This window comes from Helianthus annuus, chromosome 7 (genome assembly GCF_002127325.2).
Source record: "Helianthus annuus cultivar XRQ/B chromosome 7, HanXRQr2.0-SUNRISE, whole genome shotgun sequence".
Taxonomy (NCBI): domain Eukaryota; kingdom Viridiplantae; phylum Streptophyta; class Magnoliopsida; order Asterales; family Asteraceae; genus Helianthus; species Helianthus annuus.
The window spans coordinates 64,676,897-64,748,985 of NC_035439.2; the positions used below are offsets into that span (position 1 = coordinate 64,676,897).

The 72,089-nt window shown below is 38.2% G+C and overlaps 1 protein-coding gene and 1 long non-coding RNA gene across 2 annotated transcripts; both read right to left on the minus strand.

Moving 5' to 3' along the window:
* Positions 1-13,128: 13,128 nt before the first annotated feature.
* Positions 13,129-14,674, minus strand: LOC110939257. Its single transcript, XR_002592112.2, has 3 exons — positions 14,528-14,674; positions 14,169-14,229; positions 13,129-13,387 (listed from the first exon to the last, which is right to left on the minus strand). It is a non-coding gene; the product is annotated as an uncharacterized LOC110939257 (long non-coding RNA).
* A 15,615-nt stretch (positions 14,675-30,289) lies between these two features.
* Positions 30,290-36,080, minus strand: LOC110941492 (regulation of nuclear pre-mRNA domain-containing protein 1A). Its single transcript, XM_022183131.2, has 7 exons — positions 35,741-36,080; positions 33,395-33,642; positions 33,162-33,317; positions 32,894-33,050; positions 32,649-32,791; positions 32,504-32,539; positions 30,290-30,975 (listed from the first exon to the last, which is right to left on the minus strand). The coding sequence occupies exons 1-7, from the start codon at positions 35,814-35,816 to the stop codon at positions 30,469-30,471; spliced, it is 1,323 nt and encodes a 440-aa protein (XP_022038823.1). The 5' UTR covers positions 35,817-36,080; the 3' UTR covers positions 30,290-30,468.
* Between the last annotated feature and the right edge of the window lie 36,009 nt (positions 36,081-72,089).

The following is a 72,089-nucleotide window of genomic DNA, read 5'->3' on the forward strand; positions in this document are numbered from 1 at the left end:
CAAGGGTTTTGATTGGCATATTTAGTAGTTGGCAAAATTTCTGGTCTACAAAGGACTTGTCAGCGCCAGAATCGAACAGTACTCTTGCAAATATATTATTTACGAGAAAAGTACCTGTAAGCACATTGTCGTCCTTGACCGCTTCCTTTGCATCCAAGCGAAAGACTCTCGCATTTGTCTTCTTAGTCTCTTCTGCCTTCTTAGCATACTTCGGGCAATTACTCTTTATGTGCCCCTTTTCATTACAATTAAAGCAGGTTGCATCCTTTATCTTTTTGCACTCCACTGTTTTGTGATCCTTGGACTTGCATAGCCCACAGGGTGGAGTCTTTTGTTGCGACTGTGAACCAGACGCAAACCTACACTTCCCGGAGTGAGGTTTCTTGCAGACCTTGCAGTGAGGTCTTCCATCAGCTTGCCCCTCCTTCTTTGCCTCCGACCCTCTCTTGCCCTCACCGTTTCCACGGTGCTTTTTCCCAGACTTTCGTGAGGTATCATCCTCACGCTTTCGCTTTTCAGCCTCCTTGCTCCTTTGTGCCCTCAGACGGACAGCATCAAGTGTAAGAGACAAGGAGAGGTCAGTAACTGACCTGAAGGTCGTCGGCCTAGAGGCCTTTACGCTGGCCTTGATCGCCGGCTCTAAGCCCCCAATGAAACGGGCAATCCTTCTAGGTTCTGGTGTCACAAGATATGGCACCAGGCGTGACATAGTGTTAAAACTTGTCAGATATGCTTGACAATCCAGGTTTGTCATCACTAGTGAGACAAAATCAGCCTCAATCTTCTCAACCTCGTGCTGAGGGCAGTAGTTTTCTTTTATGAGGGTAATAAACTCCCCCCATGACATTTTGTACAAGGCAGACTTACCTGAAGCCTGCACCAGAGCTCTCCACCATGCCAGGGCCTCGCCCTTGAATGACTGGGACACAAACTTAACCACGTCCCTCTCAGCGCACCCGCTGATGTCCACAATCGTGTCCATCTCGTCTAGCCAGGTGATACAGTCAACCGCACCTTTCTCCCCTGTAAATTCACGGGGCTTACATGATACAAAGTATTTGTAGGTGCAACCCTTAGCACCAGACGCATCAGTATATTCTCTATCGCGGTGAACGCTGTGCTCAGTAGACGAGTGCTTGTCGTCATCTTTCTTGGGTTCAGAGGGTGGTTTGGAGTGTGTCTTTGGTTTAGAGGGTGGTTTTGACACAGTTCTGCCTTGGGACTCAGTATGTTGACGATCAATAGCTGCCTGGACAGCATTGTTGATCAGAGCCTTTAGCTGTGCGCCTGTCAAATGTACTGACGCATTGTCGTAGTCATCTTCGTTTGTGTGGCTGTTCTCTCCATTGGGATCCGCCATTGTAACTTGAATCTGTTACAGAAGATAACAAAATTTTAATTTAGGAGATTATTATATGATTGTCTTTTATGACAATTTGTCAACCATGGTACAGAGACCATATTCGGTTAACTTATTAACTCATTACATTAAATATTAGGATTTGAATATATCCTATTTTAACTATATAAATAGTATTGGCGGCATAAAGCCTAATCATGAGGATGTTTTATAATATTAGCCGAGATTTCAGAGAATCAAAGGCATAGAGAGTTGAACCGTAGTTCTTTTATCTCTTTCTGACAGAGAGTCATAGACTACCACTGCCTTTTGTCTTTATAAGACAATTATTATGGCCCATAGGCACTACACCTCTAATGGATGTCTTAATATGGTTGGCCCGTAGGCACTACATCACTAATGGATGTTTTAATAATATTGGCCCGTAGGCAATACATCACTAATGGATGTTTTAATAATATTGGCCCGTAGGCAATACATCACTAATGGATGTTTTAATAATTCTGGCCCGTAGGCACTGCATCACTAATGGATGTTTTAATAGTTCTGGCCCGAAGGCACTGCATCACTAATGGATGTTTTAATAATACTGGCTCGTAGGCATTGCATCACTAATGGATGTCTTTATAATACTGGCCCGTAGGCATTGCATCACTAATGGATGTCTTTATAATACTGATCACCTTCATTGGTGGTTTAACCCATGATTTATAAATCATTTAGTTGGGTTTGAAATCCCTAAGGATTATTGTATAAGAATGACGTGCGTGATTATAACGAATCACATCTGCCATGAATGTTAACATGCGTACAGAGGTTAACAGGGAATCAGGATCTTTTCAGTTAGGTCGTACCATCTTGACTAGATCTTAAAAGACCCCAAGCTAGGTTTCACCTTTTAAGATTCTTTATTTAGGCAGATCAATGTAAAAGGAATGGTTTTGATTTATTTTTATATATATTAAAACAAAACTCATAACATACATTCCAAAAATCTCAAATACAATTACATATTGCCCTAAACGGGTCTTTCAAGTAATACTTACCTCCAGAGAGGTTTTAAAATAAGTGACAAGTCCACGCAGGGACTAATACAAGATAGGTGTCCATGCAAGGACTAAAGATAAGTCCACGTAGGGACTGAAATACGATAAGTTGTCCACACAGGGACTTATTTTAAAGTAGAAATTACAGTAGTACAACTATTAAGGGCTAATGGTCACGTTTCTTCTTTTTGCCCTTTAGTAGGTTCGCCAAGCCCTTGAGAAATCCTCGGTGGCTTTTCTTCTCTTCCTCGAACTCTCTCTCCACACGATCTAGTCGATGGAGTATTTCTTCCTGTTCAGGAGGAGAGAAACGTGGTTGTGGCGCTTGATGCGGAACTGGAGGTCTGGGAGGTATTGGATACCCATGAGCTGAGTAATCCGGTGGTCCCATGTTTCCATGTGCTCCGTCAGGGTAGCGCGCATTATATCTTGCCGACACCACATATGGGTCGCGCTCATAGCCATAGTTGTATTGTGCTTGTGACGGTTCGAACGGGTTGTAAGCCGTCGGACCTGTGTAAGCTGGTATGGGTTGGTCATACCCAAATGGTGGCGAATTTCGTGCAGTAGGTGCGGAGTTCGCTTCTTGTATAGGACTTGAAGGTCCTTCTTCTTGTAGTGGCGGATAGTGGCTACTACTAGAATGTCGAGGAGTGCTGAAGTGGATACCCCCTCCTCCTCGTGTAGACATACGAGCATTTGTCCTCCTACGCCTCGGCGGATCAGGTATAACTGGTTGTGCCGGTGGCGGAGGTGGTGGCGTAACTGCCTCAAAGCGTGAATCCTCAGAGGGATCCTGTGGATGTCTCGGTTGCGATGTCTGATGAGATGGTGTGTTGTACCACTCATGTCGGTCAAACAAGGCCATAAAGCTGTCTGGGCCTTGATACTGCGGACCATGATATGAAGATCCATCAGATACTTCTATCGGATGCGTGGGCGTACCACGAGCTGGTTCAGTTGGATCCTCATCTTCCTCCATGGGATCTTCAGAAAAATGGTCTTGTGGCCCTAGTGGAACAAAACCTGAAGGTTCCTGTATGTAGTCAGCCGGATTAAACTGAGCTACGTAGTACGGAGTAGGGTCGTCATAATTCCGGTGCGAAACCGAACGTTGTAGAGGTATGAAGGAAGGTTGTGGGTTGTTGGGATTATTTTCTGAATCTGGCCCAAAGGAGTGCCGGTAGGATGGCGTCGAGCTGTGCGAAGTGGAATGCCTCGCTGGTTCGTAAAGATCTCTTCGTCGTTGTGGCTCTTCGCTCCTTGTCATCGAAGGATGTCTTGTACCAGATGGTCCAGCTTCTTGATCATGATGTGTCACGATTTCTCCTCGGCCTCTTCTTCCCCTTCCTCTTCCTCGGAATATAACAGGTGGCATTTTCCTGCTCCAAAACTTATTAAAAATCAAATCGAAAATAAAGACAAAAGGAGTAAAAATCCGAATTTGTCCTAAGTTATTGTCTAGACTCAAGTATGTGCAATTGTGTCACTGAGATTAAACACATTAGGATAGTGTTTAATTCACTCAATGTTGGCTCTGATACCAACCTGTCACACCCCGATTTCCACGTGTCTCACCGGTGGACCCGGTGGGGGATTACCGTGACGATGTTGGCAACAATATAGTCAAACCACACAATTATATAATGCACAGCGGAAGCATAAGATAAATATATAAATTTCAACCTCTGATCATAATATCAATGTATTACAGAAGTTGAATATCCACAGTGGATCGAAAATAAAGATAAAGTATTGTTCCATTAGATACTGCAATCAAGCTTGCGAGGCTTATCCCGACGCTAGGGAGCTAATACCAGCCAATTACGTTTAGGTACCTGCACTTAATCTTTTTGGGGAAAATACGTCAGTTTACACTGGTAAATACATTCAACTGACACATTGAAAATGTTTATCAAAATTTGATTTGAATGCACAAGGCACAAACTCTTTTATAACTTGGGAGAATTATAATAAAATCTTGTGAACGTTTTACATGTTCTTTTATGCGTTCAGTAGCCCGGGTCGTGCCGGGTTAAAGATTTATAGACACACCACGTTTGCGTAAAACCGTAGTATGAAAACCAACGGCTACGTCTTTTAATTTTAATGTCGACACTTTATACCGGGTGTACGCCTACACCGGGATGTCGATGGTCGTGGCCATTTCGTAAAATGATGCCAAGGATATCCGGGACAACGGTCATTAAACCCCCCAAAGGCTTATAAGCAACAAAACTGTTTAAATGAGCCGATCATATTTAATCAATTAACCACCTAAGCGATGGAAGTATATAATGCTCAATCAAGCGGTATTAATATACCGTAACCCAAGCCCATATAGGGGAAATAAGTCAAAAGTATTTACCTTTGCAAGTATAATCCTTAATTAAGATCAAGTCACCGATAGCTTTTACTGGGGCTCCTAATCTGGAACGAAGGTTTTAATTAACCTCTTAGAATCCTAACGGTCCTTGTATTAGCCGTATCTTAAACCGGTTGATTCCGATATATATAGATATGGTTAATTCGCACGAAAAGGCGAAAACCGAGAATGGAGTATGATTTGGACCCAACAAGTTCAGAGACTTGTTTTATATGGGTTTATAGTTCATACCCTGGATTTTGGGGTTCAAATAATATAATTTGACCCATATCGGCTATTGCACGAAAACTAGTTCCATGAGCCGTACCGTGTGCGCAAATAGGCGAAACGGTTAACCATAAGAGTCGTACGCTTATTTCCTAAGTCAATATGCCTTAAAAGTATCTTGGTATCAGTAGGATACCTTCCGTAATGCCCGTAACGAGTTTAAGTTTATATTATGCCCCGTAGGGGCTTTTCGGTCATTTTAAAGACTTAAAAAGGGCTTTTCGAGTTCTACAGGAAATCTGAGTTTCCCGAACAGCTTATAAAGCTTAAAATACTTTATTTATTATTTAAAACCAGTAGCAACTGGAATCGGGTCAAAAGACCTTGTAGAACTCCCGTTTTGGCCAAAAAGGGCATATTCGGTATTTACCGAACCGTAGCCATAACCGCAGGTTATGAGCAAGGTAAAAATTATTAAAAATCTTTAAAATTCCCAAAATATTATTTTACCACAGTGGGTAAAAGTTTTGGTGACGAAAACTTGGGTTAGATGGGCGTTATGCTAATTGCGCCGTTAATTACAAAATTTTCTTAAAAGTGCGCCTTTTAGCATAACTCTCATTCTAGACCTCGGATTGACGTGAAACTTTAAGGACATGCTTATAATTTAATAAGCAAGGTTTTGGTCCGTTCACGTGTCCGAAATACTCGTTTTAATTTTAAAAGGCCGTTACGGTCAACTTTTAGGCGAATGACGGAAATATGTAAAAGACTCGGATAACTCATGAACCGACCACAGAGGCTTATACCAACATGTGACCTGGTCCTAAGAGAGTCTTAAGGTATATTTATACCTCACTAAAACGGGTCAGAACTGAAGTCAAAGCAAAAGTCAAACTTTTGCGACTTTCGGCTCCGAACCGGTTCAATATAGTAAATGATCGATTCAAACGAGCGCAAACAGGTTTATATACTTATTATCATGTTTTATGATTGTCAAAACAGGTTCCATAACATATACATTACAGATTATGCATAAATCGCTAAAATAGCTTTCTGTTGACTTTTTAACCGCACGTTTGACTCGACATTTGACATAGTTAGAGTGGTGATCAGGGGGAACCATTTTAGAGGTTTATTACCCACGTAAATACCAACTCATAACCACTTTTGATTCGTCATAAGACTGAACCATTACTGATTTATTGTAAAGTCAAACCGTAGTTACGACGGTTTGGTTTTTAGCTAAAAACTAAGCATAAACTGAACAATGGATGATCAAGGTAACTTACAGAAGTTAGAACTTGAATATGGAGCAGAAGAGAATGCTTGGGAGCACTTAGAATGATCAGTAGTTGTGTGTTTTGATGTTGTGAATGATATGAGCCAATGTAGCTTATTTATAGTGCTTAAGAGCCTTCAAGATCATTACACAACAATCTACAATTGATCATGGATCATGGGCAGGTGTCCCTAAGTGGTATGGGTCGTGTAGGGGGCACCCATGCTCAATTAATTGGTTGTTTGATCGTTCAAAAGCTCCAAAAGCCAAGTAGTTACAACCATTCTGCATCTGGGCACTTTACGCGGCCCGCATGGGAGTTCCCATGCATTTTAATGCGGGTCGCCTAAAGATCAAATAACAGACGCGAAACAAAGGAGGCTCGCGGCCCGCCTCAACTAATCCTTAACCTTCACGCGGGCCGCCTAAGGTTAAGATTTCAGGATTTTTAAATCTTTTTGTAATGATTACAGAATCTGGCCATTAATAACGAAATCTTTCGTAATGATTCACCTGACCTTTCGGTTTTGAAGGGGTAACTTTGCGGTTTGGCCCTCGGTTATTTACCGATAGGGGCCTCGTGTTAATTACCCGCATTATTAAGTCCCCGGTTTATTTATTAATTATATTGGAAAGCCTTAACTTTCACTGTTGACGCTTTTAACCCTTCTTCTACGAATTCGATCGTAACTTTCTCGTTTCATATCGAAACTTCGCGAAATTCATATATATTATTTTGGTGAGGGTATAATACCGTTACAAAGTCTTTGGAACGTTAAAGGGTCACTCAGAGGTATTATTAAACATGTTGACACAGTTAACCCCTGTAGTTTGTAATCTCTCACTTTCTTCCGCGTTTTATTTTTGTACGATCTATAATTTATTCGATTAAAGGTTTAAGCATTATTTAGGGATACTATACAGTATATTTACCCTTGTTGACATTTATAACCCTCGAATTTATATACTTTCAAGGTTTGTCAAAATTAGTCCTTTATTTATTATAGATGCCACGTGTAAACAAATGACACGTGTTAACACATCATTGGAAACAAAATTTCGAGGTGTTACATTCACGGATTCCGCACGTCGAACATTCGTTACGCAATCGAACGGTGTCAAAACCGGTCCTACAAGTAGTATCAGAGCTAGGAGCTCGATTGCACGATCAAACGCATTGATTCGTACCAGATTTCAGCATTATCAGATCCAAATTTCATCATTTCTTCATCTTCTACCCATTTTTCACGTTTTTTACTGAAATTCGTCAAATTGAACGGGATTTTACGGTCCGAATCGGCTGAATTTTTAATATGTTGTGCGTAAACACCTGATCTATAACCCTACCAAGTTTCAGATCCAAATTCGTAACCGATTAGGAGAAATCTAAGTTTTTCTGTTCGAATTCGCTGTCATAGTTGCAGGTTCGCTTTTTCGAACAACATAGGTTCGCTTATTCGGTCATAATCACTTCCGCTTATTGTGACATAGATCCGCTTATTTGACCAATCAGGTCCGCTCATAGTGACATAGTCAGTAAGGTTCGCTTATTTGGTATTAAGAGGTCCGCTCATAGGGTTCGCTTATTGTGGCTTTTGTGGTTCGCTTATAGTGTCACCAGGTTTCGCTTTTGTGACATCATATCTTGTGTTTCGCTCCAACGGTCAAATAAACTGAATATTGTCGGCCACTTTTTAGGTTCGGTCCAATCAAAACATTTGTAAAATTGAAAGACCCAAAGTAATCATGTGAAGTTCATCGAACCAAGTGTCACAGATCACAGCCCACGATTAATAAAAGTTCATATTTGATTTTATTAGTTCATATAAGAGGCCCAATCAAGTTAATTGAGTAAAAAGAGTTGTCAGATTTAATTGAAGTAAAACTGAGGTCCAATTGTCGAAAAGCTTGTGATTTTATCATTTTCTTTTGTGGTCCAATGGGTTTGTTTTGAAAGTTGTGATTGTCAGATAGATCATTACTTCAAGTAATACATCTCGGCCCAATCAACAAAATAGTGTCAGCTTGCCATGTGAGTTAGAGAGTGTGGCCCAATCATAAGTTGCAATCTAAAATGTTGCCGCCCATTAATTGAAGTTGCATGTGATTAAAAATTGAAGGCTCAATCATAGTGAAGTGCAGCCAAAATGGCCCAATCACAAAATCGAGTTGTCTAAAAAAAACAAAATCACAGTGATCATTAATTGAAGTTGCATGTGACTAAAAAAAGGTGAAGTGATCGGGTTTAAAAAAAAACAAAACAAAACAAACATCATTTAATTTGTGAATTGTCAGAATATAATTGGTATCATAAACTCGGTCAAACGACTAGTTACTGTTTTGTCAAACTCCGATTTCTTGATATTAGCGACTATCTTAAAAAAAATCAAAACAAACAAGTTGATTCATCTATAGTGGGCACTTACAAGTTGAATTAGTGGGCTACGATATACTATTCAGTTTTGGGCTATTAAGTTTGTTTGAAATATTGCTTGTTGGACTAGTAATCAAATTTTTTTTAGACCGAGATTGTTAGAATTTGGGCTTATTGATTTAAACCAGTTTTGGAAACTGGGCAATTGAAAACATCATTTCGTATAGTAGGAAAAGGGTGAAAAGAACTTTAAAAGTTGAATTGTTAGTGACACTTTTTTAAACAACAAAATCTTTGAAAGTGACAGTTTCAATTTGGTTCAAGGGATCGTGTTTTTGTTCAAGTTTAAAGTGCAACAAATAGAGCCGCAATCCAAACAAGTTGCCACCCGATCCTAATCAGTTTTGTTTGAACTGTTTCAGGTAATTTGTCAAGCATCAGATACTCGCCCGAGCGAATTCCCACTCGATCCACTGTCACCTGATCTTTGATATTCAATCGGATAGTCATTTGATTGTGTGAAATTTTTTATTGTTTGAAAATTTGTTGTTGTGTATCTTTCATTACCGAAGATGGGTTCTGAGATTTATGTTACACTGAACAAATTTGATAATTTTACAGATATTAAGGGAGAATCAATTGAAGAGTTGATCAAAAGGTATGTCAAGTTATATTTAGAGATGGAGAGATTGAAAATAACCAATACTAATGAGGAGTTGGTTGACAAGTTGGCAAATGTTTTACCGGGTGATATGTGGAGAACGTATTTGTTAGATTTGAAGAAGATATATTTAAACTTGAATTTGAGCTTGTTTATCGAGAAGATTGAAGAGCGAGAACTTGAACTCCAAAAGATTAGTAATGCAGAAACTGATGAAGCAAAATTCAAATCTAAGGAAATTATTCAGGAAGAAGAGCAGGTTAAAGACATTTCAGCTATCAAGGTTGAGAAGAAAGCTGAGGATGTAAAGATGACCGAGAAGTGCTCAAAATGTGACAAATTTGAATCAGACAATGTCAAACTGTTAAGTGATTTGGACAGTTTGACATTGGAAAACAAAATTTTGAAAGAAAAAGAAAAAGTTTTTGAAAATGAAAAATCAAAAATGGAAAGAGATTTTCAAAAACAAATCAAGATTTTAGAAGATGAGAGAGATATTTTTGATAAAGATAATCTTGAAAAACAAATTGCAATCAATTCTCATCTTGCTAAAATCATTCAGCTTGAAAAAGAAGCTAAGAGTGATCGGTTTAAAATTGCTGAGTTAGAAAGTCAATTGAAAGGTTTTGTGACTTCTGCACCATATGTGTGTCCAGAACCGATCAATTCTATTTCAATAAGTGACGATGTCACAAACTTTGACAATGTCAAAGTTGAAGATTGTGATGAGAAATCTGCTGATGAAAATGAAAAAATTGAAAAACAAAAATTGTTTTTGAAATTAAAAGAAAAATTTCAAAATACTGTTTTGCAATCTACTGAAATAGGTGAATGCTCAAAGCAAAAACCTGTTAAGAAGATTGTAGAACAGAAACAAAAAGTTAAAAATTTGAAAAATGAAAATAAAAGCTCATCAGATCAATCATCCAATCGCAATCAAAAATCACAAAAATTGAAAAATCAAAACTCAAAAGTTGTTGGTAATAAGTGGTGCAGGTCGGACCACAGAGCTCAAAAGCCAAATCCAGCAAACATGAGGAAGGAATATCACCAAGCCAAACAATGCTATGATTTGAGCATTTGGTGTGAAAAAGGTGGTACATGGCATGATAACAGAGTGTGTTACCGATGCGGTTATCAAGGACGCATTGCTGTTAACAGAGTGTTTAACAATGGATGATACAAAATTTTCCACCATTGTTGAACAAGAATTCAAAATCACCCAAGGACAGTCAGGCTTGGGTGAAACTATTCAAATAGAAAAACCTGACTTGCCGGAGTTCCCAGGTTGGTAAGCGTGGAACAGGAATCGGCATCTTTCTTGAGAAATTCACTTCGGTGATATTTCGACTTTCAAAAGATAAATTAAGGACATTAAGTTGTACTTGATTCATCTTTCCTACAAGTGGTAATTTGAAGAACAAGGTGATGAAACCCCGAATTTATGAAATGACACACAAAACTAATTTTCCGGAAAAACCATTTTGATTAAAACAAACTTAAGTGTTTTGAAATCTAAATGGGAAAATAGTTTGTTGTCAGGGGGAATTCTGATTGTTTATGCCAGGTGGATAGAGAATTGAAGTGATTCTCATCAAGTTGTCAAGTTTGTACAGTTTGTTTCAAATTTTCTCAGAAAATCAAAATTGAAACATATTTTGATTTTAGGGGGAGAAAAATTTTAAATAAAATTTGAAAATTTGAAAATGTCAAAAACATTAAAAAATCAAAAATGAGTTTTTGTTGCATAAAAGAGGAAATGATAGTATATCAGTGGTCTATCACAACACGCTAAAGATATGTAATGTTTAAAAGTGATAAACAATCTTACTACGGATGTGCCGGTAGATTTTTGCACACTTAGTAAATTGAAATGAGATATAAACCTAAATTCAAACTTGCTTAATTCGTGGGTAACTATTCTTGGATATATGGGTAACCCCCGAAATCTTGTTTGAAAGATCCCTCTTTCTGAGATACTAGGTCTTTATACTCAGTGATATCTGGGGTATTATTCCGGGACTTCTGCTGTATGGAAATACTGACCTAGTCCCCGAATAATACTTTCTGCAAAATGCTTTGAAATATAATCGCAGCCCTCAGCAAGTTGATAAAACAATAAAATTGATAGTCACTGCTGTTGTAACAAAAGATCCTCTAAAGGGGACCCACCGAAAGTTGAAGCCGTCATCTCTCTGCGTATACGGAAGTATCGACCTGAGCTCTCACGGCCCTCGCAATTTACCCCTTAACAGATATCATCTGTGGTATACTCACCTGTAAGACTGAACATTGGGATCTGGATATGGGAGTATATTCAAGTGGAGTGATACACATTTAAGTTCAAGTTTCTAAAACATTAATATCGTATCTCGAATCAATTGAAATTTGTGTGAAAATTTAAAGTGGACCAATATACTGACAATCTAGGTAAATTGTTTAAAACTTGAAATGTTTAAAAGCTTAACGGTGTTGGTGATATGTCTCAAAAACTGATATGATCCTCTTGCACAAACTCACAAAAATATGTTTGTACATATTTCATTTCTGCATTTAATTTCTGTTATTGCAGTTATGTTTCTTATTTTGAAAAATCCAAAAAGATTTTTGACAACTGATGTTGAAAACTGATATTCAAAATCTCAAAGGCTAAACATGATGAACAGACAGGTTGGTTAAATGGTTTGAAATGTTTAAAATGATTCATTAAGTTGAATCAGAATTTGGAATGTTTAAAATTTTGAAAAGTTTTAAATGTGAAAAGTCTCAAATGTTTTGTTGATTCATTAAGTTGAATCACAACATTGTTGTTTGGTAATAGAGTGTTTGAGATGTGTAGGTTTCTGATTCTGTTGCTACGGAAAGCCAGGCGTCGATCCTAAAAGCATAGAAGCTTGACGAAAGGGGGAGCCTGAAGAAAAAGACTACCGAAAGGAGGAGCAACGGAAGCTCGAAGACAGATCCACGGGGATTCTGTTCGAGAAAGACAAGACGCTACGAGATTGACTGCGGCAATATACAAGGGGGAGATTGTTAGTGCATTAATGTCTATCGCCTTCGTCAATTCGAGCCGTAGCGAGAAACCGAAGAAATCAAGTCTTTATAGTGTCATATCTAGTTAAAAGGCAAGGTGGCAATCTTGTAATTAATGAAAAGTTTCATTAAAGCCTTGACCTATAAATAGGATAGTTATGACATATGTTTAAGACTTTTGCTCCATTTGGTGATTTTGGTGATTCAAGTTTAGAGAGAAAAAGTCTAGAGAGAGAAAGCTCTCTACACGTGATTTTTCCTTGTACACGTCATTTTCATCAATAAAATCACGGTTCTAGTACGTTATTGTGTGTTCGGTCACGCACGTTCACGGATTCCGCACGTCGAACGTTCGTTACGCAATCGAACGGTGTCAAAACCGGTCCTATAAGACGAACATGAACAAGGTCTTGTTCGTGTTCGTTCGGTTCGTTTACAGCTCTATGATGGTTTTAGAAAAATAAGGTTCACACCTTTTAATCTTTAATTTTTTCAAATTTTTACTCTCATATAATCTCTGGACCTCTAATATTTATCGCTTAACATCATAAAATATTAAATAAGTTAATAGGTTATTTGATGAGTTAATAGCATCTTTATCAAAAGTTGTAACCCTTCATGTGTATTATGTTAAACTAGATGGAAGCCCCCGCCGCGATGCGGTCGGGGGCTAACAAATTAAAACATTTTTTAGTTAAACAAAATATCTAGTATTATGAAGAACATCGGATTTCTCTTGTTACAAAAGAAGTGTGGTAAGACAAAGAAAAACTACATTTATAGTGCAAGGATGATTCCATTTTTTTTGCAGCCTCATTACCACTACCAATTCACAAATCTTGAATATAGTTGCATACTCTCCTCTCTATATGAAAGATATATCTAGTAAAAAAATTACAAAGAAGCCATGGCAGTTTCAAGAAGCATAAATTCAACTCACATGAAGTTTGCTCTTAACAGGATATACCCATCATGTCTTAACAAATTGTCCATCATCAAGACCTCATCTTCCACACAAAAGTAACTCTTGGGTCTTGTCTGATATGCATATTCATAAACATCCGAAAATCAAATAAGTTAGAATTTAATCATGCTTTGTAACATAAACATGTAACGACAAGTGTATGAACTCAACGGAATTTCTCTCTTCACCGAGACCGTACGCTTGATCGTCGTCCCGAGCTACAATCTGTACAATTTGCCAGATCCGATTTCGTGATACGAAATCTGTTAGCATCATATTTGTAGATCGATTTCGTGATACGAAATTTGTTAGCATCATATTTGTAGATTCGATCGATCTAAGTACGGTCGTGGTGACGAAAGAAATTCTGGCGGGGCAAAACTTAAGTAATTCGATTCCGGGGACGGCGTAGAAAAAGATACTAAATCATACATTTTTATCTACCATGGGGACGACGTTGGCGCATCAACAATAGTGGGCGTTTGTTAACTTTGTGAGGCATCCCAAAAGAAAAAGTATTATCAAATAACGTAGAGTGACAGGGAATTTGTTTTACAAATAGAGAACAACAATACATTAATTAACACATCGATTACCTTATTAACTAATTCATCATCAATTACAAAAAAAAACATGGATCAACATGTTCGAAACTAAAAATTGAACCAAATTCATCTCCTCTGTACTCATCAATTCACAAAGTCTAATGCCAAATCAGTTAAACACCACACGCAACAAAAAATGATGAACCAAAATAAAAAGAAAGACATGCCAAATCCGCTTACTAACAAAGGACAATTCAACATGCAGACACACATCGACATCATATAAGTGATTCAAAAATCAGTAAATTACCATTAGGGTTGTCTTCCACTCCCTCAATCTTCGCATTCTTCTGAGTTTCCAGGACTGCTTCCTGCAATTGTTGAAATAAAACATTCGCAAAACAAATACTCAGAGCACCAAACACATTATAATTCACTAATAAACAAAAAAAAAACAACAGACAAAACATCAAACACATGGAGTGCATTATCCAAAGACTTGTCTGAAACCCTCCAAAGGAACGCAAAAGATGACGATTTCAGGTTACTCGAAACACACCCAGGAAGCACAAAAAAACTTACATAATCAATCAATAAAATAAAAAACACAATAATGCACTAATTAACAACAGTCAAATAAAACAACACACGAAGCACAAAAAAACTTACAGTTTGCCGGAACCCTAGCGAGTTGAGGATCTGAACACAGTGGGTGATCTGAAGACAGTGCCGGGGGGATCTGAACACAGTGCCGGAACCCTAGCGAGTTGAGGAAGAAGGCCACCGCCGTGTCTCCGCCACCGCCTCTCTCTCTCTCTCTCTCTCTCTCTCTCTACATGAAACACTATAACCCCCCTCTCTCTCTCTCTCTGTAAGAGTCTCTTCTTGTCGAAATCCACCGTTCAAGACAGAAACCTGGACTATGAAGCAAACCACATGACTTTTTTTTTTTTTTTTTGAAAAACACCCAAAGCCCATTGTACAACCACTCAAAGCCAAACCATGTTGCTAATTCATAATAGTTAATATTTAAATGTGTTGTAGAGGATGACGATGTGAGACCACACATCCATCCATCTTGACATAGCTGCTCCATGAGAAGTTATTGGTGCTTATAATTCTTCTGCTCTAAAAAAAATTTGATACGTATCATGATGTAGGTAGATAACAAATTATCATTTTTGGGAGGTTTAGGCATGTTATACAAGATAAAATTATTAAGAATTCTTTTTATGGGAGGTTTAGGCATGTTATACAAGATAAAATTATTAAGAATTCTTTTTAAAGTGTTCGAAATAACTAATATTATTTACTATTAAAATAACTCTAAGTAAATAATTAATTTCATTAATTATTTTTACCTAAAGCGTTGCGGCGAATTTCTTTTGTTATTTAGTATGTGTTTACATGTGTTTTGAAATCACTACGAGCGTGTTGCGAACGGAACTGCTGACAAGAATAAAAATTTAGAAAAAACACTAAAAGTTAACCGAAAGAAAATCAACCAAAAAAAGTTGTATGGTTACGATGTTGTTCGTATGAAACCCGTGGTCAGAGATGAGCAAATTGTTCTGGGTACCGGTAACAAATTTGTCGACCCGAAAGATCTTAATTACCAATTCGGTACCGACTTTTGGCGTTCCTGGTACCGGTTCACTACCGTTTTTTACCTTCATATACCGGTACCGTAACCGGTATTTTCGGTATCAGTACCGATTCTGCATCGGTTGGCACCGAACTCATCCCTACCCCTGAAACTAAAAAAAAAAATAAAAGTTGAAGAAAATCAACAAAAAAAAGTTGTAGGATACCGTTGTTCGTACGGTAACCATGATCAGGGATGAGCAAATGGTACCGGGTAGCAGTACTGAATTTCCCGAACCAAAAGATTTCTAATATCGGTAACCGTGATCAATTCGGCACCAACTTTTGGCGTTTTCTGTATTAGTGCCGGTTTCTACCTTCATGTACTGATACTGAATAGGACCGTCCCGGTATTTTCGATACCGGTTGACATCAAGTTTATCCCAACCCCTGGTATTAAAAAAAGTATTAAAGTTAAAAAAAAAAAACCCTATTCTCTCCTGTCTGGGCGATTTTGGCGATTCTAGGGTTTTAGTGTTTCTTCTTCGTTTCTTTTTTGTTCCTGCTCTTTTTCTTTTGTTTTCTCTTTCTGTTTCTTCGTTTTCTGTATGGAATCTGTGATTTCGCCTAGGATTCCTCCTGATGTTCCCCCTGACCTGGGGTCTGGAGGTGGTTTCGATGGTTCGGAGGGTTTGCTTTTGGCGGAGGGTTCTTCTTCAGAGTCGGTAGGATTGTTTGGTGACCAGGTGAATGTATCTAGTGATCAAAGGATGGGAGAGGTGGTTGTTGTCCCGGCGGTGATTTCTAAGGTGTCGCGTGGTTTTCAAATCTCCGATACAGGTATTGCCTACTGGATTGTTCTTTCTGAAGTTGATTTGGTATTTCTTAAGGGAATGTTAGGTGATAACTGGGTGTTTCGTATGTTTAATGAGAAGTTAGAGTTAGGTAATTCAGATCTTAGGGTGTCATTCAAGTCTGAGGCTGATTTAGAGGGTTTTGGGGTTAATTTCTCTGTTATGCTTTGTGTGGAGGGGAGAGGTCTGCAGGGTTGTGATTTGGAGCAGATCTCTGGTTTGTTTAGGTCTGTGCAAGAGATACTAGCAGGGATTGTTCAGTTATGTGGTATTAAATCTGATTCTGTGGATAGGGGGGTGATGAGAGGAACTCTGTGAAGTTTCCGCAGTTAGAGGTTAATGTCAATGCTTTTGAGGTGAATAGTGATGCTTCTTTTGTGTTGTTAAATAAGAGGAAGAAGAGGTCCATTAAAAATGAGGGAACTCGGGTTAAGACTTGTAAGGTGCTTTGGGGTAAGGAGAATTATTTTAGGAAGGCAGTTTCGGGTAGTGAAGAGGTGTGTAATGAGGTGCTTCCTGATGGGGCTGCAGCTTGTGAAATGGCTGCTGAATTGGGTAGGAAAAAGAGGGTTGATGGTGTTAAGGAGGTTATTAAGAAAAGTGGAAAAGGAAATGAGATTTCTAATCAAGGACAACAGTTCAAGTTTGCCACATCTGTTCTTGATCTTAAGTTTAGTCCAGGGTCTAGTGATGGTAAGTTTAGGGACGAGGTGCCTATTATATCTGGGAATAGGGATGTTGTTAAGGGGGAGATGATTAATATGGGTCAGAAGGTGGAGAGGAGTTCTAAAAGTGTTTCCATGAAGAAGTTAATTAAGGAGAAGACTGCAGAGTTGAAACCCTACTGTATTACTAAGAGTGATATGCCTTTGCTGAATAGTTTGAAGCCTGCTGCGAAATCTGTTCTGAATTCAGTTACGTTAAAAGATAATGTGGTATTTACTGCTGTGAAGGGAGGGGAGAAAGGGGTGGAGAAGGATAAAGAAAAAAAGACTTATGCTGGATCTGTTGGGGGTCATAATTCAGTGTTAGCTGAGAAAGTTTGTTATTATCCTCCTAAAGTCTTAGATAATGGGGAAAAGGTAGCGGTTATTAAACCTGAAAAGTTAGTTGAGGCTAAAAAAGTGTATAGTGCCTATTTGTATGGTTATTTTGTGGGAAAGGAATTACCTATTGGGATGGTTAGGTTTCATTTGATGAAAATGTGGAAAAGATTTGGTATAATGAACATTTCTTCTAACAATAATGGAGTGTATTTCTTCAAATTTAGGAATGAAATTGGGATGATGAATGCTATTGATAAAGGGCCTTGGTTGGTGAATGATATACCGTTATGTCTAAAAAGGTGGGAGGCTGGATTGTGCTTGGAAAAGACTGAACCAAATGTTATTCCGTTGTGGGTAACTATTCCTAATCTGCCTTTGGAACTTTGGAACACTGAGAGTATTTGTTGTATGTTGAATTGTATTGGGAAGCCTATCCTTTTTGATAGGGTCACTTCTGAAAGATGTGCTATGGTGGAGGGTCCTCCGGGGTTTGCTAGGGTGCTGGTTGAAGTTAGTGCTGATGCTGAATTACCAGAAGTTGTCAAAGCCTTCTATCCTAAAGATGATGGGTTTTCTGGGGACACAAAATTGGTTAGAGTGGTTTACCAGTTAAAAGTTAGCAGATGTAAAGACTGCAAGGTTTTTGGGCATGACTTGTTGACATGTCCTAAAAGAATTCTTTCTGAAGAGGAAGTTCAAATGAAGGCTAGGAAGCTGGTGGAGGATATTAAAGCTGCTGATAGTAAGGGTTTTCCGGTGTCTGCCAATAATTTTGATGATTTTCAGACTGTGGGGAAGAGGAATAAGGTGATAAGGGGAAATAACCAACAGGGGCATCCCGGGCAGGGCAGTAATAAATCTGTTAGAGAAAATGGTGGGGGTGGGTCTAATCAGAGTGGAAGAGGAGGGTCTTTTGGGGTAGGGTCTAATAAAGGTGGTCCGTCTAGAACTAAAGATTCGAATGGAAGAGTTATTAAGGAGGTGGGAGAAGAGATGAATAGGGGAGCTAGTATTAAGAATAGTAGGATGGAGTATAGAGTTAAAAAGCAGAATGTGAAAGCTGGCAATCAAGGGGATATTAAGGATATAGGAGTTGTGGAGGTGTCTAACAGCTTTGAAGTTCTAAAAGAGGATATGGGTTTAGAAATTCCTATTACGGGTAGGGGGTCTTCTGGGATTGTAAAAGGGCAAAAAGGGGGAAAAGATGATTTGGGAGAGCAGCCTATAGAAGATAAGTCTATGCAGAAGGAGGATAATATTAAAGAAGTCCATCCTGTAAAGCTGAAGTCTAAGATTAATTCTGATAGTGGCTATTTCAAAGTATCTACTGAACAGTTTAATGTTGTTGCTCAATATATTACTAGGAAATCTCTTCCTCCTAGTGACGTCATGAGAAAGTGGAATGTGGGTCAGAAAAAGCTATTTCAAGAACAATGAGATAAACTGATGTTTGACAGGATGACTAGCAATGTGGAGGTTAAATCTGAAGATGATGAGATGGCTTGTGATATGAAGGAGGATAATGTTGTTGTGAAAAATGTTGGGGATGTCCATGTCTTGGGCATTTCTGATGAGGAATTGATGTCTTAATGAGTAGCCAAGTTTTGGTGTGGAATGTTAGGGGTCTAGGTGATGTGGGTAGACAAAATATTGTTAGAAAGATTATGAAGGATAATAGTATCAGTGTTTGTGGGCTGGTTGAAACCCATTTACGTCAGGAAAAGGTTTTGGATATGGCTAATAAAATAAATAACAGTTGGAAATGGGTGTGCAATGCTGAAGTATGTGAGAGCTGGGTTAGGATAGTGGTGGTTGGGATCCTAAAGTTGTTGATGTGGTTGTCTTGGAGATGAAGGAGCAGGTTATTCATTGTGATATCAAGAACAGGAAGGAGGGTGAAAATTTTCTTTGTTCTTTTGTTTAAGGGCTGCCCTATGTTAATTTAAGAAGGTCTTTATGGAAGAATCTTATTGAATTTAGTGTAAAAGTGCAGGATATTCCTTGGGTTGCTATGGGGGATTTTAATGCTATTTTGCATCCAAATGAAAAGAATATTGTTCATAGAGGTGTGAGTTATGGTATGGAAGAATTCAGAGAATGTGTTGCTGATATGAATATTATGGATATTGCAAGGACAGGGTTCCATTTTACATGGAATCAGAAGCCTGGCAGCAGTAATGGCATTATGGAGAAGCTTGACAGGGTTATGGGTAATATGAAATTTATGATTGAGTTTCCTTCGGGATGCTCTAAGTTCTTGCCTTTCTATACTTCGGATCACTCTCCTGCTATTCTTATTTTTCCGGGTGGTAAGAAGTTTGAGCCTAAGCCTTTTAAGTTTTGGAATTATTTGGCTCTTAAAGCTGAATTTAAACCTATTGTAAAAGAGGTATGGGAAAGGAAGTATGTGGGGCATAACATGTTCAAGGTGGTTTCCAAGTTAAAAGATCTGAAAAAGCCTTTGAGGGAGTTAGGTAGGCAGCAAGGTAACTTGAATGAGAAAGTGGAAAGATTGAGGGTTGAGGTCGAGAAGATACAAACTGAGATTGCTAACCATCCAAATGAAGAAGAATTAAGGTTCGAGGAGGTTATATATGTGAAAGCTTTTAAAGAGGCGGTGTTGGATCTAGAGTACTTGTTGAAACAGAAGTCCAGAGTGCATTGGTTGAAAGTAGGTGATCAAAATACTAAGTTCTTTCATCAATCTGTTAAACATAGAGAGGCTAGGAATCATGTGGGTCAGATTGTTGATTTGGAAGGAAATCTTTATGAAGGGAAGGCTGTGGGGGATGCTTTTGTGAAATTTTTTAGGGGAATAATGGGTAAGAGGGCTTCTGTTGAGCCGTTTAGAGAGCCTGAATTGTTATTTGTGAACAAACTGGGTGAGGATCAAGCTTTGGATATGGTGTCTAACTTTTCCAAAGAAGAAGTGAGGGAGGCTATGTTTCAAATCAATGATGAAAAAGCTCCGGGCCCAGATGGTTATAGTGCTAAGTTCTTTAAAGAAGCTTGGGATGTTGTTGGAAAAGATGTTACTGAAGCTGTGTTGGACTTTTTTAGAAATGGGAAGCTGCTAATGCTACTGTTCTGTCTATGGTTCCTAAAGTGAAAGCTCCGAAGTCTGTTTCTGAATTCAGGCCAATTGCCTGTTGTAATGTGTTATATAAATGTATCAGTAAGGTGATTTGTAACAGATTGAAGAGCTGCCTTGATAAGCTGGTTAGCCAGAACCAAAGCGCTTTTATCCCTGGAAGATTGATCAGTGATAATATTCTTTTATCTCAAGAGTTGGTTAAAGGGTATAATTGGAAGGGTGGGCGGCCGAGGGTGGCTTTAAAGATTGGCCTGCAAAAAGCATATGATTCTGTGGATCATGAATTTCTGGAGAGAACTCTGGTTGGCTTTGGTTTTCATAAAAAGTTTATTGGTTGGGTTATGAGTTGTCTGTCTTCTGTTTCTTACTCAGTGGCTCTAAATGGTAATTTATATGGTTATTTCAAAGGGGAGAGGGGGCTTAGGCAAGGGGACCCTATGTCACCTTATCTTTTTACTTTGGTAATGGAGGTTCTGAATCTGATTATTAAAAGAAGAATTGGGGAATGTGATAATTTTAGTTTCCATTGGAAATGCGAGAAAGTTGGATTAACACACTTATGTTTTGCTGATGATCTTTTTATTTTTTGTGGACCAAATTCAGATTCATTTGGGGTTGTAAAAGGGGCTATTGATGAGTTTAGTGGAGTATCAGGTCTTGTCCCGAATGTTCAGAAGAGTGAAGTTTTCTTTGGAAATGTAAAAGAAGAGTTGAGAAGGGAAATTTTAAATATATTGCCTTTTAAGGAGGGTAAGTTTCCTATGAGGTATCTTGGTATACCTCTGTCCTCTAAGAGACTATATCAGAATGATTGCAGGGTTCTGATTGATAAAGTCAAAAACAGGATTTCGGATTGGAAGGTGAAATATCTTTCTTATGCTGGGAAGGTTCAGTTAATAAAATCTGTTTTGTCTTCTTTGACTATTTATTGGTCATCTTTGTTCATTTTGCCTTGTAATGTGGCGGATGATATTGAAAGATTAATTAGAGGTTTTCTTTGGAATAACCATGATGGGAATAGGGGGATGGCTAGGGTTAAATGGGAGGAGGTATGTATGCCTAAAGCTTTCGGGGGTTTAAATATCTTGTCTTTGAAGCACCAAAATCTGGCATTAATGACAAAACATATGTGGAATCTGTTGTCCAATAAAGAATCTTTGTGGGTGAATTGGGTTAAAGTTTATAAATTATCTGGTAGAAGTTTTGGGTAGTTGGTGAAAACAGGTCTGATTCTTGGAGTTGGGGTCATTTGTTGCAAAGTAGGAGGTTGGTGAGGGAAAACTTTGTTGCTATAGTGGGTAATGGTGCTAATACCTTTGTGTGGCAGGATTTATGGCATGAAAAGGGTATTTTGGGAAATTTGATTGATAGGAGGGATATTAGGGCTGCGGGGTATGATCAGAATACTAAGTTGGCTGAGATCTATGGTTTGAATGGCTGGTTGGTGCCTGAGATATGGCATAGGAAGTATCCTTGGTTGGTGTCTAGTGTTAGTGGGAGTTTTAGTAGTGATAGGGCTGATATTGTTAAGTGGAAAGGAAAAGATGGGAAGTTGGTTGATTTTTCTGTAAAACAGGTTTATAATACTCTGTGTTATACTGGAGAAAAGGTGAAGTGGTGTAAGTTTGTGTGGTTCAGCCAGTGTATACCTAAACATGCTTTTATTGTTTGGTTAGCGTTTAGGTGTAAGCTTCTCACTCAGGATAGATTGATAAATTGGGGATGGGTGGGGGAGCTGAAATGCGTTTTTTGTAAAAGGTGTCCAGATAGTCATGGTCATTTATTTTTTGACTGTGATTACACCAAGGCTATATGGAAGAAAATTAAAGTTCAAGCTAGATTGTTTGATGCTCCGATAAATTGGCAGGAGTTTGTAAAGTATGTGGAAGAGAAAAGGGTTGGTAAATCTGTTTGGGATGTTATTCAAAGGCTGGTTGTTGCTGCTACTGTGTACTTCATTTGGCAGGAGAGAAATGGGAGGCTGTTTAGGGATAATAATAGATCACCTAAACAGCTTTTGGAACGGATTGTTGAAGAGGTCAGAATGCGACTTATGGGGTTAAGGTTTAAAGAGAATTGTAGTGTGAAAGAGGCTGCTGATGTATGGAAGTTTAAGGTTTGGAATGGTGGAAATTATGATAGAAATTAATATGTGGTGCAGTACTTGGTTTTGGACTGGGGTTGGGATAAGTCTTTTTTGTGGGCTTTGGGTTGAATATGGGGATATTGATGGGTTGGGAACTGCAGTAATAAGGGGACTTTATAATACGAGGGTAGTAATCTGGCCTTATGGGCTTCCTTTGCTCTCTATGTTCTTTGTTATTTCTTTGCGTTGGGATTGGGGTGTGTGTGTTTCCATTAATTCAGTTGTTCTTTTTGAACGATGGATTAATTCTGCATCTAAGGTTTGGGTCTTAGGTAATAGAAGGCTTGGGATAAGCCTATGCCCGGGAGACAAAAGGGAGCATCAAGTCTTTGTGTCTAGGCAGTTATTTTCTCCTTCTATTTTTATTTATAGAACTGTGCAAAGACTTGGAAACCATTTTGTAGGAAAGAAGCCTATGTGTGTGGTGTGCTCTGGGTCCACTTGGACTAGATCTGTTGGTTTTTTGGGGATGGGTTTCTTATGGGTATCAGGAGAAATAAAGGTTCTAAAAGCCTTGAGGGTAGTCATCTTTCTATATTCCTAGCCTTTTAGTTCTGTTTATTTTTTCATTCTTATTTCTTTTATTTGTTTAGGAAATTTGAGCCTCTTGATTTTTGTGACTAGTCTAAAGGGTGTATTGACCATTCTAGTCACTTCTGCGATTATGGTGAGGGGATATAGGTTTGTTGTGCTGTGGGGATGCACTAACTTGGGAGTTATAAGGATGGAGGCTGTCACTGCTGGTAGGTCATTAAATTCTTCCTCTTTATTTTTTTGTCCTTTTGTAGTGCATAGCAGTGACAGTCAAACCTGGGTAGTTTGGTTGATATGGTTTCATTCTAAACCGTTTATTGTTTTTACTTTGAGTCTTTTGAGTCTGTATTCTGTTTTGGGAGGGGTATTTTGGGGTTTTGACTGTGAATCAGGAGATATAAGGGGTCTTTCTTCAGCCTGGGTAGTCATCTTACTTAATCCCTTACATTTTAGATCTGTTTATTTCTTTCATTCTCATTTATGTTTCTGTTTTATAGGAGATTTGAGCCTGTTTTGTTTTTTTGTGGCCAGTCTAAAGGGTGCATTAACCATTCTGGCCACATCTGCGGTCATGATTGGGGGAGTAGGATTCTTTGTGCTTTGGGGATGCAATAGCCCGGGAGTTATAAGGAAGCAGATTACCACTGTGCTTAGGACATTTTTATCCTCTCTTTCTTTTTGTTTATTTTTTATAGTTCCATGAAGTGGTAATCAAACTTGGATTTTTTGGTTGAATAGATTTTTTCTGGAACCTTTTCTTGTTTTCCTATTGAGTCAGTTGAGTCTGATTAACAGGGTGGGAAAGGGTGGGTTGCAGCTTGGGTTGGGGTTGTTTGATGATTTTGGAGTGGGGTGGTTTTGGATGCTTGGGTCTAATGAGGAGGTTCTGAAATATGCAAGTGATGAGGATTATGTAACAGTTGATATTGGATGGGTTAGAAGGTATGTGAAGGGATGGGTAAGGAGGCTGCTATTGGGTGTTGGTGCTGTTGGTTATAAAAGTTGCTATAGTTTCAGGAGGGGTGATTTGGTGGTTGGGTAGTTTGGTCCTATGGGATGGGCACAGATGCAGGGTAAATCTTGTTTGTTTGTTTTGAAGTCTGGTATGGAAATAATATGGAAATGGGGTATGTTTTTTAGAGGTGTTTGGTATTGGGATATTTGGCACATAGTTTTGGGGGGTAAATTTGATTTGAAGATGTGTTGGAAAGGAAGGAAAGCTGGAAATATGGGTCATGGTTGCCGAAAGGTGCCAAAGGAAAAGAATGCTTTTTGGAAGGATTATGGAATGGAAGATAGGCTGGAGTTTAGTAGTTTTGTTTAGTGCTTGTCTGGTTAGATGAGTTTGTTTTGTTTAGTGAGGGGCTTGGTTTGTATGGTTTTTTGTTAGGTTCCCTCGCTGAGTTGTAAATATTGTTTTTTTGTTAATAAAATTTACCGAAGGTACTGTCCTCTTTTACCAAAAAAAAAAAGTATTAAAGTTAAAAAGTAAAAAAAAATAACTATTATTATCATATTAAAATAATAAAAATATTAAAAAGTATATATTATTATAATATTAAAATTACTATTTATTTCAATTCGTTTATTAATATATAGTAATAATAACTAATTAGCTTTTTTTTTATTTTATGTTCCGGCAATTATTATATAGACCTTTTGTCGATACATGAATTTAAAAAAAAATAAAAAAAAACTTTTTTTTAAATAGTTATCATTTAAAACGGGGAATTTTGACAACCTTCAATATAACTATTTTAAAAAGGGAGTATAACAAGTAAGAAGAGAGGGTACGTTTATCACGTCAGTTTAACACGACTTATGATCATCTCATTATTATTTGGTGGAAGTTAGTTTGATTGGAAATTATTTGAGGGAATAAGGATTGGATTAATAGAAATTACTCAAAATGAAAGACTAAACACGTGCACATTAAAAAGTATAGCAGCACAATGTGTCCCTTCTTAGACCACATGTAGTGAGCGTGGTTTTTCTAAAATTTGCCCAAAAAACGTCGGATCACGCCCATACACCGCCCCTTGAGCGTGTTTGACCAATTTCTTTGGTTTGGCGTGTTTAAAATCACGCTGTTGGGGCGAAATTTTGACCAATCACATTGAAGCTTCATTTTTTGCCAATAGCTTTTTTGGTTGGTTTTTTTCTATTTTTATTTAATTCTCTACACCCTTTTAACATAATGCCCACATTTTCATTACACCCATTTTAGAAAAACGTCCAATAATGCCCGTTGCTGACTATACTGCCACATGACGGAAAACACCTAAAGGTAAAGGCATTATTCACCCTTAGTAGGCATTATTCACCCTTAGTTAAACCTGAGATATATAGTGATTGTGTCAATGGATGATAATAAAACTCAAAACAAGGGTTGTTTAAAAATAATATTGAAGCATTGAATATTTTATATTAAAGTTTTAACTTTTTATGGAATCTAGAAGAGTGAATCCATACCTAATTTTTTTTATGTAATCGACTGGAACTATCGATCCTGTGCTGGAACCTCTTTTCCTTGGCACGGTCGATCCATGGTCTTTGAGTTTGATGCACATGCATGGATCGACCGTGCTAAGGAAAAGAGGTTCTTTTGCACAAGATCGATAGTTTCAATCGATTATAAAAAATAAAAAAATAAATAATAAATTAGGTATGCTTTTGCACAGCACATCGTAGTAAGATTGATCTATGGTCGATCAGTGATGCTTTTATTTGTAATTGTTTAATCATCTTAGGGGGTGTTTGGGTTAGCTTATTTTGGAGCAACTTATGACTTATTAACTTATAAAAGTTAATAAGTTGTTTTTTAAGTGTTTGGGTTAGCTTATTTTAGAGCATTTTGTGTGTGTGAAAAGTCATTTTTGAGAAGTCAGAATTTCTGACTTCTCACTTATGACTTATTTAAGTTAATAAGTCACTTTGAGAAGGAATGCCAAACACCCACTTAATGTTATTTTTGTCCTTTTGCATATGACTTAACAAGGATGAAATATAAACATGTTCTTATTTTTATCAAAATAAAGAGTGGCCATTTATAAGTATGATCATCTATTCAGAACCACTTTTACATACTAGTTACAAAAGGTTTACGTAAACAAGTTCCAGAATTTTTACTTTACCATACAAGGATTTAACGTAAGTTTCTGATACAATATATGCAACTCCGACCATGATGTTTTTTATAAATTATCAACGTGGACTTCAATTATGATAGTTAAAAAAAGGGGTAAATTACATGTTTCGTCCTTTATGTTTGTAGCGGGTTGCAATGGATGACCTTTAACTTTAATAATTACAGTCACAGTCCTTTATTTGTAAAACTTGTTACACCTTAGATCCTTTGACCCTAACCTGGTTAAAACTTTCAGTTAAGTGAGGTTATGTGCAACCCATATGAGGGCAAAACAGTCATTTAATACAAAATAAAAGAATGTCAAAATTTAAAAATTATAAATCTAAACCATCATCATCTCCCCTGTACTCTCTCTCTACAACCCACTTCTACAACCATCCTCATCAGGCCACCACCACCTACACTATCGACCACCGACATCATCACCATCACCACTGACCTCTATACTCCCGCCACCATCGCCACGAATTTATTACTAAAAACAATACCCAAATTCCAACACGAATTTATTACTCAAACAAATACCCGAATTCCGACGGGATATTATGCAAGCTTGAACAATATCAACATCAATAAGATTAGGAAAACGAAAACCGAGTCGACCCAAATCAAGAAAATCCCAATCCAATAATCTCAATGACTTAACTAAACCACCACTAATCTTTAACCACCTTTTACAAACTAAACAGCTAGAAAGTTGCTGACTTTTTGTAAGATTTGAGGGTATTCCAGTCAAAACCTGATCTGAAACCAAAAGGGTGTAATCTTGAGCTACGAAAATGGGGCTATTTCTATCTAGAGTTAGGGTTTCATCAGGTTCAGAAAGGGGGTGTGTTTAAATTTGAATTTGAAATTGAATTTGAGAGAGAATTAAACCTCATTTTGATAATAATATCATTCTTGAGAGCTTGTTCTGGGTCTTGCATACATATGCTTAATCTTTTCTTCAATGGGTATGAAGGTATCAATCAATTTGATTTGGGGGAATCTAGGGTTAGGGCTTGAAATGAAAGACTCACCAAGATTGAAACTTTATTGCCTCATTTGCCCTTCTGAATCTTCAAGATTGTTGATAGATGAAACTGTTGAAGCCTCAAAATGTGAATTCGATTTTTGGGAAATTTTCAGAAAGTTTTAACCAGGTTAGGGTCAAAGGACCTAAGGTGTAACAAGTTTTGCAAATAAAGGACTGTGACTGTAATTATTAAAGTTAAAGGTCATCCATTGTAACCCGCTACAAACATAAAGGACGAAAAATGTAATTTACCCTAAAAAAAGGGTTGCGGCGCAGCTTGTTGCCCGTTTACCTGTCGTTTGTTTGTAATTTTTAATTTGTTGTTTTAGTATTTTGATGAAAACACCTATAATAGTATAAAAAAATTATGATAGGATAATTAAAGAATACATTAGTAATGTGAAACTTTTTTGTTTCTATTTGCTGATAGGGAATTTGTTGATAATCAGTTGGCAATTTATTCAATTTATAGATAACAGAATATATAATCGCTGGGCAATTTCCACCCACATATAGTTATTTAAGATTTCTTTAAACGCTCAAACAAGCAGGATTAAACATTTTCATTAGAAAGTTACGACTTTAATATATTAATTATATATGTTATAAGATAATAAAATGAGTGTCGATAAATCAATTGACCCACTAGCGTATTTTAATTATGGTACTAATCTATTTTAAAAGCAGTTGATATATGTTCGGGTGGCATGCATGGTGGCCAATATGGAACAATTGAAAACAAATAATTAAACACCGTTGTATTCCCAACCCAACGATGGCTAGGACTTCGGTTCAAGCCTGAGGGAACCCGAGTTTTCTATTACGGCGCATTTACTTTAGCGGGTCGCTCTGTCACAACAGGCGGTCGATTCGTGTGGAGGGTGCAACTCCTGTCAAGTGGCAGGGGGTCGGAAATTTTCTCGGGGAAAGCTATGTCCCATTTCTACCGAGGCGTGGGCTCCGTTAAGATAACATAGTCCTTGGGACAGAAATGGTGCGGGCCTGCGTCTTGCGGGTGTGTATTAACCGTATGTTGTGAAGTACATCTTTCAAAAAAAAAAAAAAAAAAAAAAAATAACCGTAGTATGTGGTTCTGGTGTGGGTTAACTTTGTCAACGAATAAAACATTCCTCACTTATGTAGGCTAATCCACTAAGTTTGACTTGAATGAAAATTTCCAAATACCTTTTATCCCTTCACATGGGGAATAAAGATAAACCTTTTTATTGAAAAAAAATTCCAAACATCCTATACATAAACTATTAGTTTTGTTAAATGCTAAAACCGAAATTTATCTCTTCTGTATAGAGTTTTTATATTTATTACTTCTCTCTTTTAACAACCTCATAACAACTATGGGTGATCATATCAAGATGTAGGCATGAATCACATTTAATTTCAACAAAAAAATCCCTAATTTTGTATTCCTCAAGACCTCTAAGATCAACCATCCTTTCCGGAACAACTTTACGATTTCTATCAACCTATGGTTAGAACGTAACTCTACTAGAAAACTAGGTTTTTTCGACCGCAATTTTGGTCGCAAACCAGTCGCAATTGCTCTGTTGCGACCGTTTTCTGACCAGAATTGCGATAGGAAAAACACCTGTCACAATTGCTCTATTTCGACTAAGTTGCGACTATTGCTATCTTTTGCGACCCGGGTTTTGCGAGTTTAATAGTGGTCACAAATATTGCAACTGTTCCTGGTTTTGTGGGACTTCAGTTGTGACGGTCTTGATGCGACCGTAATCCGACCGCATGCCTTTTACAAACTGTGATCGTTTTCCGACCGCATACCTTTTACAAATTGCGACTGTTTTGCAACTGCTTGCCTTTTGAAAAATTGCGACCGTTTTTGTGGTCGCAATTTTATTTATTTTTTAAAATATTTTTTTTACCATTTTCTGTTTTAACCTACATATAATGTCGATTTTAAAATTTACATATTATCAAATTTTCAAAAATGTATTAAAGATTCTACTTGAAACATCAAATACCAAAGTTATCATAACAAAATACATATTCAAAACAAAGTGTTTATACGTTTTGAAACCTAAGTCGATGATTATACGTTTCGAAACCTAGTTTTTAGCATCGCAAATGATACTATAGAGTAATTTTGATCTTTTGTAAAGTAACTATCAAAATTACTCTACAAATGATACTGTAGAGTAATTTTGATATTTTGTAGAGTAATTTTGTAAAATGTTCTTGTAGAGTAATTTACAAAATTACTCTACAGGATCAGTTTACCAAATTACTCTACAAGATCAAAATTACTCTACAGGATCATTTGTAGAGTAATTTTGATCTTTTGTAGAGTAATTTTGTAAAATGTTCTTGTAGAGTAATTTACAAAATTACTCTACAAAATCAAAATTACTCTACAGGATCAGTTTGCAAAATTACTCTACATGATCAATTGTAGAATAATTTTGAATTGTAGGTTGTTTGATAAACTTCCAGGGTAATTTTGATTCACTTGTAAAGTAATTTTGATGCAGAGTAATTTTGATACACTTGTAGAGTAATTCTGATAATTACCCTACAAGATCAAAATTACTGTACAAGAACATTTTACAAAATTACTTTACAAAAGATTAAAATTACTCTACAGGATCATTTGTATTAACTTTTATATAGTTTTATTTCTCAAAAGAATGAGAAAGATAAAAACTAAAAATCTATAGATTATTAGACTGTTGAATTATCCTAATATTGTTCGAGTAAAGGAAGATATGTACGTTTCAGATAATCAGCCCAAATATCAGTCAACACAATCATCTGTCAAACATGTGAATTTTTAAAACCAGAACATGTCGGTCATCCACCCCGGATATGGGATTTGTTTTCATCCCCATGAGTGTGACAGCAAACTTAGATGAGAAAGCACTAACCAACCCTTCTAACGCGATTACGTGCAAGCCGGGTTTGAAGATTGACATTCACATTGAGGATGTAGGTCAGTTGTGAGGGTCCATGATCACTCAATTAAAGAGCGCGCAAATATCAGAATACAGAATTCTCATAGCTGCCTTTGAACCAACTAATGTACAGTATAACTATCCTTAACAAAACAAAACAAAAACAAACAACACATTATGACAGGAACCAATTTGGTTTTTTTTTTTTTAATAAATTACCAACAATTAAATATCAAAATTGCGCCTAAATTAAATGCACCCATCACTGCGAATGATGAGGGTGGGAATAAAACATCATTCCAGACTGTGGTGGTGGGACCGGGGCGGGGGCCATAGGCGGCCGTTGATGAGCCAAAGGAACCATCATATAAGACGGTGGTGGAGGGATCGGCGGTATACCAACACTACCATACGGATACGAGGTGGCAGGCGGTTGCAAAAATTGGTGTGAATGTGGGTTTGGAATTGTATGGTATTGAGGTTGCGAGTTTGGTAAAACCGTTTGGAAAGAGGGCATAAATTCGGTTTTGGAGACAGAAGCAGAAGTGGTTTTAGACAGTCCCTCTTCAGCTGCAAGTGTCGACAAAACAGATGACATAATGTACTGAGAGGAGGTAGAAGCAGCAAGCCTATCTGCAACTTCTGCCGCTATATTAGCAGCGGCCTTTTTAGATCCATCAACAGATGATGGTTTTACATCTGCCACATACTTCTCGTCATCAAGTCGTTCCCGCATGTTTTTCGCTTCCTCTGTCTGTGCTTGTGCCACCTTGAAAACATTTACAAATTATTATTAATAGTCGTATTGATAATAACCAAGTTTCTCGAGTGTTCTGCTAAAGTCGCTCACATTTTTTCTACCAACAAAAACTACTCACGTTTCAACATTGTTTCGTTGCTGTGAAAGAATTTTATAAATGTTTTTTTTTTTTTTTAAATTAATTGACCTAAGTGGAACGTATATGAAATTTGGTTTTTAAGTGGTGATTATTTTTTTCAACTTTAACCTGAAGTATTTTTTTTTTTTTTTTTTTTTTGTAAGGAAACAAAATACACCATAACCAAGTTTTATAATTGTTCAATTTAAGTCGACTTGAAAAAGTAATCAACAATCATATACATTCCATTTAAGTCACTTAAATTTAAAAAAAAAATAACATTTATAAACAAATTTCACAACAATAGAATATTAAATGGTTAAAAAGTTATGAGGGACTTTATTAAAACCTATATAAGTTTGCAAACTTTTTGTGCATTATTACTTGTAAGTTATGCTTTATGAGTTTTTCAAAAAAAAAAAACTTGATTTTTTAGTTTTAACCCAAAGGTTTGTACCTTTTCCAATTTTAACCCTACATAATTTGTTTTTTTAATTTTAACCCAAAACTTTTCACTATTTGCAATTTAACTTCACAACTTTTGTCACTTATACTTTTCATCTTTCGCAAATTTTCGTTTTACGTATAGTTCTAAATTTTTCAAGTTAATATGACGCAACGTGCATGTGTGGTTCAACGTTTTTACCTCTATTTTTCCATGTTTGACAGGTTCGTCGCAATACGCATATTATAGGTCAAGTCAGTGTTGGTTGTCGATGACGGTTGTGTGACATTAGTACTATTTGACACCGTTTTACGCCCCGCCGCAACGCGGGGTGTGCTTTGGGGGTTTTCAAAGAAAAAATTGTTATGCATATTGTTGTCGTAACATTGGCTTTGGGTGGGTTTCAAAAAAAATGTTTTTTTTTTTACTTTTCACCCAAAAGTATTTCATAAATTACTTTTAACCCAAAACTATTTGTTTTTTTACTTTTAACCCAAAACTTTTTATCTTTTGCAATCTATCCTCATAACTTTTTTTACTTTCAACTTTGGTCATTTATAGTTTCCATTTTTCGCAAATTTTTCGCTCTATGCTTGGTTCTAAATTTTGTGACTTAACACATCACAGCTGTGTCTTTGGCTTAACGTTTTTACGTTTCGTTCTAAATTTTGCGAGTTAACACGACGCAACGTGCGTGTGTGGGTGAACGTTTTTACATCGTCTATTTTTACCCCGTTTGACAGGTTTAACATAACGTGTGGGTCGTAGATCGACTTAGTTATAAATAAAGAATCCCCGCCGCATTGCGGCGGGTCGTAATCCTAGTTGGAACAATATTGAAACTTGGTTATTATTTTATGATTTATCCCTTATATTTATTTATTTATTTTACAAAAACAAGACTTGGAACAACATCCTAAGAGCCTGTTTGGTTGACTGGAATGACAAAAACACAATTAAAGGAGTATTCAAACCTGCATTTGGGTGCGGACATTCTCTAACTCAGATTCCTGGAAACATAAAAAGTGAAAACAAAATATCATGACAATATGAAAAGTTGAAAACTAAATCCGGATTATAAAAATAAAATACAACAACAATAGATAATAATAATAATACCTGGTCATTCAATGCATCACGCAACTGAGAGACAAGGGCCAATCTATTTGCTTCTACAACTTTAAGCTTCTCTATACACTGCTTCAACAGCTTTTCTTCTTCCTCCAGTTCTTTGGACAAACTCTTCCTCTTGGGATCTTTTGCTGCATTACAAAAAAACACCGAGTGTATGGTCAAACCATGTGTTTAAATCTTTGAAATGAAAGAAATCGACACAAAAGAGTTTCAAATCATCACTAGCCTACCATTTGTTAAAGCCGAATCAACATCTTTCTCCATCTTTTTAACACGGTGAACCGCAGATTTGCATTTATTCATTTCTTCATCTTCACCATGGTGTTCACTCACAACTAAGTGAAAAGCTGACACAATTCTCTCTGCTGTACTACCAATGCTCAATTTCTGATTCCAGAAAAAAAAAAAAAAAAAAAAAAAGATAAAAAGATATCAGATGACCAACATCCCAAATGTATAATAATATAGAGCTGTGTAGTTAATCTGATTATTACTCACTGTTCTTATAGAGCGTGAATCTCTCTTAACAATTTTCACAGAACGAGACCGTTTTTTTGAGAACTCCAGCGGTTGAGGTGATTCTTCTCCAAGCAACACAGCTTTAATGTTCTTTGCGTGTGATCCAAACACTCTCCTTTCTTCCCATATATTAACCTGCCATTCACATCAATAATTTATGGTTCATAGGTTCTACAAACACAAATATATAGACAAACGAAACGGATGCGTACCAGTCGGGTTACGACATTTTTCCCATGATCATTGCCTTTTTTAGTAAGATCTTTTACAGCTCCAGGTAGGACCTTCCAGAACTCCGAGACAAATTCGTTTCCTTTACGCTTGCTGTTTTGAAGGATATCATTTGCAAGGTATAAAAGAGGAACCTTCTGAACAACCTCAGCACTATGGAACTGCTTCTCCCATGTTGTAACAACCACTTCTGCTTTGCTTCGGTGGAATATACACCAATGAGACAGCGCTATACAGAGTCAAGGTAGCAATACGTGACACAACACTATTACACGTGGGTCCACAAGTAAAGCAAGCACTTGGGTGAAGCTAAAATGTATATGACTAGAAGGTAAAATAGCATGTGATAAACTATAGCTGATCATATATCAAACTATGTGACAGAGATCATGTAGTACGGTACAGAAAAAGAGACATTGCCGCAATCCTGGTTTAAAAAAGCACGGGGCGCTCCGAGGGGTTTTGGTCCGAAAACCGAGGTGCGAGTCTATGAATGTACAGCCAAATCAGCTTTATTTATCTCTCATTTGTTTAACATAAAAACCTATTTATCAACTAAACCTTCCATAACTTCTTCATCCCTTAGGTTGTTTCTAGATATAAACCTCCTACAGACCCTAATTTTGACCTAGAACCATAGTTGTTAAAAGCCATCGCCTCTTGCGCCAGGCCCATTTTTCAGGCGAGGCGAGTCAGTTGCGCTTAAGTCGAAGAAATTGCGCTTTAATTCTCCAGGTGAGGGTTTAGGCGCACATTCCGGCGAGATTCCTAGATTCCGGAGAGTTTCCGGCCAAATTCTCTAAATTTCGACAAGATTCTAGCCAGATTTCTTCTTTTATCTAAGGAAAACTACTTTTATTATATAATAGATTTTGGTTATTTTATTTAAAGAATAGTATTCTTTTTCTAATACATAATATATTTTAATTTTTTTTCATTGTGCGCTTTATTTTTCTCAGGCCCTCGCTTTTTTTGCGCTTTGCACCTAGGCCGCAGGCAAGACCTATGCGCCTTGAGTGCGCCTAGCGCCTTTAATAACTATGCCTAGAACTACATGAGGCCCGCCTTTCCCCTGATGTGTTTTCCTCAACGGCTGGCGCATATTTGCATAAGGCACTTTCTTTTCAAACCAAGTCCACCATTATACGCCACAGTTAAACGGGAAACTAATGAAAACACAGACATCAAGTAAGGTAATATAATCTTATCATCTGTCAGATCTCAGAAGTCTCAACACAAAAGTACAAGACCTGTGTTCATTGCTCAATGATTTAAACATCAAAACTGCTATTAAAATCAATAGGCTCAGGTTTTGAGTTTCAACTACTTCCTACAAGTATAAGAGCATCTCCAATACTAAGGTGAGGTTTGGTTTCAAACCTCCACCTCACACTCAACTAACAGAAGCTAATGAATAGTGTTTTAAATATTATAATAATATATATAGTTTTTTAATATTCGGTAATGTTACTCGGTATCATTTGCTCATCCCTGATCACGGATACCGTACGAACAACAACGGTATCGTGCAACTTTTTTTGTTGATTTTCTTCAACTTTTAATGATTTATTTTTTTAATTTCAGGGGTAGGAATAGGCTCGGTGCCAACCAATACCGAATCGGTACTGGTACCGAAAATACCAGTTACGGTACCGGTATATGAAGGTAAAAACCGGTAGCGAACTGGTAACAGGAACGCCAAAAGTCATACCGAATTGGCACTTAAGATCTTTCGGTTCATGAAATTCGGTACCTGTACCCAGTATCATTTGCTCATCTCTGACCACTGTTTTCATACGAACAACATCGTTACCATACAACCTTTTTTGTTGATTTTCTTTTGGTTATCTTTTAGTTTTTTTTGCTATATTTTCTTTTTATTCTTGTCAGCGGTTCCATACGCAACGCGCTCGTAGTGATTTCAAAACACATGTAAACACAGACTAAACAAAAGAAAGACGTTCGCCGTAACACGGCGATAGTGAAAACTTAGTATATATTAAAAACAATGTAGGTGTGCGTGGTCCCCAGCCCTTGGGTCCGGTGGAGTGAGTCTGCTTGACTTCACCTCCAATGCAGCCTTGTGTCCGAAATTGAAGCCTGGATTTATGAGAGCATTGGAGATGCTCTAACAGCAACTCAAAAGAACTTTGTGATTCTTCTATAACTCTACAAGAAGAACAGAACTACAACATTTACAGGCTCACATGAGTAATGAAGAACAAAAAGCAAATTGATTGAATTGAATTGAATGCACACAAAAAGAATACAGCAACGCAATAGAACAAATCAAAGAAAACAGATCGAAAAACGTATAAGGAGGATACTTTCAATACACTGTTGAGTGCTGTTGAGCTTGGATAGCTTGTCTGCAAGTATCTGTTCGCTGAACACGCTATTCATTGCACTTCAAATTCTTCAGCGGATGTGAGTGTATCATGTACCAGTAATCGTATACCAGACGGCTTAATTGATCGAAGGAAGGTGGAGATTTAAACCCTAGAATCTGTAAAATGAAAATGGCAGGTGGATTTGATTTGGAAGAATTGAAAGGGGGTAGAAAAAAGCCCTAGTCCCAGCGTCTCAATTGATGTAATAAGAGAAATAGGGTTTTCGCTTTCTTTTCTTTTTTAATTTAGTAACGGGTTCTTCTGGAGTTGTTAACCTCGAAATCGAAGTACGAAACGATAGAGAAAAAACAAAGACGGTCTTTTGTTTTCCCAAGGCTATTGGGTGTGAATGTGAACTAGCCCTAAGATTGGACTACTAGTTACTAATCGGCCGATTAGGTGGGTACTATCAACTACTCGAGATTACTCGTGATTAATCGGATCAGAACTTTTATATGTATATTTTATTATTTTTATAAATATGTATCTAACAACTTTTATATGTATATTTTATTATTTTTATAATATGTATCTAACTACTATAATAAAAGAAATCAACTTTTGGACACGTATCATTCATTGAATGAATCCTCAAATTTATATTTATCTAAATAAATAAATAATAAATTAATATTAAATCTTATCATACTTTAATAAAATATTATCATCAAATCTAAATTGTTAATTTAATATATTTTTAAAACAAATACCTCTCTTATCTACTTATCTTATATTAAATATATAAATAATAAATTAATATTAAATGTTATCCTAATTATTTAAAAACATAACTTTTTTTTATTATTTTGTACACAAAATTATGTTTATTCAACTCGAGTAAAACGTCAGGTTTTTAAGGATATAATTTTTTTTATTATTTGGTAGATTTTTCAACCCGACTATACACGGGTTTTTTTTTTAAAGATACGACGTTTTTAGTATTTAATATACAAAATTACATTTATTTAGGATATAATTTTTTTAATTATTTGGTAAATTTTTCAACACGACTATACACGGGTTTTTTAAAGATATGACGTTTTTAGTATTTAATATACAAAAATACATTTATTTAATCTGTGTAACACACATGGTTTTTTAAGATATAACTCTTTTATATATCTATTCAACACGTGTAATATACGGGGTTTTTAAGGATGTCATTTTTTTTATTATTTGGTAAATTTATTCAACCCGATTATACACGGTTTTTTTTAAAGATACGGCGTTTTTAGTATACAAATTTACATTTATTTAATTTGTGTAATACACATGGTTTTTAAATATATAAATTTTTTATTATTTGATATATAAAATTACATTTATTTAACCTGTATAATATACAAGGTTCATAATGATATAAGTTTTTATTATTTAATATATAAAATTACATTTATTCAACCCCGTGTAATACACGGGGTTCTAACCTAGTATATATATATACTCACACATCCATATCAATATAATACTTAAAAAGATAAAATTAGTTCAAAATTCAATTTTTTTTTTATCTCAAAGCTTTTACTTTTTTTTTTTTTTGAAAACGTTTGCAAATTTCATTCCAATCATCAGGGCAAATTACATAAGGATAGCAGGTAGACGAGCAACAAACTGCGCCGTCATTCCCTTCTGAATACAAAACCCTAATCTGCTAAAAACAAAGTCTCGCCCCTGAGAGATCGAAAAGTTGTTGTGGACCACACGCTGAACTCTAGCCAAGAACCGAACCGCCTCCGGCGCCAAGGAGCCGAACGTGTCAAACGCCAGGGGGACAAAGGTATGCTGATTATCCTCACAAGCTTTCGCGTGCTTTTCCACCTTCTTTGACTCTGCTTTCAGTACCGATTGCCCCGCCACAGACCCATTTTCCCGGAACCCGGCTAGGGGGGATACACCTGTGAGATCGACATAAGCATGTTTCCCGCCCTCCCAACCAAAAACTAGCACGTCAGCCCGGGCGTAGGGTGGACCTCCCTTCTGCCGGGTCTGTAAGAAAATTAACCAGTGCCTCTTTCTTTGCCGAGATCCCTGCTCGTTGGAGAATATCCATTAATATGTCTCAAACAAAGTCATGGCGATACTTAAACCCCGGCAACTCTCTACAGTGTAACGCATGCTCCCCGTATTTATCCAGGCATGCTTTACGGCAGGCTGGGCAAGTTTCATCATTCGGGAATATGGGGATCATTAGATGGTACTTAAGGATTGACCGGTACTCCATATATTGACCCATACCTTCAATAGGAATAACAGTTAAGAATTCAAACATTAATATATTAGTTCAAAAAACTTTAAGACACCATCCGACTCGCATTCAATCTCCTCGTCTACCTCATCCTCTTTCTCCGACTCAAATTCTTCGTCATAAAGTTGTCTCGCCTTAGCAGGTTTCCTAGCACTTGTTTGGTTAGACAATACTTCATCAACACCCGCGGCTTCATTAACCCCCGACCCAACTTCCTCTTCATCATCCTCAATCCACTCTTTAGCCTCACTAGCATCTTCTGCTTTAAGTACCTCACGATTTCTGTACTTTCTGTTCTTGTTTTTCACCGACAAATTTGCATTATATTGAACAAAAACAATATCATTCAATCTACTCGACTCTAGTCTATTTCTTTTTTTTGTATGTACCTAAGGAGTTTAAAGTAAACATTAGATTCAACACTAAATTCAATATATTGAAACTTTAAACGGTTATATTAACTAACCCCTTTCAAAGATGCCCCAATTTCTTTCACATCCCGACGAACTAGTAGTCAAAGAAAGGATCTCATAGCAATCTTTTTCAAATTTGGCGTTGAGTTACCATACGTTTCCTACCAATTTGCTACAGACAAACATATACTATATTTATATGACAAATATGAAATTCTAAAACAAAAATAATGTTAATCATTAAATTCTTCGGATCAAAGTTCTTGTTGTTCACCTCACATGCTTTAAGTGCAATAGGACATTCAAATTTTTCTTGCTTCCGCTTGTAGATTGGCAACTCGACCGACATGATTTGGGATTCCATATCATAATTTTTAGGAAATAGAACACCAACACATTCAACCATGGCATCATTGGCTTCTAAATCATCTCGTACCTCTGAATTATTATAAAAATAATATGGATTTAAGTATCGAGAGTTTGCTCATAGTGTCCACGGATTGATATCCGGTCTTAGCTACTAGCTACACTACGACCGGTGCACTTGCCGATTGTGTGTGGTTCAATTAGTAATTCCTTTTTAAAACTTGTTTCGAAATAAACATGCACACTTTTGACACATCAGTCTCCTTGGGATGATTGGTATTTTAGATTGTATGAAATAGGAGTGAGAACTTTGTCCAATTGCATGACAAGTGTTGGTCCCAGTTTAGACTTGAAAACTTCTTTTCACGTAATATGGCAAGTGATTTCAACAAATATGAAAATAGTGTGCGGAAATAGAAATCAGACTTTCAAGAAACAAGACCTACAGAATTTTCAAGCTTATATCACTTTGAAACAAAATGGTTTACAAGGTGATTGTAAAATTATTATTTATTACAAATGAATACTTGTGAATTCTGAGGTGAAAAGACAATGGAGTTTTTGTTGTATGTGTTGAATGCTTGGCTTAACTCATTGTCCTTTGCTTGATGAGCCTTCTATTTATAGACGGCTTGAATACATGAATAAACATTTGTTTATTCATATATATGTCCTGCAAAAAGTAGCTTCTTGACATATTCATTGAATCCAATAATCAAGTTGCCTTTGTCATCATGATATCTAATAATATCAAGTTGCTTCGGTTATTGTAGCAGGGTAGAACTGATTTCAGACAAGTGGGGTTATATTAGAATTTCTGATAACCACTTCATTAGAAATTCTGGTGAACGAATCATCAGAAATTCTGATGATCAGATTTGCCAGAAACTGATGATATTTCATCAGAAGTATCATCAGATCCATCAGAATGGCCTTTTCTGATAATCTTCTTTAGTTCCTTGATCAGCTTATGATTCTTTGATGTAGATGTGGTTCTTTTCCGTTGCCCTATCCGGTTGTCTTCTTGTTGATTGATCTTTATGACTTTATCTTCTTCATAGATCGGGCTGAGTTTGATTTTCTTCAATACTTTCAAATAAAGTTTCCTAACAGCTTCCCCCTAAGTATTGTAAGAAAATGAACTACCTTATGACCAGAAAATTTTCCCAAATAGTGGAAACTTAAAATTTGCAAATCAAACAAGTTACTACTACTCTGAAAAACAAATTACATGATGAAATAAAATTTAAACTAACATATTCTTCAAAACAGCTTTGCTCTCTTTAGTATATCTCCTTCCTTCAATTTCTTTTTGTAAGAGATGTATTTGTTGCAGATGTCATACATCTCTTTGTAGCAGCCTCTTGCTTGAATCCATTCTTTAATCATTTGTTCTATTTCCTGTCTTTGATTCTCTTTGTTCATTCCTGTCTTCTGAAGTTGTTCTTGTCTCTTGTTCATGCATTTCATAATAAACTTCAGAGTCTGATTTGAGTACTTGCATATATCAACATTTCTGAACAGAGCTTTGTTCTTCTCAAAATCTCTGTAGACTACACTATAGTTATGTCTATCATTTATCATTGGTAGTTCAATGATGTCTCCAGATCTTGCATCTTCTATCAGCTCTGAGGGTATGCTTGTGTCTAGTGCAATGAGATAGCCCTTTTTGTTGTGCACATAATCATAGTTTATGCATAAATCAAAGTAAGAAAAAGCTACTCTTTCAAATAGCTTTATTCCAGCATTTGATATACTTTTCAAAGTTCTTCTGATTTCTTTTGTGTTTTTCTTTTCCTTTTCATAATGATCCTTCATGAACAGAATGTTTAAAGGATGCAATTTATCAGCAAGGTCTCCATCAGTCACTTTTTCTTCTTCACCATTTTCTCTGAGAAGTGTGTATCTGTTCTGCAGATAAGTTCCTCCAACACTATCAGTTCCAATTTTTACTTCATCCACTTTCATGATTCTTTTTACTGGATTCTCATTGGTGTAGTGAATGCTTCATGGACCTCTTTCTAACCTCTCTGCCTTTATAGCCAATCTGTAAGGAGTTGGTGGCTTTTCTGGAACATCATCCTTTGACCAATAGTATTTCACCAGATTGTGTAACACCCTTCTAATTTCCATTTAAATATAATAAAAGATACACATTTTTAAAAAAACAAAATACTTCACTTCGTTAATAAGTACAAAATAGAAGTTTTTAAGTGATCACATGCTAGTTAATTACTAACTGGTTTAAACATCCCAACATAGTTAGTTAATTGTTTACATCATAAACATTGTCTACAACAAGTAAAATAGACGCGGAAGCTTCAAAATTCATGTTCGGTTCTTCAAAACGTGCTTGATCGCCATCCGGAATGATTCCAACATCACCTAGAGTCAAAACCACTAAAAAGTTAGTATTGACATTGTTAAAATATGCACAAACAAGTCCTAGCATTAAACCATCAAAAATAAAATAAAATTTTAAAATTTGGTCTGTCGCGTGTAGCGCCAGACCCCGTTCATTCTGTCACATATCGCGAGGGCTCTCGCGTGTCGTGCCAGACCTAACTGATCCTGTCGCGTGGCACGGGGGATAAGGTTTTCCAGCAAGTGCAGGTTAAAATCCTGCATCTGCTGCCCAACACCAATTTTCGCAATCCCAACTTTAAAAACTCATAACTTTTGATCCGTAGGTCCGTTTTAGCTGATTCTTTTTCCTACACATTTGTAATTTAATTACCAACGTGCCTATTACAATTATTATACCGAAAATTTGGTTTACGGACCGAATGACTAAAATCACTATATAATTGTTCAACCCATTACATTTACACAGATTTTGCTACCATTGCAATAGTAACCTTAAGGCGCTTTTTACCCAACATCCGGGGCTTAATATCACCGGCATTTCATTACCAATCCTATGGCTTCATGCTCTTGTGATTTTCAAGGCCAAATGCTAACTATCAAGTACTAACACTACTTACTACACAAGTATTCGACCCGTTTGGCTCATTTATGGAATCCTCCTTTATAATGGCTACCAAACGCTTCTTAGTCGAATCTTAACCTATTAATTCAAGTAGTGAACATTGTCACCACAATCAACACAAACTTTTATTCTAAAATACAACTACACATGTTTTAAATATCAAATTTTCTTAATGTAAGAAACGAGTTACATACCTTCAAAGCACACCCTTCAATCGTGCGTCAACACCGGCTTGTCCGCTCGATGCTCCGGCTTCCTTTCCTATAGAGTTCAATCACATCGCATTCAGAACTCTTTGATTCACATAATATGCATAGTTTACCAACTAGTACAAATATGCGGGTTTGTTCAAATTTCAGCATTTAGCCTTCATTTAGGCATTTCCACAAACACTTTTAAGGCAGAATTTTACATGATTCATTATCAAGTTCATGACTTGTTATATGGCTAAAATTAACATCAATCGGACAATCTCATATAATTGTTAACATCAATTAATCTGAAATCACTTCATAAATATCATATTACACTAGAATTACAACCAAAATCCTAGTGTTTATCAAGTTCCACAAAAACCCACTTATCACCTTCAATGGTGTTCATGGAATTTACTAGAATCAAGCATGATTTCTGTTGTGGGTGGAATTTTTTAATCTATATCCCGAAATTATATCCTGACTTTATATGTCTATTTTCGTTGCCAGGATACTGGACCAGAATATTGGTAACATCCTGCGAGGGTATCCTGTGTGCTGTTAACAATTTGCTTTGGCTGCAAGGTACAAACGGTCATGAGGCTTGGTCTCCCTGAAGAATAGGTCAAGGTGGTTACAAGAAAGACGTTGGAAGCTTGGAGAAGGGGTTTACAACGGTCAAAAGGGAATATTCGCAGGATCCCGGAATAATAGGGGAATATCCCGGATTTTTAGCATAGTTTGTTATTTCTTGTAACTATAAATAGGAGTGCCAGATCATAGGAATGGACACACTTTCGAGCTCTCATACTCGTACACTCTCATTTCTAGCGGCAAACACACACTAACACTCACACTTCACAATCATTGTAACACTTAGATTCGATCCGAGCATTATCCTGCATTGTATCCTGGTTATTCAAGCAATAAGAAGAACAAGGCAGCTGACTATTGTCAGCTCCCGAGGTTTTATGCCGGCGATCTAGAAAGATCAAGGGCTTTCCTCGTACATCTCGTGTCAATTTTTACTTTACTTGCATTTCGTTTACAAATTGATATAGTTCTGTATCCTGGAACTATATCCTTAAACTGTTTACATTTTCAACAAAGTTAACACATTTTTACAAGTTTACATAGCACAATACCTCACAAACTAAGTTTGATCACTAAATTGCTTTGGTAATTTTTGACCAAAACAATTTGGCGCCCATCGTGGGGCAAGTGGTGCTATTTTTAATCAATACTTTGTTAAAATCATTTCTCGGTTTTCTGTTTTCAAAACTCTTTTAAAAACTATTTCTAATGGCTTCTCAATCGAATTTGAACTCTTCTTCCATGTCTGTTGTCACACCCCAACCACGTAGAACATACAAAACGTGGCGGAAACGTCGGGGAGTGTTGTAACAGAATCAATTGTTTCAAATCCATGGCAATTGAAGTTTTGTTTTATTAATCAAACATGAATGTCTACATTGTTTTAAACAGAACCAAAGAGTACATAACATAATTTAACTAGTTCTTGTCTTGTTTTAAGTCACTAAGGCACAGGTTCGCCTAAGTATGTCTTGATAAGTCCTATGCATTATTTCCTGAAAACACATGTGAAAATAGGTACGTCAGCATAAAAATGCCTGTGAGATACATTGGTTTTGTAAAAACGGAATTCATGACTTATGCTTGAGAAAATGTTTAGTCATGAACCTTGTAATTTGCTTTGTCTTGTAAATCATTTGAAAAACGATAAGATCAGATGATATGTATAAATAAGAGAACACTGCATGGTTAAACGGATAACCATGTAAAATGTGTTTGTATAAGATAAGTCGTTTGTAAAACAATGTCTCATGAAAAGTGTGTTATTTGTATAAAATGTCATATGTCTCAAATTGAAATGATTCAAATAACGCTACGATATGTAATACCATACAAACACTTATATATAGGAAGTACCAGCAGCGTATCCACCATGCTTGTATCATATTACACACGCCTCGTTACTTAATCACTTACTTAAACCAAACCATCAAGATGAAATGTTTAACAATCGTGGAAATGTTTATGTATAGTCAAATGTCTATTGTCAAATGTAAATCATGTCAACGGATACAACTGGTTCACACGGTTCAATGGTTACAAACGGTTCATATAATTGAAGGGTTAAGACGGTTCACATAGTCAAATGGTTACAACGGTTCAAAATGTAGCATATTGTGTTCATATGCTGGATGAGCATATGCAACAGAAATGCAATGTAAAACAATGTACTAAGTACGCACACAATGGGCATACATAGCATGTAATGTAAGGCAATGTACTAAGTACGCACACAATGGGCATACATAGCATGTAATGTAAGGCAATGTACTAAGTACGCACACAATGGGCATACATAGCATGTAATGAAAGGCAATGTACTAAGTACGCACACAATGGGCATACATAGCATGAAATGTATTGTAAAGTGATGTACTAAGTATGCACTCAATGGAGATACATAGCATAAACACAATGAAATCATGTACTATATATGTACTATCGAACATAGCAAGTATATGATGTGAAAACCGGAAAGCATGAAAGTAGCAAGTAGGCACATGTGTTTCACCCCAAAACAGTTTGGAAAATAGTAAAAGAGGGGTTCAATGTACTCACCTGAGATTGCTTTGAATTCCTTGTGTAATAATCACACAATGCTAGAGATCACGGGATATCAAACGGCACCTAATAGGTAGCTATATTAATATACCAGACCAAAATCGGAAGGATCGGATAGTATGCGGGTTCGTAAACCAAACGAGTATGGAGACTCATGGAATATGGTTTAACGAAGCCTACATACTAAAATGAAACCTAACCTAAGTGCTTGCGGCCCATTACGACCCGTTTAGGTAGCTTATGCTACCTTAACGCGTCGTTCGCGTATAACGCGTTTGGAACGCCTAACATCGTGACCACAAGGTATAACCTCAGAAGGTTATAGCTATGGTCACCTAATGTGTTTGGTTGGATCCTAATGATCGACCAAATGGGTCGGGTTCGAAAGTATAAGCAATGGTTTAGATCGCTTACCTTACGACCCTATATATGCACTAAACTAAAAGTGACGAGCTAAGCATGTTAGAACATGCTTAACTAAGTTTAGAAAACAGGTTTGGCATCAAAACAAACGGCTTTGATGCTCACGAGTAGTTTGGTTACAAAATACGCAAGAATACGCATTTTGGCCGAAACTACGACTCCTCACTGAGCCTAGATAACGTGGTAATCAGTAGGTATAGTCACTACGGACTATAACCATCGTGATCACGCTCACGTTATGAAGTTCCAACGAACTTCGCATCGACCATAAACTGGTCAATGCAGAAAGTCAAACAAAATGTTGACTTTCGGACTCGAAAAGCGAATAAAAGAATGAAAGAATACTTACGGAGGGTCCCCGAATGCTAATCTAGATCAAAATGGCTCAGGTATGAAACAATGGTTCCAACTTAGAGCCTTTAGATCAGATTGTGTGAGTTTTTAGCAAAATGGGGGGGGGGGGGTATTTATAGGAAAAGCAAAACCGTTAGGATCGTTTCTTGAATAACGTGCCACGATCTCGCCCGTACACTTGTCACAATGTTGTGGTACCTCTGTTCTTGCCCCTTATTGGTTGGAAGAGACAAGGGAGCTTTGATCTTTCACTACTTGAAGAGGCAACAGCATTAAATGTTGAATCTGCTGTTCTAGGGAGGCCTTACGGACCGTATGGGTTTTGGCTTACGGTCCGTAAGCCCCTAGTTTGGCAGATTTACAGTTTTGGTCCCTGTTGTGCCAAAACTTGGTATTTGATGCATTTTTGACATGTTTAAGCCCCGTTAACCCCATTTCAAAGCTCTAAAATGAAGTTAAAGTATAGGGAACTTAAAATGTGCTCAAAAATATCTCGGATGTCTGTTCGTTTGGTCGTACGGTCGCGATGTTCGGTTAATTACGACGGAATGCGCATAAGCGCGAAAGACGATCCAAATTGCGCGACGAATGGATTTTTCTCATGCCATACACTAAGGCATAATATAAGGATGTTTACATAAATTTTTGGATGTCCGGATGTATTCAGAACGTAAGTTATGCGTGAAAGTGCGAACTTATGCACTTTTTGACACCTTTAGTCCCTGAATGATCCAAAAGTTTGTTTTAACACACCAAGCACCTCAAAGCCTATTTCTAAGCTATGTAAAGGATATTTATGGTATGTTTAACTTGTGGACATGTTCCGGAGTGTCTGTTACAGTTCAAATTGGCATACTTTCGCAGTTTGTCAAGTTTAGTCCCTGTAAGCGAATTAACTTGTTTTTGCCATACCAAAGCCTTCAAAACTTATTTCTAAGTTATGTAAAGGTTATTTGAGGTATGTTGAGTTTATGTTGGTGTTCCGGAGTATTTGTCGCATTTAAACTGAGTACGTTTACGCACCAGTTTGCGTATAATTCTCCAGAAAGCGATGTAAAGTTTGAAATTGAACAAGAACTGATATGTGCAAAAGATACACATATTTATACAAGATCCCAAGTATGAAATGTGACAACCCTCACTAAACCAGGTATCCGTACGATTTAATTAATAATTAATTGCTACTTAACTTCTGTGCTTACTTGAAGCTACTGATGAACTGCTACTTGATTTCTGATACTTGTATATTCCTGCATCATACTTTACATACCGTCACTACATTATGTTACATGCTGAACCTTAGTGACAAACATGATGCACAAAAGCACAGTAGCACCATGAACGGATAACCTATTGAACATGCTGATAAAGCCAGCATCAGGCAAATATTGCCTCTAAGGCCTTTATGAGCCAGAAATATTTTACTACACCCATAGTGAGTGTAGGGATTCAAGGGTTGTAGAACTGCGTCTCTAGGAATAAGGTTACGATGACTGGATGTGCCTAAAACATACACTGAGCACAAAACACAGCACTTTAATTTACAATTCAGCTTCTAGCTGGCTAGTAAAGTGCCAAAACATGAGAAAAATATTACTAGACACTTTCCAAAGTGTCAGGAATAAGTTGTGTCACTAAAAATGGTATTTACGACACTTAAAAGCTTTATTAAGCGCTTTAACGGATTACTATCCAACCGAACAACCGGACTATACCCGGGACATAAAAATATTGACATGAACAATATTGATCTTTTGCTAAGCCAGTGAGGGCCCCTGAACACCTTAACACCCGCGTTAAAGCACAACACGTGACTAACCAAGTTAATCCCTAAACTTAACTTAGTTAGCCTAACTATATACTTAACCTCTAGTTGGAATCGAACTAGTACCCCCCCCCCCTTGGGCCGATTCGGTCACCATGGGACTAGACTTGTACCATTTTTGATTATAATATTTCATTGTGTCTAATATCTAGATAACACAAGGACTCATGGATATTAAGCACCTAATTGTCTATAAGAACTTGGTAATGCACATAAGAATAATCACAACACACATCACCACAAAACTACTCTCTCCCTTGCTCTCTAACTCTCGGCCGAACTCCCCCCCTCCCTCTATATCCATTTTCGAGTTTGATCATCCCCATTCTAAGGTTATACAAGCTTCAAGGATCACGCATAAGGAGCCTTGGAGCAAACGGAAGACGAACCTCTCTACCTAGCTTTTATCCACGCATTTTGCGCATAGATTCTTCCCTAGCCTCGAGCTAGAGGTATAATGCTTAAAACACTCTCTCGAACTATTCTAAAGTGGTTAATATGCATTGTAACGGTTAAAACCCGGAATCTTGCAAAATGAAACATTAAAGTCTACTAAAAATGCAAGTATTGATGGTTAAAAGCTCACTAGTTTTGTAATTGTTGTAGTATTGATTTTGTGTGATTATTTAGACCCGATCTATGATGTGGTAGCTCGGATCATCATTTAACCCGGTTTGGTTAAGGTCATGGATCTTGACATAAGCTTGTTTGAATAGAACAAGGGTTAAAAGGTGAAACTCTACCACACGCGAATCATGAACTTGTGTAAAAGTGTTTTACTTGTGGAATAGTGTTTAAAACTAGCAGATCTACGTATCTGCAAGTGGTATTTTCAAAGGACCAAGCGTCAAAGAAGAATCATGTTTTCTAAAAAAAATAGATCTTACATTAACAAGCATGATTTTTATAAACCACAAGTGTGTAAACACTTGTGAAATGAAAAGTTTCGACAAAATAACATGTTGGACCATTCTTTGACCCGAAAAGTCAGTCAGAGTAGCTCATCTTCATGTATGAAGGCGGAATCAACATATATGAAGTTACAACAGCTTATCCTTTCAATTCCTATCTGTTTATTGCTTTCTGATGAGATTTTGACAGAGTTTCGGCTCCTAAGCACACACACACACCTACTTCAGTTATGAACCGCTCTGACCTATTTATAGTGTTCCTGGTTCGCTTATGTGACAGGCCATATAAGCGGACCAGATCACTTGACACAAAAGCTATCTACACAATGACACAAGAGCGGTCCAACATGACATAAAAGCGGTCCAGAGTATATATACTGACAAATAAGCAGACCGACTACTATTTTGCATAATATTTACAGTTTGACCCCCTCTTGACCAATCTTGACTTCAGACTTTTTGTAGACGCAGTCAACAGACATTCCGTGCATCAACAGACTCCCCCTTGGATGTTGACGTAGTCTTTATCAGTCTTCAGTTCCATAGTCTTCAGTCTTAGTCTTTTCCTCAACTCTGTTTTCTCACAAGCATTCTTCACAGGTTTCAGCATTAACACCTTACTCTAACATCAACTTCCCAATAGCTGTCGATCCAGACTCCCCCTTTCACAGACTTCCCCTCTCAGTATGCTGGAATCTTGAGATATCTGGTTCAAGCTTTAACAATTTGCTTCCGTTGGGAAATAAAGTCTCCAAACCTGTTTCTCAACCAATAACATTACAATCTATTTTTTTTAACAATAAACACTAATTCAATCAGCTTTAGAAATCCACTCAAGTTTTCAAGTTCAAGTTAATGACCCTGAATACTTGATTAATCTACCAAGTTCAATTTAATGACCCTGGTTGATCTTTTGACGAATCAAACTGATTTAGTAAAACTATTTTTTCAATTTTTTTCAAATTTTTTTTTAAAATAACAAGTATCAATTTAATGAACTTGTTTTGACTTTGAAAACAAAACACATTTGCAACAATGTAAGCTCTCCTCGATCTTCAGCTCAGAATCTCCTGTATCTGCTTCATCTTTCTAGAATCCGACAATCAACTTTCTACTCTGGTTTGTCTAAAATAAAGCAGAAATAAAATCTTTTTGGATTTTAAAATGATCTAAACTAAGAAATGAAATAACAGAAAACTTAAATTGCAGAAAATAAACTATTTACAACTTATTTTTGGTGAGCGTATCAGGGAATCATATCAGCTTTTCAGACAGATTACAAGTACCGTTAAGCTATATTACATATTCAGACTTAAACAATTCACCTCGATTGTCGATATACTGATCCATCTTAAATTCTCACACAAACTTCAATCTATTCAGGATACTGTTTACGTGTTTTAAGAACATAGATCAATTCATGTGTTCCACCTCTTGAATATACTCCCGTATCCAGAATCCCAATATTCAGTCTTACAGGCAAGAATACTACAATGATGTCTGTACATAAATTAGGGGTTAAATGCGAGAACTGAGGGATCTCAGGTCAGAACTTCCGTTCAGCAGAAAGATATCAACTTCGACTTTGCAATGTGTCCCCTTTAGAGGATCTTTTCAGCTACAACAACTGATTATCAATTTTATTGTCTAATCAGCTGAGGGCTTCATGCTATATTTCAAGCATTTTGGATAAAGTATTAGCCAAGGACTAGGTCAGAACTACCGTTCAGCAGAAGTCCCGGAATAATACCCCAGACATCATAGAGTATAACCACCTAGTATATCAGAATACGAGACCTTTCAAACGAGATTTCAGGGGTTACCAATATATCCAAGTAGTGTTCCCCACGAATTTCAGCTGAGGGCTTCATGCTATATTTCAAGCATTTTAAAGATATAACTCTTTTATATATCTATTCAACACGTGTAATATACGGGGTTTTTAAGGATGTCATTTTTTTATTATTTGGTAAATTTATTCAACCCGATTATACACGGTTTTTTTAAAGATACGGCGTTTTTAGTATACAAATTTACATTTATTTAATTTGTGTAATACACATGGTTTTTAAATATATAACTTTTGTAGACGCAGTCAACAGACATTCCGTGCATCAACAGACTCCCCCTTGGATGTTGACGTAGTCTTTATCAGTCTTCAGTTCCATAGTCTTCAGTCTTAGTCTTTTCCTCAACTTTGTTTTCTCACAAGCATTCTTCACAGGTTTCAGCATTAACACCTTACTCTAACATCAACTTCCCAATAGCTGTCGATCTAGACTCCCCCTTTCACAGACTTCCCCTCTCAGTATGCTGGAATCTTGAGATATCTGGTTCAAGCTTTAACAATTTGCTTCCGTTGGGAAATAAAGTCTCCAAACCTGTTTCTCAACCAATAACATTACAATCTATTTTTTTTAACAATAACCACTAATTCAATCAGCTTTAGAAATCCACTCAAGTTTTCAAGTTCAAGTTAACGACCCTGAATACTTGATTAATCTACCAAGTTCAATTTAATGACCCTGTTTGATCTTTTGACGAATCAAACTGATTTAGTAAAACTATTTTTTCAATTTTTTTCAATTTTTTTTTTTAAAATAACAAGTATCAATTTAATGAACTTGTTTTGACTTTGAAAACAAAACACATTTGCAACAATGTAAGCTCTCCCCGATCTTCAGCTCAGAATCTCCTGTATCTGCTTCATCTTTCTAGAATCCGACAATCAACTTTCTACTCTGGTTTGTCTAAAATAAAGCAGAAATAAAATCTTTTTGGATTTTAAAATGATCTAAACTAAGAAATGAAATAACAGAAAACTTAAATTGCAGAAAATAAACTATTTACAACTTATTTTTGGTGAGCGTGTCAGGGAATCATATCAGCTTTTCAGACAGATTACAAGTACCGTTAAGCTATATTACATATTCAGACTTAAACAATTCACCTCGATTGTCGATATACTGATCCATCTTAAATTCTCACACAAACTTCAATCTATTCAGGATACTGTTTAAGTGTTTTAAGAACATAGATCAATTCATGTGTTCCACCTCTTGAATATACTCCCGTATCCAGAATCCCAATATTCAGTCTTACAGGCAAGAATACTACAATGATGTCTGTACATAAATTAGGGGTTAAATGCGAGAACTGAGGGATCTCAGGTCAGAACTTCCGTTCAGCAGAAAGATATCAGCTTCGACTTTGCAGTGTGTCCCCTTTAGAGGATCTTTTCAGCTACAACAACTGATTATCAATTTTATTGTCTAATCAGCTGAGGGCTTCATGCTATATTTCAAGCATTTTGGATAAAGTATTAGCCAAGGACTAGGTCAGAACTACCGTTCAGCAGAAGTCCCGGAATAATACCCCAGACATCATAGAGTATAACCACCTAGTATATCAGAATACGAGACCTTTCAAACGAGATTTCAGGGGTTACCTATATATCCAAGTAGTGTTCCCCACGAATTTCACCAGTTTGAAATTTTAGATTTATATCCCGAATAAATCTACTAAATGTACGAAAACCTATCGACACATCGTTAGTGAGACTGTTTAACTCATTTTGTCTTTCCAAATCTTTAGCATACTGTAATTGTCTAGCTGATGTACTATCATTTTCCCTATATACACAAGCTCTTTTTCAATTTTATCATGTTTTTGGATTTTTGCATTTTTTTTACTGTTTTTGTATTTTTCCTGAAAATAAACTATGTACAACTATCTATCTCCCCCTAAATACCAAAACACGTAAAAAACGACAAACCATCACAGACTGTTTCTCATCTTCATCCGCAACAGTACTCTCATCAACGCTCACAACCCCATCCGACACCGAAAGCAATTTCATACCATTAAGTTTTAACAAATATTGAAACCGATTTTTATCAAAAGCTTTGGTATGCAAATAAGCTTTTTGTTCGTCAGTGTGGATTTTCTCAATTCGTATCAACTTTTTCTCGAAGCAATCGCGAATAAAGTGATGACGAATCTCGATATGTTTAGTTTTAGCGTGATGTACTGGATTTTTAGTTATATTAATTGCGGCCTCATTTTCAACAAACAGAGGTGTGTTAAGAAACTGCAAACCGTAGTCGTGCATCTGTTGCTGTATCCACAGGATCTGAGAGCAGCAACTGCTAGCAGAAACATACTCCGCTTCACATGTAGATAGCGCCACAGATGTTTGTTTCTTACACTGCCAAGTAACCAATCTCGGACCAAAGAACTGGCATCCTGCAGTTGTTGATTTCGCGTTGACTTTGCAGCATCCGAAATCTGAATCGGAATACCCTTCGAGTGTAAAATCGCCTTTTCTAGGATACCATAACCCCAATGACGGAGTACCTTTCAGGTAACGTAATATCCTCTTGACAATAATCATGTGCGATTCTCTCGGGTTAGACTGAAATCTTGCTGCGAGGCACGTTGGGTACATGATGTCAGGACGTGAAGCAGTTAGGTACATCAAAGAACCTATCATGGATCGATAAAGTGTCTCATCAACCCTGTCTCCGGTGAGATCTGGGTGAATCCCATGATTAGTCGCAAGTGGGGTAGTAGCTGGAGTGGAACTTGACATTCCAAATTTCTCTAGAATATCATGCACGTACTTCGTTTGATGAATGAAAATTCCTTCAGGAAGTTGTTCAACTTGTAGACCCAGAAAGAATTTCATCTCCCCCATTGATGACATTTCGAACTTCTGCTTCATCACCTGTTCGAAATCTTTGCATAATTTCTCATTTGTTGACCCAAAAATTATATCGTCCACATAAATTTGTACTATCAGAAGATGACCATCAACGACTTTAGTGAAGAGAGTGGCATCCACTTTTCCACGTATGAACTGGTTAGCGAGTAGGTGTTGAGACAAAGTCTGGTACCAGGCTCTCGGCGCCTGATGTAGACCATATAACGCTTTGTCCAGCAGATAAACTTTGTTTTTGTGGATTGGGTCAGTAAAGCCCGGCGGCTGACCAACATAAACCTCCTCTTTGAACTTCCCATAAAGAAACGCTGATTTAACATCTAACTGAAATACTTTGAAATTCTTCCAAGACGCAAATGCTAGGAAAATTCTGATAGCCTCTAGTCGTGCGACAGGAGCATAGACTTCGGTAAAATCAATCCCCTCCTGTTGACTAAAGCCCTGAACAACGAGTCGAGCTTTGTTCCTTACAACCACTCCTCTATCGTCCCGCTTACATTTGAAAACCCATTTTGTATTGATTTTCCTTTGACCATCCGGTAAATCAACTAACTTCCACACCCCCAACTTTTCAAACTGACTTAACTCTTCTTGCATCGCGATGACCCAAGAGTCTTCAGTAAGCGCCTCTTTGTAAGTTCTTGGTTCGACCTGCGAGATAAAACAACTTAATGAAAATTCAGTTTGTAAAGGTGCTACTGTAGAATAAAAACACGTTAAGCCCTGGTCAATTTGACGTCTCGTGCGAACGCCCGATTGCAATTCTCCTATTATCAACTCCTCTGGATGATAAGAAAGAGTTCGCGGCATCACGTCGCTTGGAACTTCTACATTTCCCTCCAGATTAGTAACATTCTGCTCTGCATCTTGATCACCAACTTGGTTTGTTTGACTTGACAACTGGATCTGCTCCCCCTCAAGATCTGAATCACCATGGTAAAAAACTGGCATATTTTCAGCTTCTTGATCATCATTCACCTCCGACTGATTACCAGGAGCAACTTCATCATCATTTTCACCAGCATTACTAGGACCTGCTTCATCGTCATTTGAAGTTTCCCGAGGTCTTCTAGAATACTCCGCTGGAAACCTGAGTTGCGACTCGTACTCTCACAAAATATCCAGCTCATCAAAGAAATCTTCTTCTTCCTCTGATTCTTTTCTCATGTCAAACGAATCCCAAAGTTTGTCACAATGATAACGCCATGAATCACCAGGATTCTATGGCGGCATAGTGTACCCTTGACATTCAACATTTGCTGCCTCAATAATCTGCTTGTCGCTTGGAATGAAGACACGTCGCAAAGGACTTGAATAACCCACAACAACGTTCTTCGGACCAAACTTTCCTTGAGGCTCTATCACCGTACAGGGTGACCCAAACGGTTCTAGATACTTCAAATTCGGCTTGCGTTTATTGAGCAGCTCAAAACACGTCTTGTTGAACTTCTTTACAGTAAGAACTCTGTTGAGAGTATAACATGCAGCAGAAACAGCTTCAGCCCAGAAATTAATTGGTAACTTAGAGTCTGCAAGCATCGTTCTGGCTGTCTCGATTAGTGTCCGGGTTTTGCGTTCTGCAACTCCATTTTGCTGTGGAGTGTACGGAGCACTAAACTCATGCAGTATACCTCTTTCATCACAAAATTCTTCCATCTTACTGTTTTTGAATTCAGTACCATTATCACTGCGAATTCTACAGATTGGCCTCTGGTACAGATTCTCAATTTTCTTAAACAATGCCATCAAACTATCAAAAGTTTCATCTTTTGATTTCAAAAACATCACCCAAGAAAATCTGGAATAATCATCAGTCACGACCAAACAGTATAAATCTCCTGTGATACTCTTGACATTCACTGGTCCAAACAAATCCATGTGAAGTCTTTCCAAAGGTCTTGAAACTGAATTGACTTGCTTTGTAGGGTGTGACTTTTTCTTTTGTTTGCCTTTAACACAACTTATGCACTCCCCTTCCAGATGAAAACCTTTAATATTCACTCCAGTAACCAAATCATTATGTACCAAGTGATTCATTTTCCTTAGGTGAATATGCCCCATCTTTCGGTGCCATAACCTTGACTCTTTTTCCGTTGCTCTAGACACAAAACAATGAGCCTGACCCGTGGTTGTAGTAGCAACACTCATGTCCAACACGTACAGATCGTTGACTCTTGGTGCCCTCATGATGATCCACTCTTCAGGTATCACAAATACTGGTTTCAGGATCAAACATTCTTTGTCGGTGAAATGAGTAGTATACATCCTGTCACAGATCTGGGAGATACTCAGCAGGTTGTTCTCCAGCTCAGCAATGTAGTTAACTCTCTCAATCGTTATAATGCCATTTGACAATGTTCCTTCACCTATGATCCTACCTCCTTGATTACCCGCAAAACCCACATAACCACCGTTAATGTTATTCACATCATACAGCAATGCGGTCTTCCCTGTCATATGCCTTGATGCTCCACTATCCATTATCCACCTGGATACAAGTTTTGGAAGATCCTGCACATAACAAATCATCATTTAAAACAACTTCAAGAAAGATGCCGATTCATGCTTCGCAATCTAGGAAGCTCCAGCAATTCAAACTGTTTAGTCAAACATTGAGTCCACCCAGGCCTCATCAGCCTTAGGTGCAACCTTGACTCTCGCAATTTGAATTTTGAAATTTTCAGCCTTAAGTGGCGGAAAATTTGCATCATAATCAACAATAATTGGCTCTTCAGCCTTTTTCTCTTCAGAATTTGTAACTTTCTTCTCAATTTTTGATTCAATTTTTGGTTTCCACACCTGTTGAGTTTCTGCAGCCCTTCTATAAAATTTATCATTTTGAGTTACCAACTTCTTTACAGGTTCAGTTTTATCTTTTACGTTGTTGATTTTAACGTTTTGCTTCTCAACCACTTTCTTCTCAACATACATTGGTGCTTTACCCTTCACATCAACCTTCTTTTGTTGAACCTTCACAGCTTCAGTCCTAGGCTTCACATATGTACACTTTCGTGCAATATGACCAACTTGTTCACATCTAAAACAAGTACGAGTATCAGCTACTCGACTCGTGCCTTCAGACTGAGCCTGCGAAGCTTTCTTCTCAAAAAATTCTTTGTTTGATTTTAAAAAAATTTCTTTTTCTTCATCAGCAAGTGAACTTGAACTGTTCACAAATTTTTTCTTTTCGACAAACCACTTGTGTGAAACATTCCTTTTCTGAAACAGTTTACCCCCTGATAACCACCCGACCAATTGTTTCTATTGTTATTGTAAAAACGCGGTGGATAACCAGTTTTCTTGTTGTAAACCCTGTCTTTCTTTCGACTCAGAGTATTCACTGCTGACAATTCGACTTCAACAAGTTTGAAAACATTTGTCAATTTGTTCAAGTTAACATTCTCGATCGGAAACTCTGAATCCAAAAACAACTTATCCGAACCCATCATCTTGTACATGACAAGGTTTGATTCTTCATCTAAGTTGTTCTTGGACTTTTGTTTCGGAATGTATCTGTCTAGAAAACACCCATCCTCCTCAGAAGTGTCACAATCCGGTTTAAGCACATTGTCTACCACACTTTTCACCACATCACTTTGGACACCCTTGTCATTGGAAGACGTGAACGTGACATCAATGTTTTCAGGAAGTGTAACATCACTTTCTTCCTCAAGTTCAACCAACCCAGATTCCTTTTTAGTGTAATTGTGCAAAATCGGCGGTGGAACTTTGTGAAACCCTACACCGGTACCATCTGAAAACACATCCTCGCCAGCTTTGTTTTTTCCTATAGGTTTAGGAACAATATGCTGCAACACAAAGCTTGCAGAGTTATAACTGTTAAGTTTCAACTGAATTCGCTCATTCTCTATTTCAGCTTCTTGAACTTTAAGTTTCAATTTAGCGATCTCATCCAGTTGTTTATTAATTGATTCTTCTTTTATTCTCACCACAGCTCGCAAATGTTCATTTTCTTTAAACGTTTTACCATTTCGTTCATCACTTTCTTTAACTGTGGTTTTGAGCTTTTCAATTTTTTCAGAAATTTTACGGTTTTCAAGAATTAACTTTTCATTTTCAGTTTTAACCTTTTCATGATCAATTTTATCTTTTTCCATTTGAGAAGTTAACTCTTTGATCCGTTCAGTTGAAACTCTTACAGTTTTGTCACGACCGAGTATTTGATCCTCAACACTGCTGACCTTAGCTGTTAGGTTTTTAATTTTCTCATTGTTGAGGTACGTGACAGTGCTACAGAAATTGCATTCTTTTGTGCAATTTTTGCAGTCAATGTTTCCATCAATCTTCTTACCTGACGCATTAGCTGACACATTTGGACTGACCTGATCCTTAGATTTAGAAACAGAATTAGAATCTACCTCAAGTGCTTTTGCAGCTAGCACTTTGTCAGCCATCTTTCCCAGATTTTCAGCTGTCAACTCCTGCGTAACATCGATCAAGCCCGTATCAATCTTTTTCACTTCATCAATCTCTTCTTTTTCTTTCTTTTCTTTCTCCTCTTTCTCTTTCTCTTTCTCTTCTTCAATCATCTTTGACGTTGGTGTTCCCCACCACTTGTGCTGCCAATATTCATCTTCTTCTTTATACTCCTTGATGATGGCCTCGATATCAAGCGTTTTGTCATCAATTGCAATGTTGCCATACTTATCAAGATAGCACTCTCTGTCTGGATCCCATCTATTCGCTCTTTTTGCCTCTAGATATACACCAGAAAGTCTGATAATCTTGTTTTCAGCAACCATCTTCCGGTATTTATACTTCTGTTCCTCTGTTCGATTATCTTTCCATGGAATAGGCTCATTCTTTGCCATGAAAGCATAACCAACAGCATCTTCTTCCGGCAAAACCTCTTTGCTCCAATCGTAACCCTCATCATCATAAATCACAGCTAGAGCCCTCGATTTGTCTCTGTTCTCTTCCTGTTGCTTCAATCTGGGCGGCTCGGATTTATTCTGATGGTAGATTGCCTTCTTGTAATAGTCGTCTCGAAATGGATTCTCTGATTCATCTGCATACGCATTTCTGCACTCCCTCTTGAAATGACCCTTCTGTTTACACTTAAAACATGTCACCTTTGACTTATCGAACCCCAGCTTTGTAGACGGACCTCCGATTGTCTTCCTCCCGGTAATTTCCATGAAACGCTGAGCACGTCGAACAGCACTTGCCATCGCCCAACGAATATCTATCAGTTCCATTTCCTCCGGGTCTATCTGATCGTAGTCTTCTTTTGTCAGATTTGTGTTCCCGATCTTTCCGGCCACCAAACCTTCATAGGACTCCAACACAGACGCTAGAAAAACCATTTGTTGCTTGGCCGACTCTTCATCAAAATTCTGTGCGTTCTTCAGATCTATCGCGATGTTGCACGAAAACTTTGCATCAGAACGTTTTTCAGAAGATGAAGATCCACCGTGATAACCACTGTGGCTTCCACTGTTTGAACTGCTTTGACTTTCTTTGTTTGCTGAAGAAACATTCTCAGCAGAAAATGCAGTTTTCGGAGAGATAGCTTTTGGCATCAAGCTTTTCGGATAGTAAAGATCCAAGTTTTGCTGATAGGATGAGTGATTGACTTTGTAAGTTTTCTTCAATTCAAGTTCATGACTTTCAAGTCTCTCAATCACAACATCTGGAGTCAAATTTTCAGGAGCAATAGTGTTCTTCAACATCAGTGCGTAATATCTCCAATCCACTTCATCTGGTAATGAATCAAACAGTTTGTCAACAAGTTCTTCATCAGAATACGTAATCTTATGTCGTGCAAGTTCCAGCTTCAGATGACCGAACCTTTCAATCATTTTACAAACCGATTCATTTTTAAGACAACTAAACATGTCAAACTCTTTTCTAAGAAGTTTCGTTTTATTTTTTACAATCTCTTTGCTACCAAGACACTTCTTTTCAAGTTTTTCCCACAAATCTTTAGCATTGGAGTAATCTATCAGCGAAATGATATCTTCTCGCACCGATTGAAACAATAATGCCACACACTTTTGCTCTGCCACAAAAGATTCAATTTCGTCAGCTGATGATAAAGTTTCTCCACTTTTGTCTCCATGAACATATCCATTTTTCAAACTCTTCCAACTTGCAAACGCGAAAGCCATCAACCAATCCTCAAATTTTCTCGACCAACGGCTATATTCCTCGATTGCCATAAGCTTCGGAGGTTTGTTGAATGTACCGAATGCACTCTCAGACTCCCAAGCTTCCTTCTTTTTCTCTTTTGATTGATTCTCATTTGTATTGTTCGAAGATTATCGTTGTTTCCCGAACTACCCGTGAATGCATACATATCGCTGAACGGATTCATGAAAATATCATCCATTTTGATCGTACCTGCAAAATCAACCAACACTTAGAAAAATTTTCGAGATTTTTGAAAAACAGAACCACAAAAGCGGATCAATCTTGTATAAGTGACAGAAAGGCGAACTGATTAGGTTCAAATAAGCGAACCCAAAACACAGACTACAGTACAAGCGAACCAGTATGTGTCCGAATAAGCGGACCAGACAATACCAAATATGTTCTCTCGAGCGGACCACAAGATGTCAGAAAAGCGATCCAACTATGTCCGTTCGAGCGGACCAAACCAATTATGTCTGTTCGAGCGAGCCAACAACAAACTTATGAGCGATCCAGACTATGATCGTTCGAGCGGGCCGAGTGATGTACGTAACAGCGGACCAGAAAGTGTCACAAAAGCGGTCTAAAATCTCGCGATGTCCGTAAAAGCGGACCACAGTTTTTAACTGATTTTGACCATTTTTAGTCCGAATTTTAACCTGAGACTTTCTAGGGTTTGTTATTAGTGTGTTTTATACGTTATACTCAAATTTCAGACAATTTTGAACGTTGGAACCACTAGAAACTGAAAAAGTATGAGAGAAAGTGAGTAGAAAAGAGAGATTTCTGCAGATCTATGCTGTAGTAGTATGAACTCCTCGTCCTGAGCTCTGATACCACTTGTTGGACCATTCTTTGACCCGAAAAGTCAGTCAGAGTAGCTCATCTTCATGTATGAAGGCGGAATCAACATATATGAAGTTACAACAGCTTATCCTTTCAATTCCTATCTGTTTATTGCTTTCTGATGAGATTTTGACAGAGTTTCGGCTCCTAAGCACACACACACACCTACTTCAGTTATGAACCGCTCTGACCTATTTATAGTGTTCCTGGTTCGCTTATGTGACAGGCCATATAAGCGGACCAGATCACTTGACACAAAAGCTATCCACACAATGACACAAGAGCGGTCCAACATGACATAAAAGTGGTCCAGAGTATATATACTGACAAATATGCGGACCGACTACTATTTTGCATAATATTTACAGTTTGACCCCCTCTTGACCAATCTTGACCTCAGACTTTTTGTAGACGCAGTCAACAGACATTCCGTGCATCAACATAACAATCTTTGAAAAAGATGACGGGAAGTTGTAAAGATGGATTTGCTCTAAAAACGAGGTTTTTACGGGATCAAATTACTTTATATAAAGATCCACAAAATATAATGGGATTTACACTATACTTTCGGAAAAACTACAAGTTCATGTAATTATGCGATTTACATACTTGTCGACTAGTTTGTTGTGTCGGAAATTGTTTAATTGAATAAAGAAGTTGTTGAAATTGATTTAGTAAAAGAAAATGATACGCTTGAAAGCGTGGCTACCTCCAGTTACAGAGGAAACTCTGGCGAAATTTTTCTAAAAATAACACTTAGAATTATTTACACTACAAGTGTTAGAATTATTTTTGACATGTTTTCAAAATATATTTCGCCACGACTTTATTTACAAATATTCGGAGGTGGGATTTTCACAAAATTAAACGCGATAAATATATATTTGGTAAATATATATTTTCACAACATTGTTTATGATTATTTTGTGAAAAATACATAAATATTATTTTTAGAGTAAAAATAATATTTTCGAACGTTAACAGATCCAAAATAATACGAACGCCTCTACGATAATTATATAAGTTACACTGGTAATATTTATTACCACTCGAATGATAAAACGTAACTTACGCATTTTACAGAAATATTTATGAACGCGTATCTTATCAACGTATTATTTTTGGGAAAATATTGTGAAGTAAAAATATAATATTTTTGAGAAAAATATTTATATTTTGGAATTTGAAATAAATATATATTAAGTGAGACTTAATGATATAATTCGAACACACATGTATTAAATCCCCCATCCTTGGGAAGGAGACTAACTACCAAGTATATACGGAAAGTAAACACGGAATAGTTTCTAACTATTTCCCAAAAAAAAAAAAAACTTAAACTATAAAGCTAAGGCACGGCCGTCCGTCTAATAGAATTAGCACATATAGGTCGTTGCACAGCTGCCTGATTTGGAGTACTTGGTAGAGACGCACCGACTGTGAGTTCATGTCCCCCTTTTCTCTTAACTGTTTTCAGTTTTCTAAACTGCGGGGGTGAAATACATGTTACTATGATTACGAGTACTTTTTACATGGTATGATTAGCGTAAGGAGGGTTACTACTTAGATCATGTGAGTGGGTAGGCGGGAACTGGAGGCCACTAATCCTCATTGTAGGACCGAGGGACGTAAGCGGTAGATCTATCTGGGCGTAGCGAGCCCAACCCCAGGTCCAGCATAACGGACCTCGGGGTGACTTTGTGCCCCGACGCAAAATCGCAAGGGTTGAGTCTTCCTACTTGCACTTCACACATATCAATGGCCTTGCAAACCATTGGTGATCTCTTTTTTTTCCTTATTTGCTACATACCAGGTTTTTGATAAATACAAAGGTTTATTTACTCACTTTCGCATGAACTCGCTCAACATTATTGTTGATTTTTCAACTTACATGTATTTCAGGGAATTAAAAGATCTGGCACGGTATGGCACGTTTTCCCGCTGCACTAGTTTCCGAGGTCATCCGGGGTTTGGGGAATGTGACTCTTTCCTGGACAAGTCACAGCCCTTAAACCATGATTATGTTTTGTTTGTATTGTTGAACAATGTTATGGTTGCTAGGGTATTTTCTCGTTAAGACAATGGTATTGTATTGGTTTTTAAAACTTAATGGATGATCTTGCATGTTTTTAATTCATATAGCTTTGTTATGATTAAGCTATGGTATTAAGAAGTCACACCAAATTAACCACGCTTCCGCAAAGCCAGGGTGTGACAGCTTGGTATCAGAGCTCTGATCATAGCGAACTAGGATTCTTTCTCGAGTCTAGACTATGATCACTAGGGCTCTCACGAAAACATTTTTACTGCATACCACTTAAGTCCAGATCCAAAACGTTTTTACAAACACATGTTGAGCACATTTTATTATTTTTAGGCTCAGTCTTGGAGGCTGAGCCTCGGTCTTGGAGGCCGAGGCTCGATCTTAGAGATCGAGGTAGATGTTTATTGTTTTAGGCTCAGTCTTGGAGGCTGAGGCTCGGTCTTGGAGGCTGAGGCTCGGTCTTGGAGGCCGAGGCTCGATCTTAGAGATCGAGGTAGATGACTAGTGAGACTAGGAAGAGTAGGCTCAGTCATGAAGGCTGAGGCTCGGTCATGGAGGCCGAGGCTCGATCTAGGAGGTCGAGGTGGATGATAGAGCAGTCTTAGAGACTGGGAGGAATTTGGCTAGTGGGACTAGGAATGTCAGTCTTAGAGACTGGGAGGAATTTGGCTAGTGGGACTAGGAATGTCAGTCTAGGAGACTGGGAGGCTAGTGGGACTAGGAGGATTATGTGATTATGTACTTAGTGACTTATGTGATTACTTGATTGTATGACTGATTATTTGTGCATAATTGTGTTTATGTTACTGACATCATGAATCGCCTGTGCCATGCGACATGTATATGCGTATGCGATTCGGACACCACTGGACCCATACCTATAGTATCTGATGACCTCCCATCCTCAGAGCACGAGGTGCACACTTCTGACTATACCAACACTGACGAGGACGATTTTCAGCCCTTCGCACTACCTGAGGGTGCTGATGAGCCTGCAGATGGCCCTCCCGCTGAGTACCTACCGTTAGTAGAGATTCCGGCTCCTATACCCTTAGCCGTTTATCCTGCGTATGATTTGCTTCTTGACGCCGAGGCTGACGGCGATATTGATCTGTATGACGATGAGCCCATAGAGGATGATGATTTTCTAGAGGATGAGATCCAGGATGCGGCCCTACTTCCCGCTGGCGATCTTCTGATGATCGCTGATGCTCCAGCCGAGGATTCGCCTGCGCACTCTCCAGTCCCAGACTCCTTTGAGTCTGTGGCATCCGCACCTTCCCACCCTTTGAGCGCACAACACTTTTCGCATGGTTCAGACCCCGACCAGGCATCCTCTGTTGCTCCTATTCCCAGCTTTGCGTTTGACCATGATGAAATAGAGGATTCGGATCCTATCTTTCCTCCGGGATTCGACCCGGATCATGATATAGAGTTCATACCGATGGATCAGCCCATGGAGGATCCAGCTGACCCAGTCGATCCTATCGACCCTGAGTTCGACTTCGAGATGGCTTTTGATGATCAAGAGCCTGCCATCGCCCCTGAGCAGGCAGCCGCTCTAGACCCTATGCTTGAGCATGACCCCGTACATGCTGGCATCCCTGTTGAGCCTGTTCTAGCTGACCCGCCTGTCGATGATCATGTGGAGGGTGATCATGTTATTGCTGCCGATCATGTCAACCCACCTCTTATTGCTGATATACCTGTTGACCATCCTGTCGATCACATTGCACCCGTTCACCCTATTGTTGCTCCCCCACCTGATCCCGTTCCACTAGAGCCCGAGCATGCACTGTTCGCGGCACACATGGATCCACCGGACGAGCACGCACAGCACGGGTGGATTCCTGCTGATGAGGATGTTCCACCTGTTCCCCCAGACCACACTGATACACGACATGTTGATTTCTCTTTTCAGGTTCCTCAGTTTGTACCTCCAGCGAGACCTGGAGAGGGTTCGTCGGCCCATCCCTTTGGGCATATACCGACATCTGTTCCTGTTATGCCACAGTTTCCACCTGTTGTACCCCCTGTCTCTCCTTTTCATGTGGCACCTTTTGATCCCACCAGTACGCCATTCCTTTGGCCGTCACCGCCTGTCATGCCACCTACTGATCCTTACCATCCATTCCATGTGGGACACACTATAGAGGACGTTTTGATGTCTTTCGTTTTTCAGCATGAGTCACACACGCAGCGTATCCAGGAGCTTGAGAGAGCTCAGCTGCCACCATGTTCGTGCCATGGTCAGACACACTCTCCTTTGCAGCCTTATCAACCTGTACCCCCAGATTATGCTGCACGCCTCTTTGCTTTAGAGCAGCAGGTCGCTTCGTTCATCCGTACTCAGAGAGCCATGGAGGAGGACTGGCTCCAGTTACATCGTTTGTTTTACACTCACTTTCCCCCTCCTCCACCGCCATCTGTATAGAGCTCATCAGTGCTGTTTGGGTAGACGTTGGTGAGAGGACCGTGATTGCTTTTGACTGCACAACATTTTTGGAGACTACATGATGATTCTGACTTTTGTTGACATATATTTGATGTATTTGACACTGACTTGATATAGTTTTTGGACAGGGGTGATGTAGCCCCTAGTTGACTGATGATTATATGACACAGTGATGTACTGATACACTTACTACGTGGTCTCGATACAAAGCAATCACAGTATTCTCATCATATTTGATTCGCTTGATTGCTTATTTATATTTTTATGACATGGGATGTTGTGTGTATAATATTTGTGACATGGGATGTTGTGTGATTAGTATTTGTGATATATTGATAACATGAGATGTTATGTGCTATTACTATTACTATTACTTTACTATGGCCTGACTGACGTAAACACATCTTTAGAAGATGCCGCCAAGACGTCAACAACAGCAAATGCCTACGACTCAGGCCGAACTACAGCAAGTCATTGCTGCTGCCATTGCTCAATATGCTGCCTCTCAAGGAGGAATGAGTGGAAGTAACTCTGGCAACACTGGCAACAATAACAATCCACCTCATGGTAACCCTAAGTCATTAAGACATACCATGACCTAAGTGGATTCCCTTAGCGAGAATGCTAATGCCAATCATATGTTATAATGTATGTGTAGGGTGCACCTACAAGCAGTTCTTAGACTGTAAGCCCGTAAACTTTGATGGCACAGGAGGTGCTGTCGCCTTTGTCCGCTGGGCTGAGAAAACTGAATCTGTTCTTCGCATGAGCAAATGCGCACTGGATCAGCAAGTCACCTATATCTCTGGGCTATTTTTGGATGGAGCCCTATCCTGGTGGAATTTGCAAGTACAGACACTTGGAGAAGCTGCTGCCTACGCGCTGACCTGGACCGAACTGAAGGAACTCATGCGCAAAAAGTACTGTTCCCGCGCTGAAATTCAGAGATTAGAGACCGAGTTCTGGCATTTGAAAATGGAAGGCCCAAAGATAGCAGAGTATGTTCAAAGGTTCCACGACTTGTCGCATGTGGTACCCTACATGGTCATTCCTGAGTTCAAGAGAATTGAACGTTTCATTTGGGGATTAGCTCCTCAAATCATAAGCATGGTGACCTCCTCCAAACCTGCAACTATCACTGAAGCCATTGATTTGAGCGTGGCTCTCACAGAGGAGGCAATTCGATTGAACAAGTTTGATGAGGTTGAGCCAAAGAAGAAAGAGACTCATGTGGAGTCATCTGGAGGAAACAAGCGGAAGTTTTCAAACTTCAAGCAGGGCACCGGGGTGGTGGTTAAGAAAGGGTAATCAAGTATGCCAGCTCAGGATACAGCTGGTGGTAGGAGGAAAGGTAAGGGATATATGGGTGCACATCCCAAGTGTAACTCTTGCCAACGCCATCACACAGGTCGATGCGGGCCAAAAGTATGTGAAGCTTGTGGAAAGACTGGTCACTTGAAGGATTCCTGTTGGGCTAGTGCTGGCCGGGGAGGCCAAGGAGGAATGGGGAATAGAAATAATCGTGGTGGTATTGGGAATCGCCCACAAGGAAACAATGGAGGTGATGGGAATCGGGTCAATAATGCAAACCAAGCGGGCGCCATGAATCGTAATCAGAGGAACAATCAAGCTGGAAACGGTGGTGGAAATGGGCAGAGGCCCGGATGTTTCAACTGTGGTGATCTTGGACACTACAAGAGGAATTGCCCGGAATTAAACCAAGCCCGCGGAAGGGTTTTCAACATAGAAGCAAGGGAAGCGCGCCAGGATCCCAATGTTGTCACTGGTACGTTCCCTGTAAACCAACGCTATGCATCCGTTTTATTTGATACTGGCGCCGATTATAGCTTCGTATCATTAGAATTTAAGAATATGCTTGGTTTAGCCGCTAGTAAATTAGATGTTCCGTACTCGATCGAATTGGCGAATGGGAAGTTAGTAGAAGCTAATGAGGTGATTCGAGGCTGCGTAATCGAATTGGGAGAGCTTGAGTTCGCTCTAGATCTACTACCAGTCCAGTTGGGAAGCTTCGACGTGGCAGTAGGAATGGATTGGTTATCGAGTAACAAGGCCGAGATAGTTTGTCATGAGAAGGTCGTTCGTATCCCGACCGAAGATGGTGAGACCATTGTTGTTCTCGGAGAGAAGCGTGAGACGCCGTTAAGGATTATTAGCTGTCTGAAAGCAAGAAAGTGTTTGCAGAAAGGATGTGTTGCTTTTCTGGCACACATTGTGGATAAGAAAGTTGAAGAACCGAAGATCGAAGACATCCCTGTCGTGAGGGAGTACCCAGAAGTCTTCCCAGAAGATTTGCCTGGCTTGCCGCCTCAAAGGCAAGTAGAGTTCCGCGTTGACTTAGTTCCAGGCGCCGCGCCTGTGGCTAAGGCACCTTATAGACTTGCTCCGTCTGAGATGCAAGAACTGTCAACACAACTCCAGGAGTTGTTAGACAAGGGATTCATCCGACCAAGCTTCTCGCCTTGGGGAGCTCCAGTTTTGTTTGTCAAAAAGAAGGACGGTAGTTTCCGTATGTGCATCGACTACCGGGAGTTGAACAAGTTGACGATCAAGAATAGATATCCTCTGCCAAGGATTGATGATCTGTTCGACCAACTTCAAGGTTCAAGCTTTTACTCGAAGATTGATTTGCGATCTGGTTACCATCAGTTAAAGATACAGGAGGAAAGTATCCCAAAGACAGCCTTCAGAACTCGTTATGGGCACTACGAGTTTCTCGTTATGCCGTTTGGTCTGACAAACGCACCTGCAGTGTTCATGGACTTGATGAATCGAGTTTGTAAGCCGTACTTGGACAAGTTCGTGATTTTATTCATCGATGATATTTTGATTTACTCAAAGACGAAGGCTGAGCACGAGCAGCATTTAAGAGCCATTCTGGAGCTGCTAAAGAAAGAACAGTTGTATGCCAAGTTCTCTAAGTGCGAGTTTTGGCTACGAGAAGTGCAATTCCTTGGGCACGTGGTAAATGGAGATGGAATCCACGTGGATCCAACCAAGATCGAGGCGATCAAGGATTAGGAAACGCCAAAGACGCCAACCGAGATTCGGCAATTCTTGGGTTTGGCTGGCTATTACCGAAGATTCATCGAGAACTTTTCAAAGATCGCTCAACCATTGACGCTCCTCACGCAGAAAGACAGGAAGTTTGATTGGGGAATCAAACAGGAAGAAGCATTTCAGGTATTGAGAGATAAGCTTTGCAACGCGCCAATCTTAGCCCTACTAGAGGGTACAGATGATTTTGTGGTATACTGCGACGCATCGCGTCAAGGATTGGGTTGTGTGTTGATGCAACGCCAAAAGGTTATTGCCTACGCGTCACGCCAGTTGAAGGTACATGAAAGGAACTATACCACACACGATTTAGAGCTTGGCGCAGTGATTTTTGCATTAAAGATCTGGAGACACTACCTTTATGGTACGAAGTGCACAATCTTCACAGATCACAAGAGCCTCCAGCACATATTCAACCAGAAGGAGTTGAATATGAGGCAAAGACGATGGGTAGAGCTGTTGAACGATTACGACTGCGAGATAAAGTATCATCCAGGGAAGGCGAATGTGGTCGCCGATGCCCTAAGTCGAAAAGAGAGAATCAAGCCCATAAGGGTTAGGGCTTTAGAGATGATTTTTCAGACCGATCTTTCCTTGCGCATTCGTGCCGCGCAGAAGGAAGCTCTCAAGGAAAGAAACCTTGAAGAGGAGTATCTCCGTGGGATGGGGAAGTTATTGGTACCAAACAGGGAAGGAACATTATGTTTTGAGAAAAGGATTTGGGTTCCTTTGTTTGGAGGTCTAAGGAAGGTTATTTTCGATGAAGCTCACAAGTCGCGGTACTCTATCCACCCTGGAGCGGATAAGATGTACCAGGATCTTAAAGATTATTATTGGTGGCCTAGGATGAAAGGCGATGTGGCTGTTTATGTGAGCAAATGTTTAACTTGCGCTAAGGTTAAAGCGGAATACCAGAAGCCTTCAGGACTTCTGCAACAACCAGAGATTCCCAAGTGGAAGTGGGAACAAATCTCCATGGATTTTATTACGAAATTGCCAAGAACGCCGAGAGGCCATGACACCATCTGGGTGATAGTGGATCGATTAACGAAGTCAGCACACTTCTTACCTATCCGAGAAAAGGATAATACGAGCAAATTGGCCGAAATTTACATGAGATAAATTGTTACACGCCATGGAGTACCTCTCTCGATTATCTCCGATAGAGACGGAAGGTTCATGTCAAGGATATGGCAATCCTTCCAAGAAGCTTTTGGCTCGAAGTTGAATATGAGCACCACGTTTCACCCGCAGACCGACGGTCAAAGCGAGCGGACGATTCAGACGTTGGAGGACATGCTGAGAGCATGTGTTATGGATTTAGGCGGTAGCTGGGATAAGCATTTGCCTCTGGTTGAGTTTTCATACAACAACAGCTACCACACCAGTATTGGTGCCGCGCCATTCGAAGCTTTATATGGGCACAAATGCAGATCACCGCTCTGTTGGTCTGACGCCGGTGATAGACAGTTGGTTGGTCCTGATGTAGTCCAGGAAACCACAGATAAGATTGCACAGATACGAGATCGCATCAGTGCGGCTCGTGACCGTCAGAAAGCCTACGCGGATCGAAGCAGGAAACCTCTAGAGTTTGAGGTAGGCGATATGGTTTTGCTAAAGGTATCACCCTGGAAGGGTGTGGCACGCTTTGGGAAGCGTGGAAAGTTAAATCCGTGATATATTGGTCCGTTCAGGATTTTGGAGAGAATCGGGACCGTAGCTTACAAGCTGGACTTACCTGCTGAGCTAAATGGAGTTCACGATACATTTCATGTATCCATCCTGAAGAGAAGTCCAACACAAGATACCGTTGTCATTCCTACCGACGAAATTCATGTTGACGACACGCTCCACTTCGTTGAAGAACCCGTTGAGGTCACGGATTGGAAAGTGAACAAGACCCGCCGGAACAGTGTCAAGCTCGTCAAGGTTCGTTGGAATGCCCGCCATGGTCCTGAGTTCACCTGGGAGCGTGAGGACCGAATGAAAGAGAAATACCCCCATCTATTTCCCAAGAACCCTGCTTCTACAAGCAGAACTTAAATTTCGTGACGAAATTTTTCTAACGGGGGGAGAATGTGACAACCCTCACTAAACCAGGTATCCGTACGATTTAATTAATAATTAATTGCTACTTAACTTCTGTGCTTACTTGAAGTTACTGATGAACTGCTACTTGATTTCTGATACTTGTATATTCCTGCATCATACTTTACATACCGTCACTACATTATGTTACATGCTAAACCTTAGTGACAAACATGATGCACAAAAGCACAGTAGCACCATGAATGGATAACCTATTGAACATGCTGATAAAGCCAGCATCAGGCAAATATTGCCTCTAAGGCCTGTATGAGCTAGAAATATTTTACTACACCCATAGTGAGTGTAGGGATACAAGGGTTGTAGAACTGCGTCTCTAGGAATAAGTTACGATGACTGGATGTGCCTAAAACATACACTGAGCACAAAACACAGCACTTTAATTTACAATTCAGCTTCTAGCTGGCTAGTAAAGTGCCAAAACATGAGAAAAATATTACTAGACACTTTCCAAAGTGTCAGGAATAAGTTGTGTCACTAAAAATGATATTTACGACACTTAAAAGCTTTATTAAGCGCTTTAACGGATTACTATCCAACCGAACAACCGGACTATACCCGGGACATAAAAATATTGACATTAACAATATTGATCTTTTGCTGAGCCAGTTAGGGCCCCTGAACACCTTAACACCCGCGTTAAAGCACAACACGTGACTAACCAAGTTAATCCCTAAACTTAACTTAGTTAGCCTAACTATATACTTAACCTCTAGTTGGAATCGAACTAGTACCCCCCCCCCCTGGGCCGATTCGGTCACCATGGGACTAGACTTGTACCATTTTTTATTATAATATTTCATTGTGTCTAATATCTAGATGACACAAGGACTCATGGATATTAAGCACCTAATTGTCTATAAGAACTTGGTAATGCACATAAGAATAATCACAACACACATCACCACAAAACTACTCTCTCCCTTGCTCTCTAACTCTCGGCCGAACTCCCCCCTCCCTCTACATCCATTTTCGAGTTTGATCATTCCCATTCCAAGGTTATACAAGCTTCAAGGATCACGCATAAGGAGCCTTGGAGCAAACGGAAGACGAATGACCTCTCTACCTAGCTTTTATCCACGCATTTTGCGCATAGATTCTTCCCTAGCCTCGAGCTAGAGGTATAATGCTTAAAACACTCTCTCGAACTATTCTAAAGTGGTTAATATGCATTGTAACGGTTAAAACCCGGAATCTTGCAAAATGAAACATTAAAGTCTACTAAAAATGCAAGTATTGATGGTTAAAAGCTCACTAGTTGTGTAAATGTTGTAGTATTGATTTTGTGTGATTATTTAGACCCGATCTATGAGGTGGTAGCTCGGATCATCATTTAACCCGGTTTGGTTAAGGTCATGGATCTTTACATAAGCTTGTTTGAATAGAACAAGGGTTAAAAGGTGAAACTCTACCACACGCGAATCATGAACTTGTGTAAAAGTGTTTTACTTGTGGAATAGTGTTTAAAACTAGCAGATCTACGTATCTGCAAGTGGTATTTTCAAAGGACCAAGCGTCAAAGAAGAATCATGTTTTCTAAAAAAAATAGATCTTACATTAACAAGCATGATTTTTATAAACCACAAGTGTGTAAACACTTGTGAAATGAAAAGTTTCGACAAAATAACAATCTTTGAAAAAGATGACGGGAAGTTGTAAAGATGGATTTGCTCTAAAAACGAGGTTTTTACGGGATCAAATTACTTTATATAAAGATCCACAAAATATAATGGGATTTACACTATAGTTTCGGAAAAACTACAAGTTCATGTAATTATGCGATTTACATACTTGTCGACTAGTTTGTTGTGTCGGAAATTGTTTAATTGAATAAAGAAGTTGTTGAAATTGATTTAGTAAAAGAAAATGAAACGCTTGAAAGCGTGGCTACCTCTAATGAAACGCTTGAAAGCGTGGCTACCTCCAGTTACAGAGGAAACTCTGGCGAAATTTTTCTAAAAACCTAACACTTAGAATTATTTACACTACAAGTGTTAGAATTATTTTTGACATGTTTTCAAAATATATTTCGCCACGACTTTATTTACAAATATTCGGAGGTGGGATTTTCACAAAATTAAACGCGATAAAATATATTTGGTAAATATATATTTTCACAACATTGTTTATGATTATTTTGTGAAAAATACATAAATATTATTTTTAGAGTAAAAATAATATTTTCGAACGTTAACAGATCCAAAATAATACGAACGCCTCTACAATAATTATATAAGTTACACTGGTAATGTTTATTACCACTCGAATGATAAAACGTAACTTACGCATTTTACAGAAATATTTATGAACGCGTATCTTATCAACGTATTATTTTTGGGAAAATATTGTGAAGTAAAAATATAATATTTTTGAGAAAAATATTTATATTTTGGAATTTGAAATAAATATATATTAAGTGAGACTTAATGATATAATTCGAACGCACATGTATTAAATCCCCCATCCTTGGGAAGGAGACTAACTACCAAGTATATACGGAAAGTAAACACGG

Bases quoted from the DNA above. Each gene is read 5' to 3' on its own strand.
- LOC110941492 (XM_022183131.2), bottom strand. From the start codon at position 35,816: ATGAATAGCGTGTTCAGCGAACAGATACTTGCAGACAAGCTATCCAAG. The intron at 33,318-33,394 runs GTACGCATCCGT...TGTGAATGGCAG, and splicing joins AAAATGTCGTAACCCGACTG to GTTAATATATGGGAAGAAAG. The intron at 30,976-32,503 runs GTTTGAATACTC...AATGTTTTCAAG, and splicing joins ATGTCCGCACCCAAATGCAG to GTGGCACAAGCACAGACAGA.